This window comes from Uloborus diversus, unplaced genomic scaffold, assembly GCF_026930045.1.
Source record: "Uloborus diversus isolate 005 unplaced genomic scaffold, Udiv.v.3.1 scaffold_954, whole genome shotgun sequence".
Classification (NCBI taxonomy): Eukaryota; Metazoa; Arthropoda; class Arachnida; order Araneae; family Uloboridae; genus Uloborus; species Uloborus diversus.
In genome coordinates, this window is record NW_026559181.1 from 1,490 (window position 1) to 73,578 (window position 72,089).

Genomic DNA, 72,089 nt, shown 5'->3' on the forward strand with positions numbered 1-72,089 from the left:
ATGATAAATTAACCCAAAACGTATAGAAATACACTGCAAATCTTAAAATACTTTTAAGTCGAACAAATGTCTTAGTAGCACACCTTTTTTTCGGGAAAGAAGGTGGGAGGTAATTTCTTATAAAATTATAGAACACTCGTCTTCTACAGCGCGATAACGATGGCCAATTGCAACCTTTCTCAGTGTTGGTCTGAAGCCTCATCCCCAAAAGACGCATATAGAATCTTCCGATACCACGTGTTGGAGGCGTGGCCAAGTCTCAACTAGTGAAAAACGGACAATACCGTAACACATAATCGAGCATTGCGACAGCTGGTTAACATCCGAAACTCAACACCTTTTTTTGTATTGAGAAATGAGTTTCTTATTCCCTGAAAACACGTGAAGCAGTTTTTGTCATAAAAAGGCGGTTTGTGTAGACGTGTGTTCACGAAATGTACTGGAATTGCGCAACATAGTTCAAAAAGAGCAATTTCCAATATATTGCATGAAAAAAACACAAATTGTGCTTTTGTCAATACATTGTGTTGAAATACTATAGTTCAAAAATAGATTTCCCGATAAAAGCACCGAACAGCCTTGAGATCTAGAAAAGTGATTAAAAAGAAGGAATTTTGCTGCAAATGAATACATATTTCATTAGTTTTAGTAGAAAAAAATTTAAAAGATATGTTTTGATGATAAAGAGCAGCAAAAAAGCCTCCGTAAAAACATAAGTTGCAAAAGCACACGCGAAAGCTACGCTGGAAAGCCCGAACTCCAGGTGTGCATTTACCAACCAGTTCATGTATCTGCATTAACGTCACGCGAGCAGACCATTACATCAAATTAAGTTCTACAAAACATTTCATGGGGGGGGGGGGGAGTGATAATAGCATTCTGAGGCCCTTATCCTCAGAAAAAAATCAGTAGCATCCCACTTTGGATTGACGTCATAACTCCATCTTCAAACTTTGAAGGATCTTCAACGTTTCATCTGCATCTTCAACGTTTGCAGGACTTTTTTTTTTCATATTTGGCGACGGTTTTCGGGAATGGGTTATGACGCCAATCCGAAGTGGATGGATTCCTCCGTTGCCAGAGGGTGCCGGATTGAGAACTTAAGTTTGCGATCTTGATTGAGATCACACCAGCCGCCAAACAATAGAGGTCAAAATCACTTTCATCTCTACAGCCAAAAAGTAACCCAATGCGTGCACTCTAGTTTTTGTTACTCTATGGCCTATACTATGGCTGGACTAGATTTTCATATACACCCAACATGCACACTTCTAGTTAAAAAGTATTACCAAACAGCTCAGTTACCGCATCATGAGGCTGCAGTTTCGCTCTTATTTTGGACTCGCGATTCTGGAGTAGCCATAACCGAACTACAGACAACAATCTCATTTAAGCGTTGAATATACGTATCTTCACATGAGTTGCAAAAAAATATTTTAGCAAGTCAGCTAGAGGTCTTCATACTTGGTACGGCTCCCCCTCAAAAAAGTGATGATATGGTATAATATAAAGCGAAAAAATGCCGCCTATACTTTTAGGTCCCAGTGTGAAGATGTATTCTGCACTTGTATGAGGTTATTTGCCTGCAAACAGGGCCTGATTAACTCTCTCTGGTTGAGATATTGGAAAGACCCAAGGCCAAACACTAATTCAGGGACCCTGTAGTCAAATCTTACACTACTAGAAAGTCGCTCGTCAAGGTATGACCGGTGAAAATTGCTTCCCTTCTTCTACATTTGAACGAAGCCATTGCCTGTTTGGTAATATTTTGATAGTTGAAATTGTAACCGTAACTCCAGTGGATGAACCCTAAACTCCAGTAGATAGCGTTCATTTTTGACCAGTTTTTCGTTTCTTCATTCCCCTGAAATGAGTCTTACCAGTAAAACAGTTAAGTTACCGGATGCAGTTCAGCCTTGTCACGATAAAGACTTTTCCTGCATCTTAAACTCTACCAAATCTTATGATCAAATTATCATGCCGTGGCGCAAGTTTTATTGTTGAAACACGCGGGTTACTCGATCATCGGCTATTATTTATATGAGGATAAGGCTTTAGCTAAAACAATTCCACAGCCATTCCAGGGATTCCTTAACAAGCGGGGACGCTAGGCTATGGCCAGGGGTGATTGTGTTCCGGTATTTTACCGAATTTCCGGTATTTTCGGACGTATTTCCGGTATTTTTTTGTCCGAAAATACCGGAATTATGTTTTTTTTTGTTATGCTTTTATCTCCTTACCTCCGCAATTTTTTAAAAATTATATAATACTCATCAAATATACCTGCAAGAGCCTTAAGATGGACACCTATCCCTTAAGATGGACAAATGTCAAGATAATTTTGTATAACACCAGCTCAAAAGTAACTTTGTAACCCATTAAAATTTTAATCAAATGTACACACTCTATTTTGACTCTGACTATTGAACTATTTAATACTATGGCATAGGTGCACTTAAGTAATAGGGGCCAAAGATCCCCCCTCCCCCCGCTCTCGCTTTGAAACTTTCAGGTATTTTTTGATGAACTCACAATCACCCCTGGCTATGGCCTAGTTGCCCTATTCAGTAATCAGGTCCAGGCTATTTGTAGCCTTACATTTCTATACTCAGTTCAGCGAGAGCTGATAGAGGAAGTAAACAAAGAGGGTTACTACTTTCATGACTTACTCGCCAGATTGGCAATGCTGTTCGCATTGAAAGCGCGGACATTTCGCTTATCTGATTGGCGCTGTCTTCAATCATCCCAGCGCCAAGCAGACAGCGGTAACGCCAATTGTCTAGTTGCTTTGTTTACGTCCACTATCAGCTCTCGCTAAATGGACTATACTTTGTTCCATTCCAGAGAGAAGACCAAGTTCGCCAGGTGACCCAGGCACTTCAGGAGCGTAACGCCCTCCGCAACCTGCAGGTGGCGTCGTCCGTGGGCGGCGACCGAGTGCGCATCGCCGTCACGGGCCAGTACACCGACGGCGTCATGTTGGCACCCAAGGACAACATCGCCATCGACCCCACCTCCGACTCCGGATTCATCACGGGCACGTCCATGGCCCGCAGCTCCAGGGGCTCGCGCTCAGATTTCGAATTCTCGGAGTCCTACCTGTGACGAGAGAATTCAGAATCTGAGAACCCGGGTTGCGGGTTTTTTCGGGGGGGATGTCTCCGCTGGTGGACAAACATGGCGGGGATCTATGTCGGCGAGATGCTGTTCTTAGCTGAGAAATGAGGCCTCTGGTTGCATTCCTTCGTAGCCATTACGAAATTCCGACTTTCCTTTTTGAAACCTGTGCAATGTGTAAATCGAAATTATAGTTTTGGGTCAATCGGTTTGAAAAACAAAGAGTGACCAGCGACATTGAAATCGGAAATCTGAATATGATCAAATTATATTGAATGCAAATCGATTAATAATTGATCCATCCGATGCCAGTAGAAACAAAAATACAGATGCTGTCTTAAAACTATGCAAAATGTGGGGTGTAAGGGTCCACGAAACGCCAAGTTACCGAAAAGAGAACGTCAAAATGAAAATTTTTGAACAGTGTAAATACTCAAATACTGCAATTGACATTTACATACAGTGAAACCTGGGTAAGTTGACCACTTGCGGTGCAGTACTTCGGTGATCAATTTAGACAAGTGGTCAACTTTTAGGGGTTGGTATGTGGTACAGGACTAATTCTGTACCTGACAAAAGCGGACAATTTAGACAGGTGATCAACTTACAAGGGTGGTCAACTTTACAGGTTTTACTGTAAAATGAAAACAAAGTTCTTAATCCAAATGGACACTCTCACTGATGGGGGGAAATACAAAACGAGCGATCACACACGATGTAGCTTATCTCGTTAAACTTTTGATCAACCAAACACAATAGTGCCTAAAACTTCAAACTGCTTTGAATAATTCGAGCTACCAAATTGTCAAATGTCTCCTAGTTCTCTGCATTTTTGGTATTTGCTATGTTTAATCAATACTTCTTCTATCTCTATGCGCGGCACTAATTAATGTCTATGATTGAAAGAGTCTCTCATTGCTCTTGTATGTAAAATATTCGATTTTCAGTTATGCATAAGGGGAGTCTGGTTAATCCCAGTACTGTAGTTAAGGGCGGGGGGTGCACCGTCCCTCGAAATAATTGGTTTTTATAGTAAACATAATGCAAATGTAATGTAAATTGGATTTAAACCACTTTTTCTTTTGGTTTGTCCCCCTCAAACTCCAAAGTGGGTGCCCCCAAATATTTTTTCCTTCTACAGCACTGGGAAATCCGATCGATTAGGTACCAGACTCATGTGAGATGGGTCTCGAGTTTGAAACCAGCCGTGCAAAGAATCTCCTGTACGCTAATGATGACTGGTGCGAGCAATACCTGTCACGTTTACAATATTCTTCAAGCTCCCATTCCAAATCTATATCTCTGAGGGTTATGAATCAGAAGTTGCCCTGCTCCTAGTCTAGAGTTTTTTTTTTTTTTTCTTCTTCTTCTTTTGGAGGGATTTCTAATTGATAAAATTTTATCAATATGTAATTATATAATAGAAAACGAAATCAAATGCTCAAATTGGGATAAACATAAACTACATCACAGAACGAAAGATTAGAATCATCATTTCAGCCAAAGGGAACAAACAGGGAAAGAGAAAAGGACATTTCTGTATTTTTTGAAAGGAAAAAAAACAACAGTAATAACTCACGCCAGTTGTCAATAATGTCTAAAAAAAATAAGTTAATTTTACTTTAATATTTGTAAATAAAAATTCTGATTTCGAGATGATTCAAAGCTCCCCCTCCCCCCTTTTTATTTTATATTATGGTGAGTAAAAAGTTTTACAATATTTGACTTTACATAAATTTTCGCTACGTACAGGTATTGTTAACGTGTGCGCATGTGCAAGAAATGCGGAAGATAACCAAAAAACCGGTATGAATGCCTACTTACAACCCAATGCAATTGAGCTCTGAAATGGGGTTTGTGGAGTGGAATCAAACCAAACTAAATTAGTCAGAGAATTTTTGTTTTATGAGTTCGAGTTAGGCCACAGTACAGCCGAGGCTACCGTGCTAAAGGTGAAGATTGAATGAATCAGCACTAAAGCAAGATGGTTAACTACAGGGGTGGATTGGGTCCCCCAAAAGGGTGCCAACCTTGACTCATAAAGGACTCACATCGGCAGCGCACAGATTAAAAAGCGCAAAAAAAAAAAAAAAAAAAAAAAAAAAAAAAAAAAAAAAAACGAAGGCGCACAGGTTTGGGGGCGCACAGAGGGGAAGGGGACGCAGCGCCCCGCGGTTAACTATAAACTTAATATTGATTATTATAATTGTAATGATTATCATCACAATAATCATGTTAAAATGTTATTACCAAAAAATATCAAAAAACTGTTTAAATGATTGCTTAAAGCTATAGAACATGCCGGCCTATATTTCGAATGCTAGTTTTCTAAAGTTAACAATGTAGGTAAATTTTATTGTAAAACTTTTGACTCTCCTTTGTGTTAGAACCTTAAAATATATATTATTTTTCTCGCACTGATGTGTGTTGAAAAGATTTTGAGCACAATCATCCAAATATACAAACACTGTAGTTTGTCTGCGAAATATATCGTAATTTGTCTACTGAAGGTGGACGAATTTCATCAAATAGCATGTTTTTATTAATAATGTTGTTACTGTTGAATCACAGATTTTATCGAAAAAAGTACTATAAACAAAAAAAATAATGCTTCTGTGAAAAGTGGGATCAGTATTTTCAAAAGAGGAACATTTGACGTCATATTAATTTCGTGGTTTGTTTATTAGTGTATTTTCGCGAACGCGTGACCGTTAGTTTACTGCCTTAGATGTATTTTTTATTTTCGAAATGTATTGAACCCTTGTCAATCGAGTGTATATTATCCTACTGAGAGTAAAGGAATTGTTTTTCCATTTAACACTGTGATATTTGTGCAATATAAGATAAATGTTGTAATATTATAAAACATTGTATGTTAATACTAAATACTGATTTAACACTTTACAATTCGGAAGAGTAAAAAAATTTAATGACTGAAAATATTTTTTAACTTAATTATTTATTTATTTGAAAAGAAATTATACTCAATGCATTAGGTTAATATATGCATAGAGTTTTAAAATATTAGTTAATAAAATAACTCAAGTTGAAGAATGAAAGAAAATCCATAAAATTGCTATCATTTGTTTCGTGTTTAGCAAGGAACCCTTTTATCAATGTTGCAAAAGTCTTGTGAGAGGAATCTTTGGATTTTTTGCGCATCGAAGCTCAGATCCTTTTACGTTGATAAAAAAATCTCCTTGTTAGCCCCGAAACAGGTGAGTGCGACATAGTTGTTTTTACTTTTACTAAATTGATTTTTACATTTATTATTTTTGCACAAAAGTTACTTCTGATTTGCTATAAAAATGAACATATAAAAAGTAGGGGAATGTGGAGCAAAGTGATATATTTGAGGTAAATTACTTTTTTTCAAAATAAATTAGTGAATGAAATAATAAATATATAAGTAAGCGAACTATTGAATGAAGGAATGTGAATGAATTAATTAATAAATAAATCCGTAAATGGTTTAATAAATGATTGATTAAGTGAACGAAATGAACTTTTTCACTTTGACCCATCCACTTTAGCCTCCATGTACTTGGCTAATTGTACGAAACATTTAAAATAAATGTTCAAGATCAATATTAAATAAATGAATATTGCACCGCTCATAAGAAGAGCTAAATTAGTATTTAAAATGTTAATTACATGAATGTTATCATTTTAAAACCAAAAAAAAAAGTCTTACAATAAAATATTACAATATGAGTATCAACATTTGTAAAATTGTCATATTATCATATGCTTTGGATTTTAGGGATCATTTTTTTTTCTGACTGAAACAGACTACATGCGTTACTATGTAGATTAAACATTAGCAGATAAGTGGCGAAGTAATTATTTCACAGTTTCACTTTGCCACTCTATTTCAATTTGCCCCGTATTTCCCACTTCAAATGCTCCCAAGTTCCAAAAGAATATTTAATTTCGTTTTTTATTTATTGTTCATTTTAAAGGAGAGACTATGTATGGCGAAGTATGGTGTTGCTTGGAAAGATGTTTAAGCAATTTTAATGGTTATATAAGTTAAGAGAGACATTAATCAATACAAATTTACGATGCAATATTTTGTCGTAAGTAGTAGATATTATGGCAGCCTGAATCAAAATTATAAAATTATTGTTATCGGGTTATTTGGAATGAGCAATAAAATGTTATGAAGAGTAGAGATCATATTTGAAAAAAAAAAACCTCAGTCATTTTTGTTTTTTTGAATCTCTGTAAATATTTTGAAGAATTGTAAATGAATTTGTAACACGTTTTCAAAAAATCTATGCAATGTAATGAAATGTAAATTAAATTTTATTGTAACAATTGAACCCCATCTAGTAGAAGTTATTGTATATAATATTTATTGAATTAAAGTTATAAAAATAATTATTGAATTCAATCATTTTCCTTATTTGCTCCTAATGACCTAATAAGTTATTAGAAAAACCAAGTACCTACCACCTCCAAAACATTTCTCTACTTGTTTTGTGCTGTCGGTTATGAAAAGTTGTCTAAACTCTAACATATTTTTCTGAAAAGTTTTATGTGTGTGTGTGTGTTTCTTTAAACTCAAAATAGTGCTTGCGTTCGTTATAGGAAAAATATAGTAACTTTAAAGTGTGCAAGAAATTCCAATAGACTATAAAATTATGCAGGGTGTCCGAAAAGTCCTTGATCATAGATAATACATATAACACATAGATAAAATATAGAAAAGCAACAAATTGTATGAAAATGCGGTTTGCACCGCATATAATGCTGTCTGTTTTCCTTAGATGAAACCTCCCGCAAATTTGCGCATGCGTCAGATTTGTTCTGATTTCATCAAAATAGGAGTAAAAGCCGGGAAGTGAAATGATGCAAATTGGAAATGTAAAATAACGTGTTTTGCAGTTCTTCCAAAGTAGCATCGAATAAGATAGATAACAAATGCGAGCGAAAGTGCTCATCCTCAACCCTTCGCCCCTCCTTGAAATGGAATCTATCCTCAGTGCTAGTCTTTTCGAGCTTTTTATCTTTCGAGAACGGACAGTACTTCACTGTTTGAAGAATTTTTTATGATATCGTAAAAAAAGTGTAGATATGAAAAAAGTGATAGGTAAAAAAAGTGTAGCGTAGATATAGGTAATTGCTGTATCATCACAATAATAATAATAATAAAAAAACTTCATGTGAGGTGTTTAGTCACGTTATTAACTAAAAAGCAATACCTTTCATTACCATTGTTCAACGCGCGCATCGTACATTGCTCGAATTACATTTAAATGGTACTCAAGTTCATCCCATGCCCATAAACGGTACGCATATTGAACTCTGGCAATGAAAGGTGTTGCTTTCTGTTTAATGAAATGATTAAACTTCCCACCTTGCGTTTGTTTTTCTTACGGTGACGATACAACGATTGCCTATTATTACACTTTTTTCTTTATTCATTTAGTTTTTAAAAAATTTAGTGTCACAAAAACTTCTTGAACCTGTGAAACATTATGGCACAAACCGAACCGCATATTCCTACTGCAATTTGTTGCTTTTTTATGAATTTTTAAATGGTCATTTCTGACACTGTATTTTAAATTTTTATCAAACTGAATTAAAATTTATTTTTGGTATCACGAGTGTCAGTTAGTATTTTATTATGGCAAACCCAACAAGAAGGAAGAGTCAAAAAACATGTTGAGTAAATGTAGAATTCCATCATACAAACCGCCTTCAGCGGGCGACTCGTGCAATTCGTCTGCAGCGGATTGGTGTACACCACATTAGGCGGTGTACTTCAGGGGCTTCATCCTTTCTCACCAAATGCAGCGGTAAAGTAATTAGTGACAAGTTCACAAATTTTCCGCGCTGCGCTCCTCTAGAATCATTCAATTCCCAATATGCAGCGCTCCTCAACGTCACCATTAACTCCAATCATTCAATGAATTTCGCGTTGATTTTGATGGTGTTACTGTATTTTGTGTTGTCAAAATTTCAATCAAGTCAGCTGTCGTTCAGGGTTTCTATGTTGGACGGCGATGGAAAGTCACTCCACATCACCCACCAAAACCGAGAAGATCTTGTTACCATTCGGGGGAGAAGTGGAGGAGTTGTCTTCAGTTTAAACAGAAGAGAGAGAAAATATAAGCCGTACGAAAAAAGGCCTTTGTTTTGCAGAGGTGAGAAAAGCAAACCTTGAAAAAAGAAGAACCAAGGGTAGGTTTTGACAAAGGGTCAGCTTTCGTGCCAATGTGCTTTCCAACAGGCAGTAGAAACGTCCTTGAGAATTTACGTTTTAATTAATGTTCTCGCTAATTATAGTTGTGAAACCCAGTGGCTCAGTGGTAGAGCTTAAACGCCGTAGACCTGGGTTCGATTCTCGGGTTGGGCACGATCGAAAAAGATTCGAAGAAAAGCTTCCGCTCCAAACCCCCTCCTCGACTTCTAACCGAATATTACACCCATGATTAAGTTTATGTTGCTAACTATTTGTCTCTGCCAGGGCCGTCGGCAAGGGGGGGGGTGTTACACCCCTCCACTTTTTCTGAGAAAGGGGCCGCCGATTTTACGTTATTATTAATTTCTAATGTAAGGAAAAAAACCGCAAATAGAAAAAAATGCGGAGGGTTCTTAAATGAAATTTAGAAAAACGAAAAATAAGAAAAATTTTATCTAGCAGTATCAGTAAACCTGAAATCCAAAATATCCGGTACTTATCATCTATCGCGGCCCTAATCACCAAAAAAAAAAAAACCAAACCATCAATGGGGCCGCGAAAAACAGCTAAGAATCGTTGCGAAAAATGTGGAATATTAATCGCCAAGTGGGGGCCGTGGGAACGATTACATACCGGTCGTCCCCGACTAACTAAATGTGAGGCCCTAGGCCCACAATGCTTTAGAGGCCCCCCTCTCTATTCTATCACTTTCAGTCAATGCAAAATAATGTTTAACATTTACTTAAAAGAGGATTTTTTTTTATTATTTTCACAAAAATACATGATTCTTTACTGCTTTGCATAAGATTTTTTTTTTAATTTGGGGCCCCTTAGGAAGATGGGGCCCCAGACCCAGGCCTAGTTGGCCTGTGCCTTAATCAGGCTCTGGTCATTCCTTATTAGGAAAAATAGTACTGTGTAAACACGTGCGAGAACTTTACAAGTTACTCCTACATTTTTAGTAAAATCTGTTAAGTGGTGTAGGCATGAATCAATTCTTTTTGCAGAAGTGTTACATTAGTCTGTTTCAAACTGCGGCAGGGTTCTTTGAAATTTAGAAGAAAAATAAAATAACTAAAACATAACTAGCAACATCAGTATACCTGAAATCTAAAACATCCGGTATTTTTCAGCTATTAAAAAACTATAAATGGGGCCGCAAAAAAAGCTAAGATTCTTTTCGGGCGGCATTCGATGCGGAAAATACAAATACATCGCTAAGTTGGGCCGCGTGAACGGGGTTTTACAAATCGATCATCCTGTGTTTGAAAACAGAAGTACTGCATAAGTACGAGCAACATTTTCAGATTTTCAGTACCCTGCCACAGTGGTGCTTCAAGAAACTTTCCTTGGGAGAGAAGGGAAAGGGGGGGGGGGTCATATAGTATGTTTCAAAATTAAAGGTCGGATAGTCCAATTTTAGGCACTTGCAGTGTGTTCATTCAAATCATTTTGTTGCTATATGCGGGGGGGGGGGCATGAACTCCCTATTCCACCCCTTGGCTGCACCACTGCACTGCCGCGCTGAAGAAGTCGCTGTGAGAGTTTGCCAATGGCACTTTTTCCTTAACAGCGCTGTCAAATGACGAAGACTTTTCCCTTGGTGGAAAACAGAAACAAGCGATACAACTGGATACAACCGGATACTACTGTCGTTGTTTAGACTGTTTCGCAGAAAAAAGATGCTATTTTGTGTCGAAAATCGAAGGGACTAATTGCTTTATAGCCCGCGGATCTGTAGTTCTCGCCACGTCTGGTTGTCAGTTGATAGTACATCGTACGGGGCTCAAGCAGTGCTTGCAGCCCTGTGTCCCTGTGTGGTACCATCACGTATTCTAATATAATTCTGCCTGGTGTGTTCAGTTAGCACATGCTGGTGTGTTCAGCCTGGTATTCAGCCTTCTATTCTGCCTGGTGTGTTCAGTGTGTTCTGTTCAGTTTAGGGTTTTTGTTCTAAGTGTGACCTTGAGAGCCCGAGGAGAGCAATGCTGAAACAGAGAGAGGGGAACTGATACAGTTCCGAGAAAACGTCTGATTCTATTTTCTCACTCGTTTGCTGTCAGTTGAGTGTTGACAGAAAATTTTCCTATTATTAATTAGAGCTCAAAGTCAAAGACTACTGGAGGAGCTGCATAGAAAAGCTGCTTTATTCAGCAACATTAAAAGTAAGTAGTAATAAGTTTTTTTGAACGAACTGATTTAGTCCATAATGTAGTTGAAAGCGGTTCTCCGCTTTTTCCATTTCATGTCTTTAACTTTTATTATTTATATTTGCTCCTCATAAAAACACTCTTCTCCCTCCGCCTCTCCCAACCTTCGCGTGTAACTGCACTTTTTACCTACTTTTTCTTTATTTTTTCAGTTAGAAAAAAAGAACAAAAACACTTCTACAACTATAATCTAGAATTGTCTTAACTGATTTTGCAACCATTAAATGGTAATCTTGTGTATGAGGTCATTGTAATACCTTAATAGGTGCGAGTTGTCTTACACAGTGGTGCCCACTTAGGGGCTATCGTGGCGCACTCTGCGCCACTGAAGTTTTTAGAGGGGTGTTTTAAGGTGTATATTTCTTTTTTTTGGGGGGGGGCACCCGAGTTGGGGGGTTCTTTGTAATATTGGGGGAGGGGAGGATGTTCTTGGGGGAGATGGGCACCCTTGTTTTACAAGGGAAAATTTATTCCATTGAAGAGATATCAATTTAATTTTAAATTACTAGGGGTCCCGCCCCCTGCTCGTTGACGCTCAACAACCTCCAAAGATTCTTGCGGAATTTTATTTGGATCGCAAAGACTTATGTTTTTTAGGAAGAATCAGATTAAAATAATTGCTACGATCAGAAAAAATGAAAATTCCGTTCCACCCCCTCCCCTGAAAAATAGAATTTAAGTAACGAGCTCAATTTATTTCGAACAATGTTAAAATCCCGCTCCCTAACAAGGAAAAAATAACTAATGAAAATATATTTTGCAGAACTATTAATAAACTATTTTTAAAAAAAACCCTTTAAAACCCAAACTCTTAATGTATCGTATCACATAAATCGTTTGAGGTGTTTGATATCAGATGTCTTAGATTTCTCATTGCAAGCTTAGACGTTGTCATTTTTTCAGAATCCTTGCAAAAATGTAAATGGAGAGCACCCCATACTTTTTTATATTAAAATTGATTGTTTGGTCAATTTTTTTTTATTCAAATTGTTTTAAGCTAATTTATACTTAGCTGCAGCGCTGTGGGGCATCCTCTCTCTGTTGAATGTACTTTGCATTTAAAGATTCTTTTTTACTTTTAAGTTCATTCTCATACAAGAGCGTGTCAATTAGTTTTTTTAAATGTTATTTTATTAATATTTTTCTTAGCTATTTCTAAGAATCATTGCTTTAAATGAGTTAAAAATTTTTCATATTTAAGCAGGGCCGGCAGAAGCCATGCCAGCTTAGTCGAAAACAAAGGAGCCGGCCCTTGGAGGGGGAGGGGAGGGGTTCGGAGTAACAATAGTAAGTTTTATGGGGGAGGGGGGGCTAGGAAGAGGCCGTTGACTCTCCGTGGTCAACGGACCTCGGAAGGGTCTGACCTATGTCCCTCTTGTAGGCAAGCCCGCGTCACCTCTCCAAATATTTCCTAGAGCAGTTTCTATACTGTTTAAAAACTAAAAACTCCTCGTGCAACAATATATCCGGGGAGGGGGGTGGCGCATAATGAAACGCTTAGTTCTTTTCTTTTTTACTTTTCTGGTGGAAAATGTAACACTTCGATCTAAATTTTCAATTAAAAAAAAATCATATGTAGAGAAAATTTCACGAGATAGCACTTTTTCTCCAACAACTCCCTACTGTACCCTACCTTTCAGCGTGAATCCTTAGATTTGTCATATATCACAAGAGAAGTAGTAAACTATTGCCATGACCCATGCCGCATGCCCGAATTCGAGCTCAGTTCGTCTCGGTTAAAAAAAGCTGCCCTATCCATTAAAATTCGATCACTTGTAACTGTTCCTGGCACACATTTTGGTTGTTAGAGACCGTTCTGGTAGAAGTTTGCTCTGTATTGAAATAAGATGTATTCAGCTGGTAAATAATGGATAGGGGCGGCTCCAGGGTCGTGCAGTCTGGGCAGCCGCACAGGGCCAAGGGCCCCGCCGCTAGTGGATTCCGCGCTGACTAAAAGTAAATATCTTGGAATAAGAAATCTACAGTTTTTGAAAAAACAAAAACTAAAAGTTTCTTACAAGTTTAGAACAACTTGGTAAAACGATTGGAGACTGGGGGAAAGTGCTTTAAATAAATTTATTTATACGAGAGTCCTTGAAAATAATTAAATTAGTCTTTGAGTGTTGTACTTGAAAAGTGCTTCAATTTTATTTCTCATCTAGTGTATAAACTTTAAATTGTTTGAATGTCAAGGATTTACTCTCTCGTTACTTATTCTTCGAATCTCCACACCATTTCTTTTAAGAGTTTTATTTATTTTTTATTAGTCATTTTATTTGTCGTTTGGTTAAGGGGGATGATCAAAAATTAACTCTACCAAAATTCGATGTGAGCAAGTGACAATACGTTGTCCATTCTCGTCTCTCTCGATCAGTGTCGACGATTTGCCGAACCAAAAAAAATTATTTTGCATTTTCTTAATTTGCAAAAAAAAGTGTGAAACTTGTAAAAAGTTATGGTTTGCCTATTTTTTATTGATATTTTCTTGTTCGAATTATGCTGGATAAGGTCTCAAAACGCAGGGTTTTACATCTATTTTTCCAAAATTTTCACGGGGGAAAAACCCCCAGACTCCCTCAAACTGAGTATGCTATATCGCATTTAATATCGTCCTCTTATCAAACCTTCTCTTGATACTCCCCTCCCTCCAAGTTCAATCGTACAAAAAGTGTGCATGTATGTGGGGGATTGACGGATTGAATCGAGAAAAAAATGCTTTGTTAATCTTAATTAGGTATAATTAGGATTAAATTATTATTAATACAGATTTGTTTTATTTGTAAATTAATACGTGGGGGGGGGGCATTAATAATAGGATCTACGTTTCGAAAACATTTTTAACGATTGAACTTTTATCTGCATTTCTTCTAAAGCTTTCCAAAAAAAAAAAAAAAAAAAAGATGCTGCCTCATGATTGTCAATGTTGATTAGTCTAGGATATACTCATGACAAAACGGCAAAATGTAAGATTTTAACAAACTAATTTTTGAACTTCTTGCATTTATATGATATTTGTACAAACAGTTCTTCATTTCAGTTGAAATTTTTTTGTATATACTTGAAACAGTAGAGAGGTGTTTGAGGTCGCCCAGCCCATCAGTTTAAATTTTTCCAGGAATTGGGGACAAAGGATACATACTCAATGCAAATTTTATCGTAAAACAACGAAAACCACACCCACTTATATGTAAAAACATTAATTTTTCAATACCTGGGGGAAGGGGAGGGGCAATAGACCCCTTTAAATGATCGATGAGGGCCGCCAATTGTCAACACCTCCCCCCCCCCAGATATTTTAGCTAGCGACGGCCCTGGTCTCTGCATATGCAATTTGTTCACTGAAGTCCATTGAACTTCAGTAATTTCTGGACGGCAAGTGGCCAAGACTGCCATGCTAAGCGCAAAAGTGGTATCTGCAGCTGAATTCAAAAGGAGAAATTACCGTTCAAAGTTTTGCGCCTCCATGTATTTGAGTCAGATGCAACTTTTTCAGAATTTCTTAAAAAATACTTCCCATTGATGAATGACCGTAAAACATTGCATTTAGGTGAAATACTTGATAGAGAACCACCTGGTGACTCTAACTCAATTTCGATGAAAAGTGCAGATACCATTTTTGTGCTTAGCACGGCAGAAGAGCTTTTGTGGTAAAAGTGGAGCCTAGATATAATAAAGCTATAATGCGCTATGCAAATTGCATTTCTAGTTCCTCGATAAAAAAAAAAGAAAAAAAAACAATTCTGAAGAGGAGCCACTTTACTACCCCCCCCCCCCTCAGTTGACCCAAAAAGCATAAAATAGTGTTTCTTGGTCTTTAATTGTAGGCGGTTTCCAAGGTCGAAACCCCTCCCTGCTTCCTTGGGTAACCGTTGGCAAAGCTTAAAATTAATAGCTTATTAAAGTTAGGCGAACTCCGAATCTCCGACACCTTTTCTACCATCACCATGAAAGATAGCTTAAAACTGATTTTAGAGCCTTAATATTAACAAATTTCTGGAGAGAGCCTTGTGCTTTCTCTCTCTACTTAATGTCACAAAACAGAGACAAAAAATGCAGTTTTAAGCCTTACATTCTAAAATTCCCTTAGCGTCCGCGAACATAACATGTATCGCTAGAAATTGCGTCTCTAAATCTTCAATAACAAAAAAAAAAAAAAAAGGGGGGGGGGAATCTCCTAAACTCTGACAATTCTTCTACTTCAAGGCTTTCTTAAAATCGTTTTCAGAACTTCCATTCTGAAAAAATTCGGGAGAAAACCCGTGAATCTCCCAAGATAGACTAGAATTTTTAAAGCTTCAATTTTGAAAAATTATGCGTAGAAGCCCCGACCTTTTCACGACACACACTGACGATAACCTAAAATTAAGTTCAATTTAAAACAAAGTATTGGAAAGGCAACCCCAACTATACTAAAACCTTAACCTTACGGTCTAGGAAGATAGGGCGCCGGGAACATATTGGGCGCCGAGCACATTGAGCCCAATGTTCCCGGCAACTAATATGCTTGGCGCCCAATGTTCCCGGCGCCCAAAGTTCCCCGTTCCCAAAGTGCTTGGCGCCCAATGTTCCCGGACACCCAAAATGCTCGGCGTCCAATGTTCCTGGCGCTCAATTGTCGGCGTCCAATCTCCCCATTTCGTTAAACTTAACTATTCTAAAATTGACAAAAAAATAAAATAAAATAAAAATAAAATCCGAATTATGACGTGAATATTAAAAATTTATCCGGAGATTAGCCAGAAATCTTTCCCCCGACCATTTCCAACACCAACAAATATCAACTAATACCGTTTGTTAAGATTTTCATTTGTTCAAATTATGGTGAAGGTCTCCGGTCCCCCTCCCTCCGTCCTTCCTGTGAAGTTACCAAATAACCCTAAAAAAGGGTTTTCAACTTTTGGTCTCTATCTTCCTTCAAAGCGACGAATTGCAAACAAAGAATTTATCAGTATTTAAACTTGTTTTACATTTCTTAACTCATCCTTAAAAAAAAAAAAAGGAAAAACTAAACGTTATGTGGAAACTTGAAGGAAGATGCGTAAGAGCGAGTATCTTAAATCTTTCTCGATTCCGAAAAAGGAAGGGGGGGGGGGGGCTGCCAACTTGCCCTACCCTCCTAACGGGAATCCTGGCTGAGACCCTGATGACGGCTCAAGATCATTCTTGGTCATTTCCATTCCATTTATTTGTAGAAACAAGAAACCCAGCGAGTGTAGGGTACTATCGCAGTTGATTGCGAAAAACTAGTTTGAGTTCAAGATGTCAAAATTGAAAGGAATGCTGAACTTCTTGGGTGGGGTGCGGGGGTGTCCAGTGACTTCCGCGACCCCTCTCACTCTTCGGGGGTCATTGCATTGCTACGAACCTAGGAGGCGTATTGCCTTTAGACCAATACGCAGAGAGGAAAGATTTACAACACCTAAATGCAGCAGATAGCTATTTCTAGAGTCCCTAGTAGAGCCTCTTCATCAGTGCAAAAGTTCTTTCACGACTTTCTTACTGTATAATGGGCTTTTTGCACTGATAGAGGCTCCATTGAGTCTTGAAATAGCTGTATTTTCTTGAGTATTTGTGCTTTATTTACGTTGATTTTTCATTTTACTATTATTTTAGCACAAATTTCATATGCTCATTTTCTTTGAACACAAAAAATTGTTCAATGTCGTTTGAATCTGAAAAATGTAAAAATTAAGTACTGTCTCTGGGATTTGTTGCGGGTTTCTCAAGCTTTGCTGTTCGTAGCGACACATAGCTTGCGTTCGACGAGCTCAGCCGGTAGCTACCGGTTAACCAATCACGTGACAGCTGATTATCACTTGCTTCAATCAACCAATCAACAGCTTAAAATATTAAACGGTGCGGTAACCGATAGATGCTAGAGCCCTGCGGTTAGTAACCGGTTACTCACCGGTCGACTGGTGAGGTTCGTTGGACGCAACCCTATACTATGCAAGAAAATATTTGTCTATTTAATTGTAAGGTAAAAGGTTGTCTATTTTATTGGTAGAAACCTATAAATTACAAAATATTTCGCTTAACACATTCCTATCTTCATATGACATTTCTTATTTATTATGTTTTAAAACTGATTTTTTCAAAATAATTGAACTGTAACTGTGTCACTTATTTACTAACAACGAAGTGGCTATTGCGCCTTAAATTTTAAGGTACAATAGCACTCGCTATTGCGCCTGTATCTCATATATACATGTTTTATCGTATCGTATCGATATATATGACGTCGTAGAACCATTTTGAAAGTTCCTGACTGTTGGACGTATGTATGTAGCGTGTGTGCAATTAATTAAATTAAGAGTATTAATTATCCCAAATTTCGTTTAAGTTCGAGCTGCAAAGAAGATTGGTCAATTCACAATTCGATTGAAAGAGAAATTTGAAGTATGTAGGTAATAGTTTTAATTTTTTTTTTTTTTTTTGTTTGTTGCCGGTAACATCGCATTCGTTCCTGAATGTGAATATTGCTATGTAATTTTTAAATAAACATACAGTTTACGTGTTATTTTTACTATGAGGAACAAGTACCTTAGTTTTCTGCACGTTAAGAGCATTTTTATCATGTTTTTAATAACTTGTTTTGGTGTGTTTGTTGCTGTGGAATTTTGTAATTGATTTTTAACCTGCCCTCCGATGAGCTGGAGACTTAAAATTTAGTTTTTTTTTCCGTATTTGTGTCACTAGGCATTTTCCAGAGTGTTCGAAAGTTAGTTAACAGCCATAAAATTGCATGAACGAGCTCTCTTCCATTAATGTTTTGTGTTTCATATCTTTGGAAAGTCCATAAAAATTTACACGTCAGATAATTTTTTCGTAATTTATGTGATGATAATACGAACGCTTCAAATATTTATTTTAAAATGGGTTACTAAGCGACTTTTAAAGGTTTAATGTAAACACAGAAAAAATTTTCTGCGTGCATTGATCTAATTTTGTTTGTACATAGAAATGAAGATAAAACTAAATTATTTTGAGGGTTACATTGTTGTTTATTGAGCAATTTATTGTTTAAGCTAATTTTGTCGATTGCATAATTTCACTGGACTCTTAGTCAATTTAATGTCTCTGTCATTGTCTGATAAAAGTATTTAAAATGCATTGAAACATTTTGGACACTCTACGAAATAAAATAAAGTTCTAATACACCATGTTTAAAATTAACTTAAAAGTAAAAAATTTCTCAAAGCTTCTTGCTGATACAAAGTCCCAAACAAGTTTAAAAAATCTGTTTCATTTGAGTAAAATTTTCAAATTAAAACTGGCAAAATATGGTATATTTTCTAGAATAAAATGATTTATGCATTAAACATTGTTAAAATACTGGTACTTGTTGGCTGAATTATGATTGTAAAACTGAAATCCATTCATATTATTCAGATTCTTAACTTCCTGAGTGATAAAACAGTTTCAAGCAATCATTTTTCATGCCAGCTTAACTGCTTTTTGGAGGAATTATGTAATTCTGAAATTTCAAAATAACTAAATTGAATCGCCAATTTTTAAAAGATCTATCAATCATGCTTGTAATTCTTGAATTACTTTCAGACAAATAATTTGCATGTTTGATTTTCATGGTTTAAGGATGATTACTGAATTTTTAAATAAAAGTACAGTTAATTTTTAAATAAAATAGCAAAGGAAAAATATGTGTGCACAAGTAGCAACAACAACAGCTGTTGCTGTGAGCAACAACAAATACCCCATTTTACAAGTGTACTTATATGTCAAGGAGTTTTCATGTTTGGTATATTTGTTTTGATTCTTGAGATTTTTTTCCCTGTATGCAGAAAAATGTCCATTGTCCAATTTGTTTTAATTTATTATAGTACTACTTTTTTATGCTTTTCTATATTGTTTGTATGTGTAATTAGAGTTTATTCCTGGACTGTTATGAAATTTGATTCTCAACTTGAATTGGTTTTGTATTGTGCTATATTTTGAGAATTTTCCTGTAATAAGCAGGCAATGCATTCAATTCTTGAATAATTTTCGTTTTAATGTGTCTTACTTCTAATCTTAATTTTATAAGTCTCTTCTTTATTATGAAGCAATCATAGCTAAGTAATTTTTTTTTATTATAGATGGTTCCACTGTAAGTGACAACAAAAAAGTTATCTACAATAAGCTATTGCTAACAGCTAGTTAACATTTGAACCTATTTCAATTCCAAACATGTTGAGAAACAAAATATATTAATTATTATCTGAATAGGTTGGATACATATTCCAAACTATTGTGCTAATCCAAACTATCCATTAGCATTGTAATAGGGTTGCATTTAGATTTTACATTAAGTTTTTTCTCCTCTATTAAGTTGTAATGCAACATGTTTATATTGAACAGTAAAGTAATAAATGATAAATGATTTCTCTAAGCTTCTTGCAGATATAAAGTCCCTCAGAATTTCTTACTAATTGTCTGGAAATTTGTAATTGTGAGTTTTTGATGACTATAAAAACAATTACCAGTATTAAAAAAAAAAAACAAATCATGCACATGTTCTACATAACAATAATTAAAAATGAGAAAGCTTAAATCTCTGACTAATTACAAAGCAATAAAATTGATTTTTAAGTTATAATTGCATCAATTGTCTAATGCGAGTGCCCTTTATTTTTCCTTCCATAGCTTCAAGTGTTTTGATTACTATTATAAACTCAAAATCACTAAGTTTTCACAGTCTATTGCAAATTCTGAAATTTTATTGTGCTTTGAATATGCATTAAATTCGAAGGAATTATATTATTTTTTTAGTTTGTTTCAACATAATGGTTTAACTTTTTATTCCATCAATTCTTAAAATTTTTATTCTACATGCTGTTAACTTGTTTCAAAAAAAAAATATTGAAATTCAATGTTCTACGAGTGATAGTACATAGTTTATTATGTAAGCAGTGTGAAACTCACTGCTGGTTCAGGAGGAGGTTGGTTGCCAAGTCCCCCTAATGAATCCTCGCCCTGTACAAAAAGGTATGCAAATTGTTCATTTCTCTCAAATTTTTAAACATTACATTTTAAAACGGCTTTGCACGGTCCACCTCGAAAATTATTTACGTCAAATGACACGCAGAAGGTAAACATTTAAAATTCTGCGATTACAGGAGAAGCCTTTAAAACAAAACCCAGAATTTTATTTGTTCATATTGGAGGAAAAAAAATGGCAACGGATCTTTCGTCTCAATGATTTTCTTCACGCTATAAATTTTAATAAAAGCATTGTGACAGAAAGTTGAGATGAAGCACTGAATAATAATTTGAATGGAGGAAGAATTTTGTTGAAGTATTTCTGGTGCTAATTTCAAACTAATTGTTTAACTACTGCTTTTTTTTTTAATCTAATCCATAACTAAGACAAACTAGTCTTTATCAATTATATTAATGCAAAAGTTAGTGCATTTCAAATTATTGCCACTGGTCAGGTCTCTATCTTTTTTTAAAAAAATCTAGGACTCGAAAACGGGAAATTTCGGTGTTGTGAAGCTGTATTGAGGAACAATGGGACAGCATACTGCCATGCTAAGCGCAAACTCCGTATCAGCAGCTGAGTATGTTACTGGACATTTTCAAGTTTTGAGTAAAAAGAGTTTAGAAATAACTGCCTAGGAGGCTTCCATTGATTTTTTTTTTTTTTTTTTTTTCTAAATCATACTATACAGCAGCATCTACCACGGCTGCAAGTACAATCTCTTACCCCAAGAGAGAGGAGATTTTCACCTACTATTTGTACTGATTATTGCCAAATTATATTTTTGCCACTTACATCCCTTTGCTTCTCACTGCCTCAAATAACCGTAAAATATTGTATTCAGATGAAATGTGTGACACAGAACCACCCGATGATAGTAAGTCAAAATTTGACAAAAAGTGCAGACACGACTTCAGCGTCTAGCACAGCTAATTATAATGTAGTTAATTTAATAAATAGCAGTATGAGAAAAGGTATGCCATCTGCTTTAATTAGACCATGTACTTTTCACGACGATTCTAATAATTTAAGACTAATGTAATAATGTAAGACTCTAGTAATTTACTTCCTCTTCTTTTCCAATGTTTAATCAAATACCATTGTATAATTGAACTTGATCTAAATGATATTGGTTTTATCTCACTTTGCAACAGAAATCAGGAGATCAGAACCCCTATCTGATGTGGAACTCATGGGATCAAGGAGATCTATGTGCTGCAGACAAAGCCAAACAAATGGAAGCAAGACAAAAAAAAAAAAAACTTCCTATTCATGACAAAACCGCTGTTGCTGCCCCCCTTGTGTACTAATGGAACGGAGCAACACCATGGGAGCCTTCACTGGACCATCAGATGGAGTGTTTCATCTCTGACATTTTCATCTGTACTTGTAATCAGGCAATGCCTCTGGTAAGGGGGATTGACTAGGCTGTATCCAACCAGCCAGCAACTCCTAAACTTGAAACAAAATTGCCTTTCAATCAGAAGACATGTACCTTCCACCAGCCAACAATTGCCTATACTTGAATGCAAGTTTACTTGACAATGGAGAAATAAGCTGATGCCAAGGGAAAGAAATAGTTCTTAGCGCCTTGGCTGACATTTGGGTAAAATTCTGCTCTTCACTTTAGAAATCGGATTAGTTAGTTAAACACACACATAAGTAAACTTTTTTTTTTTTTAATAATTTCTCCCAGTCGTTGAATATTATCAATCAACCAGCTGAGCATTTCATCCATTTGAATCAGACATGCCAACCAATAGCAGCTCACAGACTGATGATGATCTCTTCTTATTTGCGAAGTAGGTAGGGTAGGGAGCTAGTAAGTGTGACGTTTTTTCTGTTAACTCGGTTTTTCTTCGCCTCTCGTGACATCATTGTCAACTTCTTTTGCAAGCAACAATTTTTGCTTATTGTTCTCACTTGACTGTTTTGGCGTCCTATCATTTTATTTTCCGGCCAGCACCCTCGGCAGCATCACTGTCGACCGGCTCCTCATAATGCTGCTCCTCTTGCGAAAACCGTCTCCAGGTTGCATCCATATGCTACACACATGCGCATACATACACAAATACATATACAAACGCATACACACAGACAAACATACATACACACATGCATATACACAGACACCTACACATACACACACAACTACCCACACACTCATCACACTCATGCCTGCACACAAACACATATGCCTACATACACATTTCCCACCATACACAAACACTCATACACACAACCACCCACACACTCATACCTGCACACAAACACACATGCCTACACACACATACACATACTCCCTACACACTAACTCGCACACACATAAACACTCATGCCTACATACACACACACACACTCGTGATTGCGAAAAACATTTGAATTCAAGAGGTCAAAATTCAAATTAATTTTTTTTATTTCTTTTAAATCGTATTTGTGTCTTACCAGATAAAACGTCTTGTCTGATAACAAATAAGATAAAAACAAATTTTGTTTTCAAAATCTTCTCTTCTTAGTTATGACTAATTTGATTTAGTTAATTTTGCGTTAAGTATTTAAAATTTTATGCTGAATGCTCTGATGCTTGTTTTTCTAAATATGATTGATCTGTGAGTTTTGAAGGCACTGCCTGTTTTGAAATTGCTTATGTTTAAATTTGTTAATTATTTGTTATTTTAGCCTTTGTAGTTTTTTAATCTTGCTGAAAAAGTGCAGAGAATTGAATGCTGTCTTTAATACTGGATAGTATGCAGCAGGGAGATTTAGAAATTGATGATTAAAACTTGTGCAATTTCTTTTTTAAATTTATAATTTTAATACATTCTGTAACTACAAAAAATTGTCATTTATTGCATTTAATTCAATTATTGCTCTATATTTTGAATACTTTCTTTTGCACCCATGCATAAATGTCGAAAAATTTGGTTACTATTATGAAAAGAAAAAAGAAACGTGCATACAAGTTGAAATTTTAAACGAAGAATTCAACGTTATTAATTAGATTAGAATCAGCTGTATAAATAAGTTACGTATATATTTGCACTTGAATGTCCACCATTGAATAAATATTCAATAAAAACATAATTTTGTTCTGTTTTTTGATATTTTCTTACAAAATACAGTTTCTCCAAAAATGTAGGTTTTTACCCTGAGGTCCAAAATCTTGTCAACCCTGGTTTGTTGGTATCCAGGCTAGTAATGTATGATCCAATTAATTTAGCATGAGGTATTTGATATTTGACTGCATGTTTTGATGCCTATATGAGTATGTGCAGTTGATCTGTGAGTTTTGAGTTTAATTAGCTTGTTATTTGTTTATTTTAGGCTTGCAGAATTTGTTTTAGCTGAATAAAAGGGCTGAGAAATTTTTTTTGAGGAAGTACAAGGGTTGTTAGATGTTACTTCCCCCTTTTTATGGAGTAGCAGTCAGATACTTCACCACATAAAATGAATGTTTGACGATGCAGCAAGAGTTCCCTAATCAAATATTATTAACTTCAAGATTTAGATTTTAGACTGAATAAAATTTGTGTGATGCTATTAAAATACCTTTTATAACTGCAAACGTGTGCTTCTGTCTTTTCTCAGTTTTATATGTCTGGGCTTTTTGTCTTTTTTTTTTTTTTTACTTATTCTTTTTATTTATTTTTTTTAATTTATTCTTTTTATTTATTTATTTTAATTTTTATTTTATTTATTTATTTTTTTGTGCATAACAAAACTGAATATTTCTCTTTAATTTTATTATGTAGTTCATATATTCTGGAATTTTGTGGACTTCCTTTTTCTGGAAAAATTAGGGAATTAGTGGAAACCTGATTATTTCCTTTATAGTTATTCCGTGGCACTTGATTCTCAACTGTAACATACAAAACTGGAACCAGCACTTATTTATCTTGTAAAAATAATTTTGGTATTAAATGGATATACATTTAAACTCAAAAACTAAGTTATATATGAAAAAAATCCTCAAAATTAAGTACATTGTTCAAGCATACAGGTGTAGTTTTGTTAATTTGTTATGTTTCTACATGAGGCACAGTGAACTGCTATTCAATGAACCAGAAAGTGCAAAATTGGCAAAATATTAAAGTCTGGTTATTATAACAAGCAGTTGAAAATATTGGAAAAAAAAAAAAATAAATTATTGAATATAATTCATGTTTCAGTAGTAGTAGTACAATAATTATTCATATAAAAAATTAATAAATATTTAAATTACATGATATTAAAAAAGATTTCAAAACAGCATTAGATAAATAAAATAATAAGTTCATTACTAATTTTTTTAGAGATGGTATATATAAGGCACTAGAATTGTATTATAGGATCTTTGTCGGTTCACTTTATTGAAACAGCAGTTAAACTATAATTGGAGCAAATAAAATATAATCTGCAGCATGATAATGCTGTGATTTGAATCTGCATAACCTTCACAATGCTGCTAGGTTAGGTTTGCGCCTACTATAGTTGCTGAAGAAAAGCATTCTATATGTCACATCATTTATGTATTTTCCATACATTTTGGTTATTTTACTTCATGAAAATGTTTTCATTGTGTTCTTTCACAATTAGAATTGTATAAAAAGACGTAACAAAACAGTACTTTATGTTTGTTCACTATAAATAAAAAAGATTGGTCAACTATACTCCACAAATGGGACACAGTGGACCACTTTGTGTGCATGCAATTTATTGTTTTATTCATAGTACATTGGAAATATTGTAGTACATAATTTAGAACGTGAGAAGAAAGCCTTATAAAATGTCTGGCAAATTTAATAGTTCATTCCTTTTTTCATTTTTCATAAAAAAAAGTGGAAGTGGTACATTGTGCACATGTGCTGCGTATGCGTTTGAGTGTGATATGTATATCTCTTAATTCATGCAATTAAATTAAATTTTAAACGTACTGATCAAACTCTATGAATCATACAAAATCATGATGAATTCGATAAAAATAATTCTGAAGAAAGTGGTTAATTCTCTAGCTATGTGGTTAGACGGTCAGCCTAACGCGGAACCCCTGTGTTTGGTTCCCAAGTTTTTGAAAGTGGTACCAAAATTTACTTCTGTTACCAGAATCAGCTAGTGAATGAGGTATAAAAGTTGGGTAGAATATCTTTGAAACTTCAATGACAAAGTAGAAGTAAATTTCAGTTATTTTTAGGCTGATCAAGAATGATCCACGAAGAGGACCTGTCAGAGCCGTGTCCAAGGGGAGGGTTTTAGGGGTTAAACCCCTCCCATTGGGGAAAAAATAATAAAAAAACCAAGTGAAGAAAAGTGCACAGCTGGCTTAAAACTAACTTTAATGTTAAATTTTGTGTACAGCATTTTTACTTTCTTCTATATCTAATATATAGAAGAAAGTATTGGATTCGTGCAAATTTTCGAATTTTGACGGATTCGAACGTTTTAAGGTGTGCTGAGTCCATTTCGACTATTTTTGAAAAATGTCTGTCTGTCTGTCTGTGTGTGTGTGTCACGTCTGTGTGTGACCAGTTTTTTGTGGTCGCTCTACAGCAAAAACTACCGCATGAAATCGAACGAAATTTGGTACACATATGTGCCTCTATGTGAACCAGTGCCCATTGGTTTTTGGCGCGAATTCCTCCAAGGGGGGTGGAGCAATGGGACCTTTTTTGAGTTACGCGTGCTTGCTATTCCTCGGGAAGTAACCGGCGGAATCAAACAAAATTTGGTCCATATGTTGCCATTAACAGGAACAGGTGCTGATTCACTTTTGGTGTCAATAACTCAAACGGGGGTTGAGCTATAGAACGTTTTTTGTCGTCAATTGTGATTGATGTATCCCAAGAAATAATGAACGGAATGATAGAATAATTTATCGGCAAGTAGTCCTTAGTGGGTATAAGAGCTGATTTTATTTTGGTGTCAACAGCTAAAAAGGGGGTAGCGCAATCGCTCGTTCTTTTTTTCCATTGTGAGTGCTCTATCCCAAGAAGTAATGCTACGTTCTGGTTGAAATTTGGAATATATGTGAATCCATATGTAAACAGGCTTTGGTTCAATTTTGGCGCCAAGAGGTGCTGATTTATTTTTATTATCATTATTTTTTACCGAATAAAAATAGCTTAATTAATGCAACAATAAGAGAGATAAATCGTAATAGATTGTCGTCTGCGTATTTCTCGTGATTTTAATTGTATGGAAATGATCGGAAATATTATCTCAATGATTTAAAATTTTTAACTGTTGCCATCTTATGTTTGTTAACAAATAAAATATTTGTAATTAATTCAAGCAAGGCTTTTAAAATAACTTTCAATTTTTCGCTCTTTGCTTTGCTTTTGCAATAATTCAGACATTGGGATGGTCGTCAAGTTTTTGCATGTGTAATTTTGTTTTTGTTGGGAATATTGCTTCCTCGTCAAGCATGGGGAGGGATCAGAAAAAAAAAAGAAAAATATAGAAGAAAGTTTCGTGATGGCCACAACATACTAGTTTAAATCATATTTTGAAAATCAGTGATGGAGGGACCGTTAAATGGGCTGTCAAACAAAGCATTCACTGTTTAATATTACTTTTCATAAGGAGGTTATGGTGACTTGGTCGTTTCACAAAAAGAGATGAATGTTGCAGCTATGAAGATGCATTTTAATCTCGTTTTGGTAATGTAATTTGCATATGCAATGAACCATTTCTTATTTAGTTTGCTTGTCCTAGAATATAAATCCTGAATACATAGTATGTTACAGAAGAAATTGTGAATTTGTTTATAGTACTTGTTGCAATGTACCGCGCAGTAAACAGATAATAAAGTTGGAATCTAAACAAGAAATAAAATGAATAAATACTGAAACTACTAGCACAGCCAGAATTTGCCTTCTGGAAGGTAGGTTTCATAACTGTCCTTACATGTACAATACAGCCTCGTTTATCCAGACTAACTGGGCCCAAAAGCAATCCGAATAAACGAAAATCGGCATAGTTCAAGTAATAAGCAAAAAACATTCTCAAATAAGCAGACTTATCTTTTACTATAGCAAAAAACAATATTTTCTACCAAAAACCTTCATAGTAACATTTCTCACAAATACTTCATCATTCATGTTTCAGCTGCGGTGGCTTCGGACTGACACTTCAAGAGTACGCCATATTGTTTGTTAAATGAGTACTATACTTTATTGTATGTTGTATGCAAGAGTTCTACATTTAATCGAGACAAAACCGGAATATTTAGCGTATTTTTATGTAGTTTCGTTCTTGCAATCATAGTTCAGAATAATTGTTAAAGTAGATATATTTTTGTTTAACTTAACAAATTTGATCCGAATAAACCGGAGATCCGGATAAACAAGGTTCTACTGCATATAAAATGCAGTAATTGATTTTTTCGAATTAGCCCCCCCCCCCCTCTCCTCCCCACTAGGCCCATCAATGTGACCATTTAACAGAAATGAAATATTTGACACACTGACACACTTGACAATGAGTTATAGGTATTTGTTGTGTTTTCCTAACAATGCAGGTAAGAATTATTAAACATTGAACCCAAAACCCCTCCCTTTATGAGATCCTGGACACGGGCCTGGGACCTGTTAAAAATTATTATTCATTTATACTATTAAAACCTGTTAACTTCTTCGTGTATCTGTGTGTCTGTAACCCTATCTCCTCCAGATTGTCATTGATGTATACCAGGTCAATACTTCTTATACTGTTAGATACAGAACATCCAGGGAAAACTATCCAGTCTCACCTATCACCTTTCTGAACTCTTAAGTAATTTTGTGATTGTGATGTATTTATCCTTTGAGATGGAGTGGACATGTGTGTATTTGCACATAGCAGAGGCGAGGCATAATTTATTACTGCACAATACTTTTATTACCCATTATTCACATCACGAACACACATACACAACTATATACATCACGAACAAGAACTAGAACTGAAACTTCACGCACAAAGATAACAGTTACGGTTACCGCTAATCGGTTACATATCGATATATGACATCCCTTCCCCTTTACAAATCCAGTCTCTGTGGAGCTTTCCTAGATCTTGTGGATCTGCGCAGAGGAGGCGGATCTGCTGTTGACGACACCGGACTGGCTGCGGTGGTGCTGCCATCCGTCGCTGGTTCAGCCTGGTTGGTGTTGGCCGATAAGACGACTGGTTCAGCTGGTGGCTCAGCTGAACTCCCATCTGTTGTAGCATCTGCTGCTGTTGTCGCAGTAGAACAGTGGCCCCTGGAAGCAAGATTTGGAGCCTTGCCGATTCGTTCCCATTCCTGGTTCTCCAGATTCCCACCGTCCCTCATTTGGTCAACGTGGCGCCGCCACAGTTGCCCATTGATGTTGATGGTATAGTGGAGTTGTCCGTCTTTACTGACAACTTTCCCGAACTTCCACCTTTTATCACCGTGACGGTAGTTGCGCACTGCCACGTTGTCCCCTATGCGAAAGACACGATCCGAGAACTGAAAGTTATCCTTCCTAATCCTGTCTTGGACCCTGGCGTGCAGATCCGGTTTCACCAGGTCGATGCGTGTCCGGATCTCACGCTTCATCAGCAGCATTGCCGGGCTGTGGAGGGTGGTCATGTTCGGAGCCTTCCTATACTGCATCAGGAAGGTGCTGAGCTTTTGCTGGATGGTGCCGGGGTACTCCTTCATCGCGCGAAGAGATTGCTTGACGGTAAACACATACCTTTCAGCTTGACCATTGCTGGAAGGCTTGAATGGAGCTGAAGGTCTGTGCTTAATCCCGTTTCGGCTCAGGAAGATCTTAAATTCATCGGACTTGAACTGAGGCCCGTTGTCACTAACTATCATCAGTGGAAGTCCAAACCTCGCGAAGCAGTCCCTAAGACACTCGATCGTCTTCAATGCTGTTGTATTCTTCATTGGATACGCTTCCAGCCATTTAGAATGTGCATCCACGATGATCAGATACATATATCCGAACAATGGCCCAGCAAAATCAACATGTAGCCTCTCCCAAGGTTTGCTTGGGTACTCCCAATGGTGGACTTTGGCTTTTTGGGGATCTGTTTTAATTTGCGCGCAGTGGACACAATTCTTTACTGCTTCTTCTATATCCTTGTCTATGTTCTTCCAAAACACGAACGATCTTGCTATCGCTTTCATCTTTACAATCCCTAAATGCCCTTCGTGTAACTCCTGTAGCACCCGGCTCTGGAATTGTTTTGGAACCATGACTCTAGATCCGTACATGATGCAACCATCTTGGAGACTGTATTCCGCTTCCTTCCCCTTTAGACCCTCTCCACTTCGAAGTGCCTGCAACAGTGGTCTGCTTTCTTCATCTTCCTCTGTTCCTTTGGCTAATTCCCTGGCAGTGACTGGAAGTGTCTCAATCTGTTGCAGTTGGAAGAGCGTAACATCATCTCGGACTTCCAGTTCTTCTGACTGAGTCGGTAACCTTGAGAGAAAATCAGCATTCCCATGGTCCTTGGTGTTACGGTAGATGATGTCGAATTGGAAGGATTGAAGAGTCAAAGCATAGTGAAGAAGTCGTGTTGCTGCCAAAATTGGTAGACCTTTCTTCGATCCAAAAATTGCAACTAATGGCTTGTGATCAGTTATAAGAATGAATCTTCGTCCCTTTAGGTATAGGTAGAATCTCTTAACTGCCCACACAATTGCAAGGGCTTCCTTATCAATTTGTGAATATTTTTTCTCTGCGTTGTTTGCTCAATTAAAGCTTGAACCAGAGCCTCCATGATAAAATATTACTAGAAGATTGATATTAAAAAACTTTTACCTTGACCTTGGCTGCATCGAGCTTTATCCTAATCCATTAGATTCTGTCGAAACACTTCACGAGAGTTCCGCTGAAGAATCTCATTACTTCACGGGTTCGCAAATCATTTCGTCGCCAGCTGTGATGTATTTATCCTTTGAGATGGAGTGGACATGTGTGTATTTGCACATAGCAGAGGCGAGGCATAATTTATTACTGCACAATACTTTTATTACCCATTATTCACATCACGAACACACATACACAACTATATACATCACGAACAAGAACTAGAACTGAAACTTCACGCACAAAGATAACAGTTACGGTTACCGCTAATCGGTTACATATCGATATATGACAGTGATAACTTTTAATTGTTTTCTGTTTTATTCCCTCAAAGATTGATTTTCTTACGTATTAATAATTACAATAATTAGGGGAGAGTCAAGAAGAATTGGACTGCGGGAGAAGTGGAACAGCTGCATTTATATAAGTCGAAATAAAGTGAAAAAATATTTCTACATCTTGTCCAATAGATGTTATAGATGTAGAGTTGAGTCAAGCGAGGGTCTAAAGCTGCTACCACTACCGGATTAGCTAAAAATTAATTTTTCTCATTTTACTTCGGCTTATTAATGCAGCTGTCCCATTCCTCCTGACTCCCCACCCCTCTACCGCACTTGTCTCTGTCTTAATTAACGTATTGTTGTTTGCAAGCCTGGATTTACCTATAGCTAAACAAGTTAAAGCTTAGAAACCCAACTTTGTTGGGAGCCTCTAACTCCCGAAAAACAACAGGAGTCGTTCCTAAAATAAATGAAAAGATTGAAGAAAAAAAAACTTTCATTTTCAAGTGCTCGAAAGCTTTGAACATTAGGATAATGTATTGCAAACCTTGAATTTTATTATTCTAACGAATGTGAGGGGTCTCGTTCGTAGACGGGAGGGGGGATGACATTACTCTTGCGATGGTCATCCCTATAATTATACATTGATTAATATTTTTTAGCTGGAAGCCCCGCTAAAAGTCTTCGCCCAGAGGCCCCCATAAAATCTAGAACCGCCACTGACCACTACATTCGCTCCCCAAATGGCAGTACTCAATGACAGAAAATGATCTTATTTTTACTTGCAACATACATTTTCCTTTTCGCACTTGCTATATTAAGTCCCCACTCCTTAAAGAATGGATGGGATTGCCCGTTTGGAAGATTAAACCCTAACTCAAATTTATTGGAATTTTTTCTTTGACAAAAAGTAAAACTCCTGAAAAGAATGAACTAAAATTATTTGCGTTTCTGATATCTAAATTGCCTTTTTTCTCCTTATAATATAACCGATATTCCATCGGAAAATAAAACCGAATCTGGTTCCGAAAATTTTAGAACCTTCAACTCAGTGCCGGATCCACAGGGGGAAAAGGTACATTCCGGAAACCCCCCCCCCCCCCAAATACATCACAAAAAAACGCCTACAACTATTCTTGCGACTTCAATTGCAAAAAAATTTCAGGGGAGAGTCACTCTAAAATGTTATCAAAATTTTGGAATTTTTGCAGCCTCAATTTCGAAGAAGACCCTAGTTTACAAAAACTTAAACGGGAAGACTAAAACCTTACCACTTCCTGACATCACAAAAAAATCTGGGCTGCTTTTAAAACTTACTGGAAAGTTTTAAACTTCATGCCTTTGGTCAATGTCTTTAAAGATGGTCTTAAATTACGTTTTATTAGAGACTTCAATTCCGAAAAAAATTCTGGGGAACATCAATGAAGATCCATTAACACTGCATGTTTGAAGCTTTATTATCGAAAAATTGAGGGACAGCTCCCGATGCCATCCCTTCCCTTAATGCTATCAAAGATGGTAAACAAGAGCAGTTTTAGGACTCCAAATTCGAACAATTTCTGGTGGAAAGTTCCGAACCGCTTTGCTTTTTCCAATGTCATAAAAGATGACCTTCAATTGCGTTTTCAGGACTTCATCTTCGAAAATTTTCCGGAGAAGTTCCTATTACATCATAACATTCCTGGGGAAAAGTTCTGAACTACGTGTCTTTTGCTATGTCTTCAAAGATGTCCTCAATTGCGCTTTTAGGGGACTTCAATTTCGATTTTTTTCCGGGTGAAAGCCCCCGAAACCTCTTGCTTTGCATCATTTTAGATTTCTGAAATTGCATTTCTGCTGTCTAATATCAAAACGCAACAAGAATTTCTGAATCTGATCCTTTTCCTTCAAGTCACCAAAGATGGCAAACAATTCTGTTTTTGAAAATATACCCTGAAATTTCCAAATTCTTTCGGAGAGGGTCCTTTAAACACCTCATATTTCTGTTAACTACCAAAGAACGTCTGAAAATGCGTTCTGAACAAAAATATTTGGTAGAGAACCCAAAAACATTCTTACTTATGCAAGGATATTAAACTTTTTTAAATTTTATTTTCGTTAGTCTCTTCCCCTCCCCTCCCACATGCATTAGTCATTCGCCACTCCTAAAAGGGTCGTCTGGATCCGCCACTGCTTCAATTCCGACTCCTTTGCCCCAAAATCAGTCAGGGGCTCCACAAGCAAGGGCCGGGTTGCGCCGGACTTGGAGGGAAAGTGACTGACTCCGATTTCGACTTTTGAATCTGTAAATCTTAGAACCTTAGAGTACTGACTCCGACTCTTTTGCATTACCAAAATCAGTCCGACTCCGACTCCGCAAGCAGTGGGAGAGTTGATGAGGACTAGGAGGGAAAATGACAGACTCCGGATCCAACTTCAGTAAATTTAAAACATTCGCGCACCGACTCCGACTCCACACATGCAATGACGGAGTTGCAGACTTGAAGCGGAAATGATTTACTCCGATTCCGACCTTTGTAATCTTAAGGGGACACTGGACGTTCAAAAAAAAAAAAAAAAGAAATCTTTGTCAAATTTTTGAAATTTTTATTTTTTGAATTTATTTGAATATGAGGACAATTTTGTGAGTTTTGTTTTATTTATTATAGTATAGAGAATGACTTAAAATAAGTTTCAGTGTTGTGAAATCAAATTAATTACGCAAGGGACTTTTCAAAGTTTTGTTAATTATCGTAAATTCGGATGAATTTACGATAAATTAAAATTGAACGAAAAATTAAAATTGAACTGAAAACAGATAGACGTTGAATTCTCGTAAAAAGTTCCTTTGCAATAAACGAAACCAATTTTAAATTGTTCACAATAGTAGATATCAGGGGTACCCACACCCCCTATGGACAAGGGCGCATCCTCTTAAATTTCGCGAAGACTTCCCCCCGAAATGCATCAAGAACCCCTTTAAAGTGAGAAAAATACCCTTCAATCCCCCCAGAAATTTCAATGGCGCAGCCCTGACTTTACGCCAAAACCAGCCTCAAGAACAAGGGCGCATCTCCCTAAATTTCGCAAAGACCCTCCCCCCCCCCTTCGAAATGCAAGAGTCCCCTTAAACTGAGAAAAATACCCCTCAAACCCCCATAAAAATTTCAATGGCGCAGTCTGTGCCATGCCTCCCCGCTTAGGTGGGCCACCCTGACTTTACCCCAAAATCAGCCCCAAGGACAAGGACGCATCCTCTTAAATTTCCCGAAGACTTCCTTCCGAAATGCTCCCAGAGCCCGCTTAAAGTGAGAAAAATACCCCTCAAACACCCCTAAAAATTTCAATGGCGCAGTCAGCGCCATGCTCCCCCTTCCGCTGAGGTTGGCACCCCTGACTTTACCCCAAAACCAACCCCAAGGAAAAGAGCGCATCCCCCTAACCCCCCGAAATACAAGAGCCCGCTTAAAGTAAAAAAATACCCCTCAAACCCCCCTAAAAATTTCAATGGCGCAGTCAGCGCCATGCACCCCCCCCTGCTTAGGTGGGCACGCCGGATTTTACCTCAAAATCAGCCCCAAGGACAAGGGCGCATCCCCCTAGCCCCATCAAAATGCAAGAGCCCCCTTAAAGTAAAAAAATACCCCCCTTAAACCCCCCATAAAAATTTCAATGTCGCAGTTTTCACCAGGCCCCCGCCCCCGTTTAGGTGGGCACCCTGAATTTATCACAAAATCAGCCCTAAGGACAAGGGCGCATCCGCCAAAATTTCGCGAAGACCCCCCCTCGAAATGCAAGAGCCCCCTTAAAGTGAGAAAAATACCCCTCCAACCGTCCTAAAAATTTCAATGGCGCAGTCAACGCCATGCACCCCCCCCCCCCCTGCTTAGGTGGGCACCCGTGACTTTACCCCAAAACCAGCCCCAAGGACAACGGCGCATCCCCCTACCCCACCATAAAAATTTCAATGTCGCAGTCTGCACCATGCCCCCCGCCCCCGTTTAGATGGGCACCCTGACTTTACCACAAAATCAGCCCCAAGGACAAGGACGCATCCTCTTAAATTTCGCGACGATTTCCCTCAGAAATGCAAGAGCCCCCTTGAAGTAAGAAAAATATCCCTCAAACCTTCTTAAAAATTTCAATGGCGCAGTCAGCGCCATGCACCCCCCTGCTTAGGTGGGCACCCCGGATTTTACACCAAAATCAGCCCCAAGGACAAGGGCGCATCCCCTAACTCCACCAAAATGCAAGAGCCCCCTTAAAGTAAAAAAAAAAAACCCCTTAAACCCCTCATAAAAACTTCAATGTCGCAGTCTTCACCAGGTCCCCGCCCCCGTTTAGGTGGGCACCCTGACTTTACCACAAAATCAGCCCTAAGGACAAGGGCGCATCCGCCAAAATTTCGCGAAGATCCCCCCCCGAAATGCAAGATCCCCTTAAAGTAAGAAAAATACCCTTCAACCCCCCCTTAAAATTTTCAATGGCGCAGTCGGCACCGTGCCCCCCGCCGCTTAGGTGGGCACCCCTGACTTTACCCAAAAATCTGCCCAAAGGACAAGGGCTCATCCTCTTAAATTTCGCTAAGACTTCCCCCCGAAGTGCATCAAGAGCCCCTTAAAGTGAGAAAAATACTCTTTAACCCCCTAAAAATTTCAATGGCGCAGTTTGTGCCATGCCCCCCCCCCCCCCCGCCTGTTTAGATGGGCACCCCTGACTTAACCCCAAAACCAGCCACAAGGACAAGGGCGCATCCCCCTAAATTTCCCCCTCCCCGGAATGCAAGAGCCCCCTTAAAGTGAGAAAAATACCCCTCATCCTCCTCCCCTAAAAATTTCAATGGCGCAATCTGCGCCATGATCCCCAATAGGTGGACACTCCTGGGATATAATAATCCGAAATTAAGGCTCAATAGCTTGCTGGCTATTACGCCTTAAAAATTGCTGGCTCGATAGCCCAGTGGCTATTACGCCTTAAAAATTGCTGGCTCAATAGCCCAGTGGCTATTACGCCTTAAAAAATTCCTGGCTCAATAGCCCTGCTGCTATTACGCCGGTAATAGATGCCGGGAACATGATTGCCTGAGGCTATGCCGGCGCAATAGCTGGGGAGCTATTGAGCCAGTTACCGGCGCAATAGCCACAGCCTACTAACAATCGCATGGTTTTAGTTTTTATGTAACTATGGATTTTGCTTTTCTGTTCTTATTTTAGCAGTTTATTGAAATTAACTGCCAGAGCAAGAATCTGAATAGTGTGTTTTTTGTGTTGCACACATTTTAATTCAATTTTTAAATTTTCTTTGTTTCTGTGATAACGTTTAGTGTAATCTGACACAACCCTAATCTGCCGTTACTGTTTCAAAACATACCTACCGATGGCTCCTGGAATTGCTGATAAAAAGAACAATACCCTTCCTTTATGGGGTAATGAGAAAACTATGAACTTGAATAACTTAATTTTAACTAATATTTTGTCCTCGCATTATTTTAAGGTTAATCTCTATCAACTGAAGACCTATCACGAAGTCATTGATGAAATATACTATCAGGTAACGCATCTAGAGCCATGGGAGAAGGGAAGCAGGAAAACAGCAGGACAGACTGGCATGTGTGGTGGGGTTCGAGGTGTTGGTGCTGGTGGCATAGTTTCCACAGCATTTTGTATATTGTATAAACTTTTTACATTGAAGTTAACTCGCAAACAACTTGTTGGATTAATCAACCACGGTGATTCACCTTATATCCGAGCTCTGGGCTTTATGTACATAAGGTACACACAACCCCCAGCAGACCTCTGGGATTGGTACGAGCCCTATTTGGAAGACGAAGAGGAGATAGATGTCAAAGCCGGAAGCGGTCAGATCATGACGATCGGCGAAATGCTCCGCCATTATCTATCGAAGCTGGAATGGTTTTCCACCTTGTTCCCACGCATTCCCGTTCCGATTCAGAAGGATTTGGAGAGGAAGCTGACAGATTGGAGAGCCAAGACAAAGATTAAAGTGAAAGAAGATACAGATTTCGGTGAAGTTGAGCAACCTTCTGCTGCTGAGGGGAATTGGGAGGAAGAAGAAGAAGGCGGGAGTTCTTTACATGCCTCGTCAAAAGGGAAAGATGTCAGAGAGGGCAGTCGTCATAAAGAGTCGTCCAGGGTCGACTACAACGATGAGATCTCCAGAGAGAGGGAAAGGCAGAGGCGAGATCGAGACAAGCATAGATCATCGAAGCATCATCACTCAGATCATCACAAAAGTCATCGAAGTCGGAGTCCTTCGGAGTTCAAACCTCATAGGGAAGATTCTGGTCATCATCGATCGAAGCACAGAGAATCTGATCGGCCAATGGAGCACGGGAAGCACAGAGAAGTTAGTTCTCACCGTAGAGACAATGATGTGGAACACGAAAAATCTTTCAGGGACAAGAAGCATAGTCATGAAAAACGAGAGAGTAAACATCGCTCTCACAGTCATAGTCATGACAAAAAAAGTCATAGGCGCTCTCGAAGCAGAGAGCACTATTGATGTGTGAAAGTTTACATATTTTGATATTTTAAAAAGCACAACTGTACATAACGGAACATGTTCTAAAACTTTGAGACGTCATAAAAATATGGGTATCTTCTGTTTTTTAATTTAAATTTTGGAAACTTACAGACATGTTCTAATGTTTGCAATTTTTCCCAGTTAATAATAGAACATTATTTATGTGTTTTCATGTTGTGTATAAGCAGAACAGTGTTCAAAACTTTCTTAATTTTTCCTGCTGCGTGGTTTCTATTGATTATGAACAAAATATTTACCCTTGTTTTCCCAATTTTCGAACTTGTGAAATTTTCACCCGTGTGTATCACTTCACATGTAAAAACATCGTCATGCTGTTAGACTTTCTTGAAAAAGTGTGCAGACTGCTTTTTGCTTGGGAGAAAGAATTTTAAGGGAAAAAAATGTTTCTGTTAATTAGATTTTACATGAGTAATGTCAGATTTAATATGAAATGAATACAAGAACAAAAAATAATAATTTGATAATTTATTTCTCATTTTGTAATGCCTCAAATAAAAATATTAAAGCCTCCCAAAGTTTTAAGATTTCATTCTAAACATTCCTACATTTTACTTGTAATTTTTGAGCTTAAGAATTTATTGTCGTTCATCACTCGATGTTGATTTAGGAATTTTATAATAAGTTTTATAACTAGTTAACTTATCATAAAATATACAAACAAACATTGATTGCTGTTGCAGACTATTTTTAGGTGTTTATTCGGGGCTACTAAAATTTTTTGCTATTATATGTATAATACTTTCTTTTCAGTTGAAAAATGCATAAATAATGTTCTATAAATTTGTAGATGTTTAGCTTTCGCAGTTTTGTGTATGAAGTCTGAACAAGTGTATGATAAACATCTGCTAATTTTCATATTAAATTGTTATTCAGTTTAAATTATTTTGTTCATTTACTTGTAAAAAATACTCATTGTTTCCCTTGCTTCTTTATTTATGTATGAATCAGTGCAATTTATTAGTAGGCTTAGGTTCATTATACAATTGCTATCCAAATTCAAAATGAAGAAAATGCATAAATGATTACCTGAAGTCATAGTAACTCAATGTTTAGTAAATGTTTCCGTTTTTTTTAGCTTGCTAATATTGTTCTTTTTTTCAACAAAGGCTTGCAAGAATGTTTATGTCTCAAAAACAAGTGTAACGCTGGAAGTTTGCCTAGAGATTTTTGTCATAGCTCTTCTGTGATATGTAAGTATTTATTTATTTATTTTTGCCTTTTGAAATTAATTATTAAGAGTTTATCGACTACCTTGAGAAACATCAACTTTATGGATACTTACAATTTCGTGTCGTTTTGATGTTAGGGTCAAGTGCCCTCTGAATTTGTTGCAAAATTCATAAATTTATTAATCAAATTGAAAAACAAAAATTTTATTGAAATGAAATGAAAAGTCAAAAAAAAAAGAGAATCCACAGGAAAAATTTCTTTTAAGGTAAGTTTGAGGGGGGGGGGACATTCTATGGGCCTATTTAAAAAACACACTCTCATATATCTTTAACAAAATTTAGTAACGTAGCAATTAATTTAAATTATTTTAAATCAGTTTTAGTATATATTACAAACAATATTAAAATTTAGTTATAAAAGGCATTATTTATAATGTTATTAAAAGGAAAATATAAAGGAAAATATAATAATATTAAAAAAAAAAAAAATTGCCAATTTACTACTTGGATTTCTTATTAGAAAAATAAAGTAAAGTAGTACAATTTGACCCAATTGTTTTTTTTTTTTTAAATTTTTTCCTAAATTGCTTTCTGCAGGTAAGCTAAAAAGGCTGCTATCATTGGAAAGTTTCATTTAAAATCGATAAAATATTTGACGTCAAGTGACGATGAGATTCACTTGACTGTATCTTTGAAAAGTTGGTGAATATTTCCCTGTTGTTGAGAAAAATTGTAAATTGTTGTACAAATCTCTTTAAAATATCTATCGGCTAGATTTTATATTTGACTAATTTTAAAATTATTGTTAAATTTAAAACGAAAATAACCTCTGAAATCTAAATGGTTTATAACCCAAAATTTATCATCAACAAATCAAACAGTAAAGCCTAGAGGTGCAACATCAATGGCAAAACATCAATGTTAGAAATTGAAACATCAATGGTATTGATAGATCAACCAAAAAACATTCCAAACATTGATGTTTTAAAACATCGATCTTTTTATCAATGTATAACATACATTTTTGGACATACTACACTAATTTAAGCAATAGAAAAGAATACGTGCCCGACGAATATTTTGAAAATACTGAACCTCAGATCATGAATATAATTTAATAAGAATAATTTCGCAACATCTTCGTATTTTAGTAGGACAAAAATTGATAATAAGACAAGCACCGATTAATACAAACTAGTTATAGTAATAAAGAAATATTTTTAAACTGAATGAAACTAAAAGTAAATTTACATCAAAAAAGAATCTAAGAAAAAATGTATCACAGTACTTACCGTCCGATGAATGATGAGAAAAAGTCGTGCTAATTATTTTAAAAATACAAAATTAATTCTAACAATTATTTTTAAGAACAAGAAATATGTGTTGTTTGTTAGTTAATAATTAAAGACAAATTTTAAGTAATAGAGGGACGACTTGTTGGGAGAAACCGATAAGTAACCCTGAATATTGGTGTTGACTCTTTGGAAAAAAAGAAGTTTGTTTACTTTGTCCCCCAGAAGCACATTTTTCTTTTCGCAGACTATCCCACCAATCAGAGAAACATCTCTTTCCGGTGGAACAGAAGTTGTTATCACTATCAAATACTTTAAAACAACTTTTACCAGCTTTGAATTTTTAAAGTTATAATTTTCACCGTAGTAACGTTTAGGATTTTCCTTTAGTTTAAGAACTGGAGCCTTGAAATACACTGCAAGTTCTTGCACCAGACTACCAGTGTCAGGTTCTTCCAATAGTTTTGACCTCTTCCTCACTCTCTAGTTAATCTTCTACTATCTTGTAGTGATCTTCCCAAAAATCATCCTCTACACAGAAAAATTGATCTTATACAATGGGTGCAAAAAAATTATTATTTTTTTTTGGCAACTCCATTAGTAAACTTAATTACCTGGCAAGAAAATTGGAGCAAATTTTATAATAATTTTCAATTAAAATGCAAAAACATAAACATCTAAGCCAAAACATTGATGGTCCAAAAAAATTGAAAGTAAAACATCGACGTCGCACCTTTTGTAAGGCCACTTCAAGCTTTAACCTATAAAAGCAAGTCAAATCAAACAAAAGCAGTTTTATGAGCAAGCTAAGCAATTTTCCGTAACTTTTTTAATTCAAATTTAAGATTTTCAGCTGACCAGGGTTTGCCGATATATATCAGTCGACATACAGTAAAACCCCTCTAATGCGGACACTAACGCAACAATTTTTTTGGTCCACAATAGAGGAGTGTCCGTAGGACAGGTTAAATTTTGTTATTTGCATTGGAATGGGGGGAATTTATAAATGTCCATATAAGAGGGGTGTCCGTACTTGAGGGGTGTATAAAAAAGTTTATGAATCATAGTAATATTATTCATTTATTATTAAACTAAAATAACTAAAAAGTTATGTACTATATTTTTTATGATGTATAATACATTATTAATACAACAAAGTAACCTACTATTCTTTTTACTTGTTTTTCATATTCATAAAATTATTAGTTATGTAACAATTTTAAATCATATTAAAAGTGCCTAGTTAAGTATTAAAACATTGCTCAGCAAAAAAGAAAATGTCTTATGACTGTGCACATTATTTATTTCTGAATCATATTACTGTAAAAATAGCTAACAAAAGAAAAATGAGTAAAACAGCTAATGGTAAATGAACTCCATTAAAATTAATAGAAATGTAAAATGAAATATTATTTTATGAAAGAAACCTTAACTTTAAGTCTACATATTGTAATATAAGAGAATAAAGACTGATTTGAGGATGCATTTATTATTTTAGTTAGTGCTGATTGAAAATATCAGATATATGGATGCCTCAGTTGCCAAATCGATTAATTCACTTTTTAAAAAAATCCTCGTTTCTGCTTTAATAGTGCTTAATCAATGCTTAGCATGTGAATTTATATTAAAGTTTTGGTTCAGTACATTTCTGATCCTGTGATGGCAGAAAATGTAATACGAGGGCCCATTCACTCCTATGGGAAGCACAATCTTCTTTATCACTTTTCTCGACTTTTTGTTTTATGGAGTTAATTGATTTGGCAAGTGAAGCAGCCATGTATCAAAATATCCGTTATATATCAAAATATCGGTTATTTTCGAAAATATCACGATATTTTCGATCCCTGAAGCTGACATAGGTTTTGAAATAGGGTTCAATTTCTTGGGGGGGGGGGATATTGCCTCCTTACTTCTAAAAGTAAAGGGGTTTTGACTGATAATGTTTTTCACAAGTTACAAAAGTAAAGACATATTATTTATTTTGTAAACAATTTTAGAAAAAAAGGAATTTGGAAGTTTGATGTATGTCCAAAAGTTACGATCTGAACAATGCTATTATTTGATAACTAAATATATGATTTATACATTTTAAAGGTATTTTTCGATCCTCAAAATCAATTTTTAATTATTTTTAAAAGTGTTTTCATATGTTTTTATGCAGTATCTTTGAAGCAAAATCATTTTTCTTAAATATATATGCGAGATGTCCAAATTGCGTTATGATCTAAACGCCTAGGCGCCGATAATTCTGTTCATTTATTCAATATTATAAATGATCTTCTGTCTTGTAACCTTAATAAAAAAGGCTATTATAACGTTAATTTCTTTAATCCATCGGTATTTTGCACAATTAATACGTTATGCATTGAACATTACATAAATAACAGTAGAAACACAAGTTTCGATCATAACGAACGCATTTAAGTAAACAAAACGGCGGCGGAAACAAAATTTTCTTATTTAAAGACCAGTATATAAAGCCATTCATGTACTTCATAAATTCTTTATTTTTCATTTCAGAATTTAAAAATAGATAAAATTTTCATTATGATGATGGACAGCTGTATGTCCAAAATCTGTTACCTACCGACTGATCATTAAAATTTTATAAATTCTTGCTGTCTTTTTATATTTGTATATGATGTTCTAGGTGTACATACTATGCAATAAAACCCAAATTGATGTCAATTTTCAAAATTTTAAAAATTGCTCGGAATTAACTTTTTTGTTTCCAGCTTTTGAGAATTATCCAAAAAAGAAAACAAAAATGAAGTTGTACGCCAAAGAGTAAAGTGACACACATTATTTTTGAAAAATCATGTAATCACAGCGGGAAATGTTTTTGGCTGTAACGTATAATTTAAAAATAATAGATTGTGCTGGCTCTGATACTAAAAGTTTGATAGTAATTTAAACGGAGAAGCAAACTGTGTATCACTAAACCTCATGAGCATTCATTCATGAAATAATATCATCAAATAATAACAATATCATCAAAGCATGCATGTTAACTTTGTTCTTATCATTTAATTTTCTGAAAAAAAGTAAAATGTTTTACTTCTCATTCACACAGTTTTTAAATCATGAAAAAAAAAAAAATTAATTTGAGTTTTGAAATTTTGAATTCAAATTATGTTTTTCGCAATCACGAACTGAGACAGGACCCTACTCATTGGAGTTATTGTTTCTAGAAACGGCTCCTGTCCCCCCCAAGTCTGCCTCCCCTCCTGGGCGGGTACTTGTGCATAGTTGTGTGTGTGTGTGCAGACCTGTGTGTATGCTCGTAGGCGTGTGTGTATGTGTGTGTGTGAACGTGCGTGTGTGTAGGACATGGACGCCTCCGACCAGGAGAAGCGGATAGCTCCAAACCGGAGCAGCCGCCCCGCGCCGCCAGCAGAGGACGGTGGGCGGTGGTGCTGCAAAGGCTTCTGGTCCAAGTTGAAAAAGGCACGGACACCAAAAACGGTCAAATGAGAACAATAAGCAATCGTGATTGCTCAAAAAAAAAATAAAATAAATAATAATGAGTCAATCAAAAGTAGTTTTCTTCATTTCTGTAATAATTTATTGTGTCCAGACTTTAAGGCCACAAGAAATAATGTATTGTCTGAATTTTTAAAATATTTTGCTTGAAGCTAGGATTTGTTGAATCATATGCATACTTTGCACGTATAATTTACCTAAGCCTACTTTTTTTTTGAATCACATGTAAAGATATAATTTACCTAAGTCTACTGTTATTTTGAATTGCATTAGAAATTTGAAAAATATGTATGAAGTTAATAACTCCTAGTGCAGTAGTTCCCACCAGAAAAATAATACTGCAAACAGAAACTTCTCAATCCAAATGCTGAATTTTATTTAATTAAAATTTCTTTTATTTACAATGTCCAGCAAAAATAAAATGCCACAATATTTTTAATTATTTAAATTGCAAAAGTTTTGTATTTCTTTGTGAGTTGTATGCTTCTTCTTCTTTTTTTTTTTACTGTCTATGAGTTGTCAATAAAATTTTAATTCTTTGTCATGTTTATTAGAGATTTTATTTATTAGCTTTATCATCTTTTGTTGCACTTCAGACTTTTTGCTATATTTTTTGTTCCACTTGCTTTTTGCATTGATTTAACACACAGATGGGTAAAATTTAATTTGTAGAATTCACCTTGAAATACCAAACACAACCAGCCTTGCATAATTTAGACGAACGTGTGAACAGCGTTCACAGAAAATTTTTGTCTCTGCAGAAATTTTTTTCGAAGTGCTAACATTAATTAAAAAAAAAAAAAAAAAACAGTTTATTTCTGTTAAAGCCTTTCTCCAAAAGCCTTTTAAAGCACATGTGTAAAAAAAAAATGGTTTTGGCAGTTTTCTTCAGTTTGAAAAATAAGCGCAAACTATATGTTGTTGTAAAAAAAAAAATTAAATGATTTATAGCGCTTTTTTCTTTTTTGGTCTCTTTCATACTTGAATATAAATTTCATTCTTTATTCAAGGGTGAGTTAGGCAAATTAATTATTTGCAGAAAATTTTCCAGTTAGGATTTGTGTTCGCAGTTCATTTTCATTTTATCTAAGTCTGAACACAACTAGTAAAAAACAACATTGTTACCTCAGAGCAACACTAACATATCTTACTGTTGTTCTTAAGCTTAGATGTCTTACTGTGGCTTTGAGGCGACAATATGTCTACAATGAAAATAAAAAAATAAAGCTTAAAAAAATCAAATTCTTAAGAGAAATTGGTTTTCTTACAATTTACTTTATTCATGAGAATTTACTCATAGTTTGTACAAGGCCTTTTAATAAAACATATCATTGCAGGAAAAAACCAAGTTTTTTTTAACATGTCTAAATATTTTCTTTTAATTTATTTTCATCAATATCCAACAAGATTAAAAGGTACAATGGCATAAAATGGAAAAAAATCTATTCATAATATGTTTGTAATAATACAGTGGAACCCCTATTTTATGTTTTCTGTCCGACCAAAGATAAAAAATATTCCAAAAAAGAAAACGTAAAATTAGGTGTGAAAAAGTCTAAGCATATTGTCCATGAATACTCTTATCCATATGTATACTGTTATTCAATGAAGTAGTGGGAAAAATTTACGTGTTTTGAGTTTTTAGACACAATTTCATTCATAGCCCAATCTGTACTAACATTTTTTTTGCAAATTTGCTTCCTCGATTCTTTCTTCGTCTTCATCATTAGCATGGAAAGCGGGTAGTAAATCTGATATTGAAGGAATTTGTGATGAGCTGAGACAATTCATGTGTCACCAACTTCTAGAAAAATTTCAAGAAGAGTGTCAGCAGCTCTAGTCATTAATTGTCAGGAAAGAAGATTCAGGGATCAGAGGAAATCTTTCTTGCAAACAAAGGACAATTAGACTTAACAAAAATAATGCCAGAGTGGCTTCAAACAGCTATAAAAAAAAACTATCCTGGAAAAATATAAATTAAAAAAAAAAATACCTTTGTGAGTTTTCTGGTTGAAAACTGATTTTGACCTGTTTGTAGAAAAACGTATTAAACAGACGTTCTACAAAGAGATAACCAAAAAATCCGGAATATTTTAACCCGTAACAGGGGAGGTGAAAAAGTAGGACGTAACGGGACGTGAGGTCTCAGAGACCGCTCTATTTGCAATTTTTTTAAAAATAGTGTAGTAATGATATATTCCTCTAATTTCCCACAGATGTTCTTTGAACTTTTATTAGCAAGGGGAAAAAATATTTTTGAATTTTAAATCGAAATATAACTTTTCCGAAGAAATTTTGCTAGAGTCGTAAGATTTTTCGAGAAAATCATATGCTGTAGTAAATAACTATCTACTCATAATTAACATGAATCTATCATTTATTAATGGTTTAATTTTAGTTCTTTAATATATACAGAACATTTTAGTACCAGAAAATTGGTTATATCACGTTATGGGAAATTTTTGACTGCCCTTTAACTATTAGTATTTTGCTTCGTATTTTGAGGAATAATTCAGCCTTCATTGTCTTCACATCATTGCTTAACATTTCTGAACATGTCAAACAACTCTACACCTCATCTAGAATATTTTGCATCTCTTCCACATAATGCGGATAGGATTAAATGAACCTATATCTGCGGTTTCTAACGTTAAGAGCCATGTCTACTATTGCCGAAAATTGTGACACTGAAGGGCAGGTGCAGTATCACAGACCGCTTCTAAGAATGCAATGAAATTTAAACCAGATGCACTTGCCAAAAGATACCGATAAGCAAGGGAGGTGTTCAAGGTCACAAAACAAAAAGCTTTTTGGAAAAACCATTCAATCGGACTAAAATGAAATAGGGGTGGTGGGATGAACTTTTGAGCGATCTGTGAGACCGCATCTCCCCCCTGTTAAGGGTTAATATTATCACGAATTTCAGGGACTAGCAGAAAATGATATTGGGAGCAGGAAAATGTATGAAATGGACAACGTAAAATAGAGGTTTCCACTGTATAACATTATATTGAAGATAAATTCTGTAATGCTCAAATAAAGGACTAAGTTGTAATTTTCTTTCACTTAATATACTGTCAAATCCCTTTTATAAAATATCTTCTTAAGCGTTTGACTCAATAAGTAATGGAAGGAAGTAAAATTTGGGAGCTATTGTTCTGGTAGTATTTGTCTGATATGTGCCTTATTTATGCTATTAGAATTTTTTGTACGAAAACATTAGAATATGACTGCTTATTTTTATTTCTGTTCATATCTTGCATTATTCTCCTATTATTTATTTGTAAGTAACAATGTGTAGTATTCAATAAAAAGCTACCTATCTTTTTTGATACAGAATGTTTATTATATGTTGCTTATTTATCTTGATATTTTTCAGCTTGCAATTACCCGTGGGGAGTCGCGTTCAGTTCTTTTTCTACATTTAAGATGAATAAATAATAGCATACACTGTAAGGGTCCAGTACAGGCTGATTTTGCTACCATTTTTCGGTACCTTCACAAAAATCTTGTTTTGAAATCGGTACTTTCACAAAAATCAAGTTATAAAATCAGACGTTCACATTGAAAATTTTGAGCCATTCCTACGCAATAGAAATGATATTTCTGATTTGTTAGTGAAGGAAGATTCTATCATGGAAATGACGCAAGTGGTCATGGATGCATTAATGCTCTGCAAATAATTAGAGAAAAATTCTTAACGACTGTCTAAAGAGAACACGAAATTAATTTATGTTTTCTGCGTCTATCGATGTTTTTATGTCAATCGATTTTTATGCACGTAGTGCATAAAAATCAATATAAGTACATAATAAGCTTATTACACAATTAGTCATCACTAGAATCAAGTAGTTTTTTTTATCTACCGAACCAAACCCCTATTTTAACACTAGTATTAGTTCTCAATTTACGCGGCATTTCCGTGGAATGTAACCCTTGCGTAAAACAAGGGCGCCCATAAGGCAAGAGGGGCTCAAGCCCCCCTTTGAAATTAGAACTTCCTTACTTTTAGTTCTTTTTTTCTTTGCAAAAATGTAAAAACATTTTTTTTCCAGCAAATAATAAGTTATTAAAAATGTCAAATTTTAATAACTCTAATCTGTACTGAACTCGGTTTCTATGGGGAAAACATCCTGCTAAACCATGGGGAAAATATCTGAGCCCCCCTTAAAATTTTGCATATGGGCGCCCTTGGGGTCTACTGTAATCCTTTTCTCTTTTAAAATATAGTGACTGTTATTTTTGTTCTCATTTCCAAAGAGATAACCAATGATGATACATTTAGTCAAGAAAAATTATGCTTATGAATAAACAAATATAATTTGTTGGTTTTTTAAAAAGGAAAATTTTATTTAATTTTAATTTAACCTCCTAAAGAAAATATTTACATTTTCTTTCAATCTGATACCCATTTTATAATCATTAACTTGTATCTACTGTTACTGAATGATTTAAATGAATTTATTCTTGGAAAAAAAAACTAATTTTCTAACAAAATATTTGCTACTGAAATCAACTGGAATGCTCATATTCTTTTCCTCTCAGTCTTGAGATAAAGCTTTATAATTGATGAAATACACTAATAGTAAAATATGAATTTATTAAAACTTCATTTACAGATGGTAAATGTTGAGTTGCAAAATTCAAAAAATTACAAATAGAAAAATCAATTGGTGTAGAAAGATTTGGGGAACAATATCTTCAAATTTTCTTAACATGCTTTTTATATACATCATCTAAGAATAGAACACTAAAAATGTCATCATAAAATTCTGGATAATAATCACAAGCTCTTTTGCAGTCTGGCATAAAATTTACTTCTAGAATCACAGGAATCATTTTTGGAACTGTAAAATATAAATGAATGATATAAATAGTAAATAATGAATAAAGTGAGAGGAAAAACTTGAACACATAAATATAATTAAGAAATTTAATTCAATTCATGAATAAGAAATTAAACTATCAATGTTTTTCTGCCACTTATATATAGGGTTACTATTATTAAAATGCTGCACAAAAAAGAACCACTGGTCACAATGGCTTCAAATTTGAATCCACAACACTTAAAGAAGGAGGAAATGGTATGGAAGAAGAAGAAACAAGTTTCAAACTTTACAAGTCTGAAATATTATGCTCTGCTTGCAAAGCTATTTTACAAAAACGGCAACAGTGCGCTATCTACTTTGAAGAAATTCTGGCCATTAAAAGTTATAAGGGGCCGTGGTAGCCCGATCGGTAGAGTGTCGGATTCGGAGCCGGAGGGCCTCGGGTTCGAACCTCGATGGTCGAAGACCCACCGTCGTCATTAAAGGGGACTGGGCGACGTTAAATATGCTCGTGGTCTCAATGTCCTCCAAGTGAAACGAAACCTCTGGGGGTGCTAATTTCAGGTAGCTATTAGCTCCTGGATTAGTTCAAAATTCCCATTAACTGTTGGATCCGGTGGTGGTGCTGCCATCCATCGGTATAAAAAATAATGGAGGCAAGGCACTTAGTATGCAGATCCCTCGACATAATACAGTTGTAGTCAGTTTTGACTCGGAATCGGAATCGGAAAAGTTATAAAAAAAAGACTATGGTCTGAGGTTATGGGGTCTGTGGAAAAAAATAATCAAGAAATTCAAAGTGAGAGGTTCTTTTGAAGTGAAATATGGAAATCAATTGAGGCAAAGAGAAGTAAAGGGATATAAGTGACAATTAAAAATTTAGAGTTAACCAGTATAAATAGCAGGGGACCCTCTCCCTCTGTCTTACGCAAGAGTTAGTACTAGTAGCCCTGGTAGGTGCTGCTGTATAGCATGATTTAGAAAAAAAAATCAATGAAAGCCTACCTAAGACTTTATCTTTATACGCGTTTCACTCAAAACTTGAAAACGTCCACTTACATCCCTTTGCTTCCCACTGCCTGAATTGTTTCAATATCAGTAGATGCTCCTCACCTCCTTTTTTTCAAGTACATACAGTCTGAATTTGAAATAAGTCTGGATAACATTTTGAAAATGGGAGACTTTAATTATAATCCCCCTGTATAATAGTAAATATTCTGTGATATGTTAAGCAGCAATTTTATTTTATGCGCTCTCTTTTACAAATTTGCCTCTGTTCTGAATAAATAACTCAAGTTCTTCATGGTGATGTTGAATTTTTATTCATCATATATCAATTAAACTAGACAAGAAACAGGTTCTATGTAGATACAATATTTTATGATACTAATAGAACAGAGTTGATTTAATTAATAAGATTAGAATTCTTGTAATGCTGCTCCGAAAATCGATAACTGATTGTTTTTTGGGTAAAAGTTTGCTTAAAAACATCAAAGAATATTTGTTTACTTAAAAAATATATTAAGAATTTTGCTTTGGCATTAACTTAGAATAAAATCAAAATTTTCATAAAAATGAGTTATCGAAAAGGAAATTTTACAGTAATGCTCGGAATTACAAATTATTACATTAGTTCTTTGTTTTAAAATAATGTTAAGTCAAAAATCCTAACAAAAATTGTAACATACAAGTAGATGAAATTATTTGCCCCTTACGGCAACTTTCAAAAATAAAATTCTAATGATAACATACATTAATCTCTTTAACATTGTTTTTGAACAAATATTGATTTACATGCATTATTCCAAACAGCCCAGCTATCACATCCAGAGACTGCAGTTTTGTTCTTGTTTGAATTCATCAGTCTGGATTAGTGTTTAACTAAGCTGGAGGCAGATGTCATCTCATTGTAGCTGAGAGAGCCAACTGGTAGATAAAGTAAATTTATCTCACCAGTGAGGTTCGACTGGTAAATTGTAGGCAAAGCTTGGGTATTTAGCAGTAAGTTAGTGCCCCTAAGCCAGAGAGAGGGCTAAGGCAGAGCTAATGTAATATACCGATTATTTCTTTGCAATGAAAGTAATTGTAAGCAACCACCACCTGTAACGACTGATTTTCGTCGGAACAGAGGTTTCGCTGCTTCAAAATTAGTAAAGATAGAAATGTTGGTAACATACCATCATAACTTCTGTCCCATTTCAGCATAATATCTAGTCCATACATTGCTCTGGAAGCAGAAAAATCTCCAATGCCTGCAGGGGGTTCCTTAAGGGTTGATGCAGTGAAAATTTCATTGATCATTTCATAAATGCTTTCCTGTTAACCATAAAACAAATTATATGTTTATTAACACTAGAACGACTGACATTTTCTGTATACCTAGAAAGACTGAAGGGGCCAGTGTGGCCCCTACCCATTTTTGGGGTGAATTATTTAAAAAATTCTTCCTGAGTGTGTCCACATACCCAATGCACCTTCTTTCATGACTAAATAAAAACTTAGTATGCAATTATTTGTAGTGTTTCTTTCTATACTGGCCAAAAGCTTGGATCAGTTTTTCTTTTCAAGAGCAATGGCTACCATTAGGCTGGTAAGCAGTCGGTACTGTTTATAGCATTTGGATATCCGACTGGCTGTATAAAGCGGAAGTTACAGGTTAAACTAGAGAGAATGGCCTTTTTTTATGCTACAACAATTAGGAGAAAGGAAAAAAAATTTAATTGTAAAAAAGCTTAGGGGCCACTGTGGCCCCTCCCGTCTTTCTAGGTATAAGGATCAATATTTACAGTACTATGAGGCGAATGATTAAATGATTAAACAAGCGTTCAAATAGTGTCATATAATGAAAAGTCAGGAAGTTACATTACGTTCCGTTTGACATTATCCGATTTATTAAACAACAAACTATGCGAGGGGCCACACAGGCTCCTCCGTCTTTCTAGTGTTAATATGGGTCAAAAGTTCTAATTACTGTAGAGTTTCGAAAATCCGAAGTAATTGAGGTTGACACTAGCTTGGATAACTGAAAACTCGGAATATCGGGAAAGTCATAACAATTGCAATTTTATCCTATCAGGACGACAAAAGACGTACATACGAGGGTCATCCAGAAAGTAAAGTGTTTTGTGCTGGCGGGTGGGTGCGTTCTCCTACTACCGAAGCCGCATGATTATTGACCTTGGCATTGCTTTGCTTCAGTTTGGCATTAGTCGAAATCCCCAATGGCAAGTAATTGCTCAACTGTGTGACTTTTGTATGCCTGTTACAATTAATGATTCTGCCAAGTGTGAGGTTCGTAGCGTTGTAAGATTTTTGAATGTAAGAAGACTGCAACCAATAGAAATTTACAGACAAATCATTGAGGTGTATGGAAATATGATGAACGAAGCATCAGTTTGAAAAGAGTGCATTTCTGGATGGAAAGCACTATGGCAGTGATGAGTAACTTAAAGAAGCTGTTAATGACTGGTTCAACATCTTGGCGGCTACTGTGTATGCAGAAGGCATAGAAGAGCTTGTAAAACGCTATGACAAGTGCTTAAATTTAAACAGTGTCTGTCTAGAAAGGTAACTTAAGTATCAATCAGTAAGTAAATAAAGATTTACTTTTTTAACTCAGCTATTAAGTTTTTATACAAAATCGTTCTTTACTTTCTGGATGACTCTCATACATACCTTTTATTTCCTAGCACAAAGTAAAGGACATCTTGTGGTAATGAAAAATTTTCATTTTAATCACTTGTGAATCTATTACAAGATGTCTGTATGCTCATAAAAACATGTGGACAAAAAATAAACAAACAAAAATATCCTGTTGGTCTATTTCGGTGTAAGTTTCGAATAGTTTTGTTGTGATTTTTTTTTTGTCGTAACAAGTTTTTAGTCTTTAGCACATTTCAAGTGGCATATTTCACGCCTCTTGACTTGTGCTTCAGACACAGCCCTCCTATCGCCCTTAATTACTTTACTATATCACTCGTCTGGAAGAAGAGTGCCACAATACGAAATTTTTAATTTCCTTTTTTTCGCTTAAAGGGCTTCAAATGACATTATCTTTGGAAAATACTGACAATTTTTTTGTTCTAAATACTAATCACCGGAGAGCACAGCAAATAGAATTCTCTAACATCAAATTTCCTGAAGAGCTCAACTTCAAACGCTCCTCCTGTCAAGTTTAATTTCTTCATCTTGTGGCACTCTTCTTTCAAATGAGCAATATGCAGTTGAAGAAGTTTTTTAATAGCAAAACCATTATATTTTTAAATTTCATCAGTCAGCAACTTGAGCTGTTAAAAATGTTCATTATTTTATGGTGTACAGTACAAGGATGTAATGAGGTATCCACATCAGATAGTTTCCCATTAGTTTAACAATATACAGGAATTTTCATAGTGCAAAAGAACAGCATATGGTGTTCTCTCTTTTTTAGATATCTAAAAAGAGGTTGCATTTGTGGCTTCAAAAATTAATGGTGCTCCATGAAGAAACGAAAAAAACTGCATTCCTACTAGCAAGGGTCAAAGTTGAACTTCTTGATATCTTAAGACTCTCCTTTATATTCAATTTTTCATAACATCAAGTGCACAGGAGTCTGTCCAGAACTTTTCACAGGGTCCTATTTTTGAGAATTTTTTTTTTGTGAAAATCAATTTTTTTTTTGTGAAATTTCAAAACGTAAACCAAAAGTTATCTATCAATATAGATTAGATTTTTGGTTTGTGTACTCATTTATTAAATAATGAGTCCATGAAGGGTCCTTTGGTTAATCAAAATTTTGTGAAGGGCCCTTAAAAAGACCTATATTTCCTCTGGTCAGACCCTTGGTATAAGACATAAATAATATAAAAGGAATTATCCTATTCAAGAAACAAAATACCAAAAACAAACAGCTTGAATTGATTGCTTTTATAAGTTATTGAATATGTATTTGAAAAGTTTTCAAGAACAAATTGTAAAAGTCAGTGGATCAATTTATATTGTTTAACTGATCACTGAAAATAGGAACATCATTATCATATTTATTCTAGGTGACATATTAATATAAAACTCCAAACTCCAGAATTTCAAAGGTGATTAAATATTTTAGAATCAGTTTCTAAGGCAAATCCTATTAAATATAAGCACTGTACTTTGAATTTCAACTGCAGTAAACTCCCGATTATCCGTGGAATAGGGTGGCTCAGTAGCCGCGGATAAGTGAATTTGTGCATAATCCACTAAATAGTTAAAAATCAATGTGAGCTTACCAGAATCAATGAATCTCACATACATTTAAACTTTAGCTAAGAGATAACAGTTTATGTAAGAAATGTATGTAAAAGCTTAAAAATGATTGCTCATTATTCAAACAGGAAACAGTTACACATAAGCTAGTAAATGGTGCAAGCAGAATTAGTTGAAACAGATTAAGCTAGGTTATACTAAAAACGCATAAGAGATGGCAGTTTTTTCGAAGACGACTGGTTCGGTTACTCATTTACATGTGTACATGGTACAGATCTAAGAATCAGTGAATAAGAGATCTAAGTGATTAGTGATCAGAATTTCGGTGACCATGAAGGTTTATTGTCATCAGAAAGAAGGGGGAAGAAAGTAATAGGAATGATTGCCTGAATGCACTTGTTAAGTTGAAATGTGTGCATTTATCTAAATTTAATTAGGAAAAAAAAATAATGTGAAAGGTAATCCACCCCGCGGATAGTCGGAAGTTTACTGTACCTAGCATTTAATTATCTTAAGGATAATATGCAATATTTTAAATTCATATTCAATAAAACAAAAACTTACCTCAATATCACACCATTTATAAGATGAATAATAATCTTCAAATTTTTTAATAAAATCATGACAATACATCTAAAATGAAAAAGTAACATAATTTAATAGTATTACCAAAGTTACTTATAATTTCCATTTTTTTAAAAAAAACATACATATGAGGCAGTGAGAAGCAAAGGGATGTAAGTGGACATTTCAAAATTTTGAATAAAATGTTTTTTAAGATAACGTCCTAGGTAAGCTTTCACTGATTCCCCCCCCCCCCTAAATCATGCTGAACAGCAGCACGTACCAGGGCTACTAGTACTATCTCTTGCCCCAAGAGAGAGAAGAGGTTCTCTTACTATTTGTACTGATTATCTCCAAATTCTTAGTTTTGCCACTTACATCCCTTTGCTTCTCACTGCACATTGTTCAATCCAGAGTTATTACATGATTCATTAGTTAAAGTAATACCCTTTTAATTCTTCATTAGTTTCCATTAATATAAAAATTTGTCTTTACTAATAATATGAGACAGTAAGTTTGTCAGTCAGTATCTCACTGAGGGCCAAGACCACTTGGTTAATTTTCGTGAAATTGGTGCAAAATTAATTTAGACCATGAATGTGTGCACCTTCAAACATTTTTTTCTCTAAAACTCAAATTTGCTCTTTTTTCATTCCCATTTTTGCTTTTTCAATGCAAAAGAATGATAGTGACATTTCAAATTTGGTACCAACTAACATATATACTTTTAATAATGGGAAAGAAAATTCTTGAGCTAGAGACGAAAAATATTCAAATACCATCAGAGTTCATGTTATTTTACATTTTTCTGGAGAGAATCAGAAATAAATAAAACGAATACTCAAAATGCTTACCATTAGAACTTTTGAAGAAAAAGAAATGAGAAACATTAAGTAATACACCAGGCATTTGTGCGTGAATGTTAGGTTTAGCATTACTTTGAGGTTTGTTAATAATCAAAACTCAAGAATGCTGAAACCCAATATTAAGGGATTACTTTAGGTGTTAGGAAAAGTGTTTTAAGTTAACTTCATACTCGTTTTTGAGAACTGCTAATTAAGAGATGAAGTAGAAACAAATGGTGCAACAGATTGTTTTAAAAACTTCATGTAGTTCAAAAAAAAAAAAAAAAAAAAAAAAAAACTCTCGAATTCATATGTGATAAGAACTATTATTTATCAGTGATCAACGAAGTAATGCATGTTTGTTTAATTATTTAAAATGTTTTTTTTTTTTAAATTAAAAACCTTTTCCCCCTTTCAGGTTTTTGTTTATTAACAGTTGTTAAGTTGAAGACAAATTAGGTTGGTCAGGATGCATAGTTGATGTCACAAAGGCTGAAAATTGAATGTGATTTAAAGTAACATCCCTTCATTTAAGTACTTAATGAAAGAACATTCTTAAGGAATGAAGCGTGTTCCTTGTAATGACACTTTTCTCCAATCATATTTTTGATCAAGAGCAACCAATGTCAAAAATATCAGTTTTGAGAAAAGAGGACCAAAATGTTTTTTTTTTTCCTGTTTCTATCTAACTTTAATGTCTGCGCCCTGCAAACTTTTGAACACCTCAAAATATTGTTATGTCAGGCTACATTAGGTTTGTACACAGATTAAATTACCTTAATCATACTTGAATTACGACTGAGATCAATTATTTTGGCTCTAAGTAAAAAGACTGACTGTTAAACAAAGAGAAGATTACAGGACTTAGGCAAATGTAATTACTATAACTCAATACTAGGGCACTGCATTACATTCATTGGTTGTTATTGCACTGATGAGTTCACTATTTCATGGTCAGATTTCCATCACAATCTGAATTCGGTCAAATCTGACAATGCTGGTTCTTGCTCCAAGGTATAGATATTATCTTGTGACTTTAATGGATTTCAGTAGGTATTCAAGGGATGTAAAATAAGAAGTAACAACGTCAAAAAAGCAAAAATTGCAGATTACTGCAGACACGTGTTTTGGCGTTACAAGGAAAGCCTTTTTCAATGCAAAAAGTAATGAGCTTATGGATGAAAAGACATCCGACAAAAGCCAAGTGCTAGATAATCAAACAGCTTTAAAGATAAAAATAGCGGATTAACCAAACACCAATGAGAAAATTATAAACCAATAAAGTACCAACAGGAACACAGGGCTCTTGCGCCATAAAAACCAAATAAACCAACCAACCAATAGGAACGTTAACAAAGAGCAGGAGTTCTCTCACAAGCACTGTCAAGCCCAAACAAAGAATTCAATTGGACAAAGATTAAGCCAAAGCTGAAACAAAAACTCAATAACCGTGAACGGTGAGAAAGGAAAAGCTAATGGAAGAAAAACATCAGGAAATGAAATAAACAACAACAAAAAATTTTCAGAAAAAAAAATAAAGATAAATAGAAGAAAAGGGGGGAAAATTCAACCCATGAGAAAAAAGTTAAAAATAAACAAAGCAAGATAGATATAAATGAATGGAAAAAATAAAAATTAAAAATTATGCAAAATAGAAAAAAATGGATAGGGTAGGACAGTGTTAAAGATATGGGAGCCAGACATTGGGAAAATACAGAACTGCTTTAAGATCATTAACTAAGTTAGAACTGTCCCTCAAAATATGGAAAGATTCCCAAAAGTCAAGATCTGATGAATTGGGGCATTTTTGAATAATCTCATAAGACAATTAAAATCAAAAGAGTGATTCAAATCCCAACAATGTTGAGCAATACTAGACTTATTTAATTGCTGTTTTTTCATATAATTTTGATGCTCTTTCAAGCGAAATTTTAAAGCATGCCAAGTCTGTCCAATATAAGCAAGTTTACAGCTGCAATTAATTTTATAAATTCCACAACAATTAAGAGGGTGATTAGGATCTTTAAGAGAAGAGAATGAAAGTTAATAGGAGAGAACACCACAACTGGAATTAGAAACATTTTAGAATGTCAGCAACCTGATAGCTTACAGATGGAAAGAATGGCAAAACAACCAAATTCTTTCTGATGAAAGTTTGGTAAAGAACATTAGTTTGGGATTTCTTTGAAAGTTTTTTATAAATGGAATCAATCAAAGTTGGCGGATAGTCTCTATCAATTGCTACAGCTTTAAGATAATTAAGTTCCACATTAAGAACAAATATTAATAGCACAATAAACAAAAGAATTGAAAGCAGAATATTTTTGATTTGGAGGATGAGGTGATAGTCTATGAGGAGGTAAAGAAACAGCAAAAAGTTTGCGATAAACAGTAGTTTCAAAACCAATTTCAGTACAAGAAACAAATACATCCAGAAATGAAATGCAATTTTTCTTCCATTCATCTTTTCCTTTCTCAAAGGTTCACGGTTATTGACTTTTTCTTTCTGTTTCAACTTTGGCTTAATCTTTGTCCAATTGAATTCTTTTTTTTTTTTTTTTTTGGGGTCTTGACTGTGCCTGTGAGAGAGCTCTTGCCCTTTGTTCGCATTTCTATTGGTTCTTTATTGGTTTATAATTTTCTCACTGGTGTTTGGTTAATCTGCTATTTTTATCTTTTAAGCTGTTTGCTTATCTAGCTCTTGGCTTTTGTCGGATGTCTTTTCATCCATAAGCTCATTACTTTTTGCATTGAAAAAGGCATTCCTTGTAATGCCGAAACATGTGTCTGCAGTAATCTGCAATTTGTGCTTTTTTGACACTGTTATTCCTTACTTTACTTTTCAGCACAAAGATACTTATTTATCTTATTCATAGGATGCTTCCAAGTTTTGTATACATGATGAAATGTTGTTTAAAAAAAAAAAAAAATCATTTTTTACTTATTGGAAATGAAAATTTGCTATAATTTAGCACTTAACTGGAAAATAAAGGAAAAAATTATTTACTTGTTTCAGTGGAAAATTGTTGTAATTCATGACTGTAAAATGTTTTTCATAATCTTCAAAATCATCCAATGAGAATGGCCTGTAACATAAAATGGGAACTAGAAATAGTTTTCATATTTTTTACTAAATTGTTAAGGGGAAAAATGTATCACAACTCACTTATTTGCAAAACGAATCCAAAATCTTTGGTAAACATACAAGTCTAAAGGTCGTACTTTTCTCAACAAGACTATAAAACGAAGATCCATTTTTACTATTCCAATTTCCTCAACGGGAAATAAAACTGGATCAGTAATGTATTCACATGCTACCTGAAAAAAAAAAGTTCTTGTGAAAAGAAATGAAAACAAAGCATGTAAAAAAATTGCCTTTGTATTAAATATATGAATAAAAAACTATGTATGTACATTATCACAATAGCTAAAATTTGACAATCAGAAAAACTATTCAATTAGTTAATGATCTTTAAACATTAAATTTTCTAAAAAAAAAAAGCTATATTCTAAATTAAATTATTTAACTTATTATGACATATTCAATTATGCGGGTAGTATTGATGAAAATATTATTACTAATGGTCTTGTTTCACTCAACCGGATGATTTGGCTCAAATCGTCAGTTATGTAAATTTCCATTCCTCTTGCTAAATTGAAAGGCTTACAAATCCAAATGTTCTTCATATTCCTGAAATAATAAGCAATTAACTATTTGGAGTTAATATTATTCTTTTGATAGCAGGAAAAAATAAAAATGACACCAAGAATTTTTTTCTTCTCATTTTAGTTGAATGCAAACCATAATGCAGACATAATGCAGTTGTTTAAATTTATCAAAATGAAAGATGTTAATGAGTTAAATTTTTGCACAGAAAGTAGGAGAAGTGGTCATTGTGTTAAGCAATTCAAATCTCAGGCTAACCTGGAAATTAGGATAAATTACTACTTTAGTAGAGTTGTGGGCACTTGGAACAGCTTACTGGAAGAGGCTGTAATGAGCAAGAGGGTAGATTAGATAGCTTTAAGCGGGCCATTGATTTTCACTAGGGATTAATAAATTGACTAGGATCAGCCTAGCTAGGCCCAGAGCCTGTCGCTGGTTGTCACATCTGTATTTGTAAATTTATCACCATTCTTAAACTTGAAGAGAAGGGAGGGGGAGAAAGCATTCACTATTTTTTTTTTAAATTCTCATTTTTATATGCTAAAGTGTGTGGATGTCGCCTGCCTTGTCTAGAGGTCAGAGAAGTTTGATTGTGACAGGAAGGTCTGGGTTCAAATCCCGGCTCGGGCATGGTTGTACTTTCTGTCCTTGTCCTTTCTTTGTGTGAATGTGTTGTTATGCTGTGAATGGTTGCCTACTCTATAAACGGGTCCTTATGCAGGGTGGTGACAGGAACTATGAAAAGAAGTTCCCTGACTTTTCCCTGATTAAGTTCACCAAATTTCCCTGATTTACGTTACCAATGATAATGGTTTCCTTCCTTTGCTCTACTTGAAATCCATTGTATGTTTGTATAAAATACAGTATTGAAGGAGCCCAAACCGGGGCGCTCAGACTACCTTGAGATGGCTGGAAGAGCCGACACCACCAAGTATCCACGACATAACATATCCCACAAGTCTGCGCGACGAGCGGGAAAAAGAGCCACGAAAACGAGAATGGAGGGAGGCGCTGAAAGGCCGCCCGAATAGTTCGCTGTGAAATGCCGTAGTTGTAGATGTAGAATTGATATTTGATTTCATAATCGTAAATAGCTGTTGTATATAGGTTCTAGTATTAATTAAAATTTCATTATGAGTGTTAATTGGAATCGTTCGTTGAGTGACAGTGTCAAGATCAGAACCCATCGGATCCCACAGTATTTTAAACGTGTTAAGTTGTGTAAAGTTGATGAACTAAAGATATATTTTAAAAAGATGCTACTTTTTTTAACAAAATGGTAAAAAAAAGCATATCAAGTGAATTGTTTTTGGAAAAAAAAACTACAAAAGAGTACTTTAAATTTTTCTACATGGAAAGATTATAGAAAATTTTTAAAAAGTACTTTACTTCTAGAAACCACTTAGCATAAGAATGTATTAACATATGAAAAATTAAAATCACTCTTAAAAACATATGTGTATTTATGGTAGAACGAAGAAGTAATTGAAATTATTTTGAACTAAATTTTCAAACAGTATAATAATTGTTGCAAGAATAACAAGTGTAATAGTGAAAGAATGGAAGTAATATAGTTATTCTTATTTAACTGACATTTATGCAAAACAGATGAAACCTTTTGACATCCATTCATAGGGAGCTTTACTCTAATCAAGAACATAAATTTTAATGAATGAATACAGCATTTTAACAATAAAAAATAAAGATATTTACTTAAGTACACAAGTTAACTCTATTTCAAATGATTTAAGAATGTAACGAAAAAATCTTAGATTGCTTTTGTAAGAAACAACTTTGAAATGCAAGAAAAAAAAAAACAGAAAAAAAAAAGCAATTAGTCAACTTCAAAATATATAAAAGAAGAATGCAACTTGGTTATAAAATAAAAGAAACATTTAAGTCTGAAGAAAAGAAAACCTTTATAATCTGCGGTGACGGCAAATAGTATAGCGGCAAAAATCTACGTTTTTTTTATTGAAAGTTCAATTTTAGCAATTAAATTAAAAACACGAAGAAGTAATAGCTTTTAAGCTTTTACCAGTATTAATTCAAAAACCAAAGACTTCTTCTTGAAATCGTGATTACAGTACGCTAATCATTTCGAGACAACGGAATAAAGGCAGTGGAGCTAAGGCATTAATGAAGGCTTACTCTTTGCCTGTATGGTTGTTTATTTTACATCAGATTGAAAGCGTGAAAGGAAATTTCAAGCTAGGTAAAATAAACAACCTAACAGACACAGAAGCAATCTCAGGAAGTTCATCCTGCGGTTAATAAATAAGATTCAATACTTTGACGTTGAGGAAAAAAGATTTAAATTTATGCGGCGGTGTATAATCGCTCCTCATTAATTTTACGTTTTTTTTTTGAACAGATAATTGGCAGAAAATGCATAGGGAATTTTGATACTTAATTTTGTAAAGCAAAAAAAAATTTTTTTTCTTTCTTCATAAAATCAATTTTCCCTGATTTTTTGTTATTTTTTCGAAGTTCTCTGATATTTCCCTGACTTTTCCCTGATCTGTCGCCACCCTGTTATGGCATGTGTGTACTGTAGAAGTCGGACTTCACACCAAATTACAGTACGGTTGGAAAAGTGAAGCAGCGCACCCCAAATTGCCATTGTGGTGTGCCAGCACAACAACAACAAAGTGTGTGGATGCTATCATTCTCCAAAGCTAGCTACTTTTTATGTGTTGTATGCTAGGTGTGATCAAGCAGTTGGATTAATAGTATGCACAGCTAAAGTTTCAAAAAGGTTTAAGTCATATAAATTTATCAATAACTCATTATTGTTATTATTAGTACAATGTGTGATTCTGATGAGAAGTGCTTTAAAATTCATGAAACTTATTTGGGTGGTACTTTTATAATCATAGAGTGGAAACCAAGATTTAGTAAGCTTTAAAGCCTGGAATTAGAGATTTTTTAAAAATAGCGAAACTTTGCATGTTTCTAACTAGCAACTGAAAATCTGCAAGCAGAATTATGTAGAGTTACTGAACAAATTTCACAATTTGTTAAAACTTTCATTTTTGATTTTTTTATATGGAGGACACATACTATACGTTCTTTTACTTAGAAATATATTAAAAAGGTTAAAAAAAAAAAATTGAAACCAACACACTGCTCTGGGCAGTATCTGCCAAAATGAGTTTTTGAGATATTTGAGGAAACATGTTTTGGATTCAATACGAATAATACTAACAATAGGGAAATGTTTGAATTAGATTTTTTTTCATGCTTTTTTTCAGAGGAAACCAAATAAGCAAGCTTGTACTATAAAGTTAACTTACAATAGATGATAAAAATGCAAAAAGTTGAAAATGTTACAGTTACAGTGCCTGCCGCTTAGTAAAATCACACTTGTTCTGAGATCACTTGATTTTATAAAATGGCTGATTTTATAAACTGGCATAAAAGGCACTGACCTTAAAAATGAAAGGTTTTGAAGTTTAAATACTCTAAAAACGAAATGAATTATTCATTTGTTATTAGTTGAAGTGTTTCAAATTACAATTGACATTATTTCTTTTATTTGCACTAGGATCTTAATCAAACAACAATACGCCAATATTTTAACAGAATTGAGGAATCAAGATTCAATACTGTCTGAAAGTAATTTTTTTTTTTTGTAATTTTCAATTCTGTTATTTGCACAAGGGTCTTAATCAAACAAACTTGCCAATATTTTAACAGAATTGAAGAATGAAGATTCAATATCGCCTGAAAGTTAACAAAATGTTTTGTAATTTTCAACGTTATATTTTCCTTTTTACTCTATATTGCATTGTACCACATCAAACGAGTTTCTGACATGTTTTGAAGTTTGGTACTGAAATTTCCTCATGTTCTGAGACTGATTCCTTCACTTCTTGGTGCTTCTTTATCAATATTTTATTTATGATGTTCAAAAGTTTTATTTTATGAAACAGCGATAGTGATTTTATTAAAGGATAATTTTTACATGTTTCGATATTGCAATGATTCGATTCTTCAAGATTTGATTTTAAAAAGCGGCTGATTTTATAATCCAGTGATTTTATTAATGGCGGGTACTGTACTGCCTTTTACCTGCCCAAGGCAGTACAATTCTCTAGCATATAAAACAGAATATAGTACAGAAAAAGAGAGGTCTTAAATGCTTACCTTTTTTCCCTATGAAGAAAATGTGATGAAAACTGAGGTAACTCTGACAGTAAATTATACGTAACTGGTAACCAAATTGGGTTTGCTTCCAGAGAATCAATATTTGAAGGCAAGTTTTGGCAACACCTACGACATACAACAGCAAGCAAATCTTTATTTATCAAGACTTGTTCGGATGGAAATTGATTGACAAAAAAGGCATCAGTATGGGAATTGAGAAGCTCCCTAGAAAGATTTTATTTAAAAGTTAATAATTTTTATCATGTAGTTTTAAAAATATAAGTATTAGGTGTTCAAGTACTAACTTATAGTCATAGATTCGTTCTGACAGCCACAGTATATCAGCTTCTAGTTTTTCATCAGTCATTTTGAAAAGAGGATGAGTTAAGTGTTTCTTAACATCAGGGTATTCAGAATACACTTTGTAAACTGTTTTATTGCTTGGAGGAACTACTTTATCACTGCAGGGTATTATTTCTTGGTGGCGTCCAGACTACAATGGAAAAAAAAATATTTGTGCATAAAATAGAGTGTCTTTTTTTAAAAAAATACATAACAGCAATAATAAAACTATGAGTGTAATACTATTTAGTTTACTAAAACCAGATTTTTTAAAATATATTTACAAGTACAGTCGAATCCCGACTTACGCGAGGGATGCGTTCCAAGACCCCTCGCGTAAGTCAAAATTTCGCATTGTGACGAAGGGTGTGTGTAAAAACTTTTATAAATATACTCAATTATTTTAAATACTTGTAAAAACCGCCTAAAACTTAAAAATCATTTATCAACTATACATTGCTGTTTCTTACATAAAAAACTGAATTCTTATTTGTATTTTAAAAAAAAGTTTCATTCAACCCAAAATACTGCTACGATGCACAAAATCAATGATCAATGGGAAATAAAGACACAAAATAAACCAGTACGGTACGTACAGTATGTAGTAAGAAAAACAAATAGACTATTTGTAATGTATAATAGATCCAGTAATAATATTTAACTTAAAAAAGTAAAGATGATGATAATTTATGCTGCCTGATCAAACCGTTATTCTTATATGTTTTTAAATAAACAATACAGCTGCTTCACTTTTTTTTTATTTTTATAATGTTTCCATCTATGGTAACACCCCACTTCCTGGTTTCTTAAATTCACAATACAAGAGCAGCTTCAATTTTCATAATTTTTGCATTTCCTTAGATACTACTCGGTGAACTTTTATGAATTTCCTTTTCTTGACTTTTAATTGTACATATGGAGGATTCACTCATACCAAATTGTCGTGCTGCCCTGCCTTCAACGCATTTTATAGTTGTTCATGCACATAACCTTTAGCTTTTCTTTAATTTTCAGAAACTTTCTCCTTTTCTTTCATCTTCACAAACTTGAGATGAAACTCTAATCTTAAAAAAAATATTTGCGTATTTCCTGACACATTTTACATTTAGATAATTTAGTCTGTCATTGCAAAGCGCCGGTGTTAGAGCTTCCATTGAGAATGATATTACTGAAGCCATGCTGAAAAAGAACTGACGCTGACTTATGTGTCTTTCAAATAAAATAATTTGAAAGCGTTTTTTTTCCTCAGAAGCTTTTTATAGGTTGATTAAACTTGATGAAAACATTACATAGAGCACATGTGTGTGTTAAAAATATTTGTATGTTTAATTTCTTTACCATTAATTTGAATCTGAGGAAGAGCTATCGCTCTGCTCTTGTTTTGTGTCAAAAATGCATAGAAGTGAGATCACGCTGTTGTTTGTAGCTATAATTTTCATATTAAATATTCTACAATTTACTTTGAGCTTTATCAAAAAAGAGAAAGAATAGCTAGCAACCCAAAAATACCACAGGAAGTATTAGAAATTAAGTACTATAAAAAGCTTTCGTAGGTGAAAGTTTTGCAGTGTGAAGTTTAAGCAGTTTTTTAAAAAATCAGCAGAATTAAACCATGTAACTAATTTGCACTCGATGTAAATAAGGAATTTATAAAATTTTTGAAGAAAATGTCTTTTGTGGTAGGTGAGCAAAAAAAAATTTGTTTGTTAAAAATTACCTTTTGTGTAAAAATTAGAGTAAATGCATATTTTGAACATAGACGCTTTTTTTATTTTTCAATATACACATTTTACTGAGCCCTTAAAGCATAATTACAAGAAAATTCTTCAGCAATCAAACAATTAAAGCATGCAATATATCTTTATCAAACAGCTAGGCTCGTACTCCTCTTTCTCATTTTCTTTCATGTAAGAAAAAAGTTCATTTACTTGGTCTGAAACAGTTCCCAGAAAAGTGTTTTAAAGATCATTCTTTATTTGACTTTTGATTTGGTTATAATAGAGATAAATGTACCCTTGTGTCAGAAAAATTTCAGCCAAACTTTGGCCTCTTGGTTCCACAAATATTCCATTTTCAGATTTTTTTAAAAGTTGATTAAAGCTCAACACAGAATAATCACTGTGCTTATTTTTTGGTGAATTTGTTTTGCATTTATTTTTAGCCAGCATTTTAGTTCGTAGCAATATTTGTAATTCTAGGTTTTGAAATTATGTTTTCGCTCTCATTATAAAGTAGGGATCAGCATCAAGCTGAAAAAAAATCTCCCAAATTGTATTGTCTATGTGTGTGCGTGCGTTATTTTTTTGCTTGTTACTTATTGCCTAGTACCCAAGGGGCTCGTCAAATTCTTTTGGAGTATCGAAGGGGTTTGCATAGGGGAAAAGGTTTGGAACCGCTGACTTAAATGATAGTTTGTAACCAATTAGAATTATAAATGTGATAAAGAAACAACTATCGAAAGAAACTAAAATAAAAATTGATGAAAAATTAGTACATACTGCAAAATAATCAGCATCTGGTTCTTGGAGATTAAAATCAATGTGAGATAAGTCCTGAGGATCCCAAGGATATTTTAAAACTTTTTGCAGATCATCTGGGAGAGTAGAGTTAAATCTTGGATAACCATAAGTAGCTTCCACTAGACACATTATATATAAAAACAAACATCAGAATCAATAAAACAAAAATTTAGAAGGGAAAGAACATTCAATAATTTAATTATGTATAAATGATACAGCACTTTAACTCTTTTTGCCATTCAAAAAAATAATATCACTAATAATTAAAAACAAAGTTTATTTTCTTTTTGTTACAAAAAGAATGTTTAAATAATAATTGGTTAGTCCAAAGTACCACAAAATTTATCAAGTATTCCAGCTGTTTTCTGTTGTTGCAACCTACGATACCGCAAATAAGCCATTTTTTAAGAGTTTAAATTAATTTTTCAACAGAGGTGAAAAAAAACTCAAAAGTAAGTCAGCACAAGTCTTTCACACAAACACAAACATGTACGTCAATATGAAACCACTCTTTTTTCATCAACACAAGGTTGCTTTAAAATTTCTCTACATGGGGAGAAGTTCTGGTTAGAACCGGTCTCCCGATCTCTGATGTTGCAGACTTCCACAGTCATCAATGATCGCTCGATTTGGCCCTCGCCAATTTTTTTTTGTTGTAAAATGTTGTAATAATTTTATTTTTCGCAGAAAATCAGGCCTTTTTCTTAATTCGTAGTTAAATTACATTTTTTACCATGAAACAGCTATCTTTCGGTATTGTTCTGCAGAATGGTTTATTGCTGACTTTTTTTCCCTTTCTTTTTTCCCTCCCTTAGTGCAAAATCTTTCTGCCCAAACTCTCTCTCATTCTGCGAAGATGTCGCCTTGTCGGCAGCTTTCTGTCATGGGGGGGGGGGGGGGGGGACTGATTATGTATAAAGCATCTTACATGGCCCAAAATTCAGTACATAAGAAAAGCAATGAAAGGTATCATTTATTCAATGGCTTTTGTGTTTCACAGGTTGATATGAGCAGTGTAAACTATGAATCCTAAAACTGACTTTTTTTCCAAAAATTACACTTCCCTGAACGACCCCAGATTGTGCACCAACGGTGGTACATATGTAATTGCGTATCACATTCAACCTACAAGCAACATGCAAATTACTCTTAAAAATCAATTAACACAAAAAAATACCCAAATCCCAACAAATCATTCGGTATTTTTAAAAAATTTTCTTTAAAAAAATCAATACGTAAGATTTTGCTTATGGAATGAACAAAAGGTACATGATTTCTGCAGTTACATTCTCCCTCAGGTGTTTCACTTTTCTTTTCACGACAGCAAACATATTAAACTAGTTGCTACTGTTACAAAATTACCATTTGCATAGGTAGAGGCACTGAAATTACTAAAGAATATCTATCTACTACTCAGTTTTCAAAGTGCTAATTGGATGCTAGTAAATAGACTGAAAGTATAAGGGTAGGGGTAGGTGGGCTATGTTTTGTGTCAAACTGTAAATATAATTTTATTGTATGTCAAATTAATGCTATTTGATAGCAACAAATATTTGACTTTTTCTCCATGCATCATTTAACTGATGCATTCTCATAACATGAAGAAATGTTTTGTCACCTGAGCATCATTTTGAATACTTTTACCTATATACATACATAAATATACAGGAATACATTCAAGAAACAAAAAACTATATACATTTTAAAGAGAATAATAAATACGACATTCAACTATGGATTTTAAAGTTTTTACATACATCCATTTTATTTACTGAGCCGTATTCCATTTGACATAATTTATCAAACAAATTCTAATTGCTTACAGAAAATTAAGGATGAGAATTACCTTCCGCATCAATGTGGCATTTAGGAAACATTAAGCAGAACATAATGTTTTGCGACGCATAAAAGAAAGGTACAATGGAAAAAGTTGGGTCTTCTGCACGTTGTACTCGAGAACCAAATTCATCCATGATGAACCAACAGCGTAAGGAAGATGACTGTAAAAGAGTAATTCATATGTTATAAAAATTCTTTCCTTCAAAATTCATTTTTAGCAGTAATGCTTACATAATATTACTGATATACATCTACCTTAGGGTGGAGTGAATGCTGTTGAGGAAAAGAGTTTGAGAATTTTGAATCAGCAGGGGGCAAAAAAGTTGCACTGCTGGTTCAACTGAGCACATGGAATATTTGTATGCGATGTTTTACTATTAGGATTTGTCCCAAATTGCTTGAAAGAGTAATCATTCAGTTGTCTTTGGTTAAATTATAACAGGGTTCAAAAATATGATATTTTCGAAAATATCCGATATTTTGATATACATCCGATATTTTCAATTAGCACAAAGTCTTCAAAATAGTAAATGTGTCCTCAAATCACTTTATTTTCTTGTAATATAATTACAATATGTAGACTTAAAATTAAGGTTTCTTTCATTTTTTATTATTTCATTCTACATTTCTATTAATTTTAATGGAGTTAATTTAGCATTAGCTGTTTTACTCATTTTTCTTCTGTTAGTTACTTTTGCAGTTATATGTGATTCAGAGATAAATAATATGCATTTGTTGTTGCCGTCATAAGACATTTTCTTTTTTCTGTTTAATATTTAATTAATCTATTTTAATATGAATTAAAATTGTTATATTACAAATAATTTTATGAATATAAAAGACAAATAAAAGAGAAATATTATATTACTTTGTTATACTAATAATGTATTAATACATCATAAAAATGTAGTAAATAACTTTTTAGCTACTTTTAATAATAAATTAACAATATTACTGTGATTAATATACTTTTTGTATTGAAAATACTATAGTTGAAAAAATAAATATCGAAAGTATCAAAATATCATGATATTTTCAAAATAAATATCGAATATATATCGTGATATATATCACAATATATATTGACCGATATATATCGACTAACCCTGGACACTATGCTGCTTCAGTTAAATTTTTCATGCTAATTGATGTTAAATAAAATTGATTGGTGTGGAAATAACACAAATTACTTATTATTTTATTTAAAGTAAAGCATGAGTTAACTTAATCCTAATTAAACTGTAAATAAATATTTTCTGAAAATTCTCTTAAAGCACATCATCTTTCTCAGTAAAATTCTGGGGTTTATGCTAACACTGTCCAACTGAATAAAAGTTTACACTTTCAATTTGCATCAAAAGCACCTTGTTGCCAAACCCCAACACTTAAAAATTCTAAAAAATGTTTTTATATGTACATGTCCCGCCGAGTACACAAAATTGATGCTACATATACAACAATTTCTGGTAGAAACACCGCATCCCGAAAAAAAATGTGTCAAAAATGTTTAAAATGATCAGATATGCCACACTTAAAAACAATGACTAACTCAAGGGATTATCATCAGGGAAGAAAATAACCATTAAGAAGACTAGCTAGAATTTACCGTATATACTGGCATAAAGCTCTATCCCCCAACTTTTAAAGGAAAAAAATCGGAATCCTGCTTTTAAATCAATCTCCAATTTTTGGAGAAAAATCATGAACGTTTTGTTGTGTTTTTTTGGAAATACTTTTCAGCTTTTCACAAAGAAAGAAATTGAAAACTTATAATCATGTTTACCGACCAGAATGAGCAATGATTTTTTTTTTTACTGGTTTGCTTTTGTAATCTCGATTTCTGTTATCGTTTCTTTTTATTCTAAACTAACATCAATAAATACAGATTTTTAAATTTTTGCTTCCTTACATTTGTTTCAAGATTTTACATTACATTCTTACTAGCTCTAATTTACTTACAATGAACAATACCAAACATTCACAAACAGGGAACTTGGCTTTTCCTGCTCATATTGAACAGTCAGCTGCTTACTGTAATTAAAGCTTTTAATTAATGGGCAGATAATATATAACTGTAACAGAAGGCCCCCTCATTTAGGCACAGTTCGGAGGGGCAATTAGCAATTGACCTCCCCCCCCCCTCGGCTTTGAGAAATTAATGTATTTACATACTTGTGCCTGTGGTTTTTGGTATAATTAGTATTGAATATATACTCTTTAACCCCCCTGGAAATATTGAAAATGACAGGCCTGTGTGTTAGTATCTATTTCTTTATTGTTTAGTTAACAGAGTTTGACTATAATCAGGATAATAACAAAACAGTCGATTATCAAACTCCACATAGGCAGAAAGGCAGCACTTCTGAAAATGTAGCTTTTCAACACGGAAACATTACGGTGTTTCTTCTGGAAATTGCTGTACTTAGGTTGGAGTAAACAAATTTAAAATATTCATAAAGCCTAAGTTATTGTTTTTAAACTGGAAAACACATTTTTAACAAATTTTAGCTCATACTATTAATATTCTGAGGTATCATATCTCATATAGTTTTTCTTTAGAGGGGAAGTTATTCCAGCAAAAATTTAAAAAATAAATAAATTTTTAAAATAATTTTTAAGAGGGTAAACATGTAAAATTATTGATTTTTTTGGGTGTAAATTTGTAGACTACTGCTCTCTGAAAATAAAATTTGCAAATACTTGACAACACCCTGACACCTTTATGAACAACTACAGATTAAAAGCTTTTAATGCAAAAGAGTTTAAATCCCCATCAATTTTTTTATGTCTTAAAATTTTTTAATTGATGCAGCATGAGTTTAGTAGAAAAAAATTGGATACTTGATAAAAATTTGGTAAATTGAAATATTTCACAATGGGATAGCAAATACGTTTCTGTGTAAATTCGTTTTTTAACACTAAAAGTCTATGAAATGTGCTATACTCTCATCATTTGCGTTGAAACACAAAGGGAGTGATTTTGAGACTCAAATTTCCTGTAACCCCCCCTCAAATTTCTGCTACTATAATCGTGCTGCACACAAATGAAAAATAAAAATTTTAAAAATAAAATAAAATAAATATACAAATTAAAAAAATGAATAGAATAATGACGCTAGTTAGAACTTTTGTTGGTTAAAAAGTTTTTCATGAGCAGATAATTCAAAGATGTTAATATTTTGTTGCATTTGCATAATTTTTAGTTTTCAAAAATAAAAAAACTAAAAGCATTAAAGGGAGATTCTTGAAAAAATGTCCTGTGCATAATGCTAAGTTTTTAATTTTATTCAAGTAACTATTAATTAAATATGGGATTAGCTGTTATGCTTTGATTGTACATTAAAGCATGTATTTTTCTCCAACAGCATTATTTTTTGACGGCTTAGGTTAGCTGGAAAAAATAAAAAACTTAGCGTTATGCACAAGATATTTTTCGCAAACCGCCCTAACGAATATGTAATTTTGGGTTTTTGTTCTTTTGAGAAATGCAGCAACATAAAGAAAATCAACACTCTATTTCATGTGGATACAGTAAAACCTTGTGGATTTGAACTAACTGGAGCCAAAAGTAATACAAATGATCAAAAAATTTGGGTAGTATGGGTAATAAACAAGGTCTTAAATAAGCAGGCTTGCTGTCCGCTTACGGAAACAAAACCCAATTTAGTAGCAAAATTACACAGAATTGTTTCAAAGAAATAAAAAAAGATTAAAACAATTTTTCAAATCATTACTTCACGAAGAATTTGTCTACTGTCTTCTAGTTTAAACAAAGGTGTGCTTTGAATAAAGCACCGTCAATCTAAAGCTTTATCATTAGAATTCAATTGCAGTGGTGTTTGTTAGATAACCATAATTTACTGTATAATGTGAGCATGAGCTGCACAATTAATCAAAACAAAAAGCAAATGTTTGCCTCACTAAGTTACATTCTTACTATCACATTTTAAAATTATCTATGTGAACAGACATTTTTTTTTAAAGCTTCAAACTTGATCCAAATAATCTGGAGATAAATGAGGGTTGAATAACAATGGTTCTACTGTATCATGATTTTATAGCATTAACATTATTTTAAATGTAAAACCTCAAGGTATCAACATTATAAGCTAAAATTACAAATAATGAGTTTTAGCAATTTTTTGAAACCACTTTTTTTTTCTTTGTTCCAGCTACTTGAATTCGAAAAGGAAAAAAAAAGGTTACTCTCTCTCTCTCTAATTGTATTACACATTTAAATTATAAAGAAATGTATAGACACACAGCATCAATTATAAACACACATCATTACTTAAATATAAAGAAAATTAATGAAACTCGAATGAAAAAATGACATACCTGACTAGAATTTTGTACCAAATATGAATTGTTAAACCTTAAAAAAGAAATAAAAAATGCATTCAATAAATATAGATGCTTCTCATTAAAATATACACAGTGAAATCCCATTACAACGAAATTTCCATTTCAGAGAAATTCATTTACAGTCCAGATTTAACTGCCATTACATTGCTTGAATTCCATTGCAAAAAATTCCAGTTACAGCAATAAAAGTTTTCAGTCGCTTAAAGTTCAATATTAACGAGATTTCACTTTCGTTTTACTTACTTTCACAAAAAATAATCTGATGAAAAAATGTTAACTTTTATTTTGGTTTATTATTAACTTATATCTAACTTTTTATTTTATTTAAAATAGTTAACTTTTATTTTATAACTTAAATAAGTTATAATATACTATATTATATTATAACTTATTTATTATATTACTTAACTAAATTTTATTTAAATGTCAACTTTTTAACATGGGTATTATAAGCATGAATACTTTTTGTGGTATCATTCTCTACAAGCAAAACACGATGAGTAATACATTAAAATAAACATAATATATATATCATTCATAAATGGTATTTTATAACTACAAAACAAAGCATTATATATATCAGTTCAATTTAAACTTTTAATTTACTAACAGGACTTATCAGTCCTTTCAATTTTCTCACGATACTGTAACATTTTAAATGCTTTGAAACCCATCAGGA

At 34.1% G+C, this 72,089-nt stretch overlaps 3 protein-coding genes across 3 annotated transcripts in view; 1 reads left to right on the forward strand and 2 right to left on the reverse strand.

Moving 5' to 3' along the window:
- Positions 1–28,493: 28,493 nt before the first annotated feature.
- Positions 28,494–29,684, reverse strand: LOC129234048 (uncharacterized protein K02A2.6-like). Its single transcript, XM_054867948.1, has one exon. The coding sequence runs from the start codon at positions 29,682–29,684 to the stop codon at positions 28,494–28,496; it is 1,191 nt and encodes a 396-aa protein (XP_054723923.1).
- A 6,125-nt stretch (positions 29,685–35,809) lies between these two features.
- Positions 35,810–37,082, forward strand: LOC129234050 (pre-mRNA-splicing factor 38B-like). The gene is made up of 2 exons (XM_054867949.1): positions 35,810–36,645; positions 36,676–37,082. Exons 1-2 carry the CDS (start codon positions 35,937–35,939, stop codon positions 37,080–37,082), a joined length of 1,116 nt encoding a protein of 371 aa, XP_054723924.1. The 5' UTR covers positions 35,810–35,936.
- A 10,566-nt stretch (positions 37,083–47,648) lies between these two features.
- Positions 47,649–72,089, reverse strand: part of LOC129234051 (tubulin--tyrosine ligase-like protein 12) — a gene marked incomplete at its 5' end in the record, with an annotated part of 25,969 nt that continues 1,528 nt past the window's right edge. Inside the window, 11 exons of the mRNA XM_054867950.1 lie at positions 47,649–47,915; positions 50,075–50,213; positions 53,685–53,753; positions 57,537–57,615; positions 57,696–57,847; positions 58,109–58,220; positions 62,346–62,570; positions 62,651–62,838; positions 65,186–65,325; positions 67,053–67,206; positions 71,384–71,420. Coding sequence (XP_054723925.1) covers positions 47,770–47,915; positions 50,075–50,213; positions 53,685–53,753; positions 57,537–57,615; positions 57,696–57,847; positions 58,109–58,220; positions 62,346–62,570; positions 62,651–62,838; positions 65,186–65,325; positions 67,053–67,206; positions 71,384–71,420 — 1,441 coding nt within the window. The remainder of the gene's footprint in view (positions 47,916–50,074; positions 50,214–53,684; positions 53,754–57,536; positions 57,616–57,695; positions 57,848–58,108; positions 58,221–62,345; positions 62,571–62,650; positions 62,839–65,185; positions 65,326–67,052; positions 67,207–71,383; positions 71,421–72,089) is intronic.

Bases quoted from the DNA above. Each gene is read 5' to 3' on its own strand.
- LOC129234050 (XM_054867949.1), top strand. From the start codon at position 35,937: ATGGCTCCTGGAATTGCTGATAAAAAGAACAATACCCTTCCTTTATGG. The intron at 36,646-36,675 runs GTTCTTTACATG...CAAAAGGGAAAG, and splicing joins GGAAGAAGAAGAAGGCGGGA to ATGTCAGAGAGGGCAGTCGT.
- LOC129234048 (XM_054867948.1), bottom strand. From the start codon at position 29,684: ATGGTTCCAAAACAATTCCAGAGCCGGGTGCTACAGGAGTTACACGAA.